General features: G+C 38.6%; 1 protein-coding gene across 1 annotated transcript; it reads right to left on the minus strand.

Moving 5' to 3' along the window:
- Nucleotides 1-34,731: 34,731 nt before the first annotated feature.
- On the minus strand, nucleotides 34,732-42,946 carry LOC130987401 (ATP-dependent Clp protease adapter protein CLPS1, chloroplastic). Its single transcript, XM_057910923.1, has 3 exons — nucleotides 42,590-42,946; nucleotides 37,767-37,914; nucleotides 34,732-35,132 (listed from the first exon to the last, which is right to left on the minus strand). Exons 1-3 carry the CDS (start codon nucleotides 42,654-42,656, stop codon nucleotides 34,871-34,873), a joined length of 477 nt encoding a protein of 158 aa, XP_057766906.1. The 5' UTR covers nucleotides 42,657-42,946; the 3' UTR covers nucleotides 34,732-34,870.
- Nucleotides 42,947-72,089: the final 29,143 nt, after the last annotated feature.

Here is a 72,089-nt window from a genome sequence, read left to right on the forward strand (position 1 = left end):
TGAGTACCGGGCAAGACACGGATGGCCGATGTTGAGTGGCATCGGGTGAAGAGCAGACCAGATCGAGAAGTCGGAGCAAACTAGCTCGGAAGGTCAGAGCATACTAGCTCGGGAGGTCAGAGAAGACCAGTTCTGGAGGTCAGAGCAGACCAACTTTGGAGGCCAGAGCAGACCAGCCCTGTGGGTCAGAGCAGACCAGCTCTGGAGGCCAGAGCAGACTAGCGGGGCCAGAGCAGACCAGCGGGAGGCCAGAGCAGACCAGCTCTACAGACCAAACCAGACCAGACCAGAGAATGTTAGGTCCAGAGGGTCTCGAATAGGTGTATGGGGGGGGGAATACACCTATGAGCTATTTTTAAATTCCTCAATCAGAGGGATCTCAGATAGAGATCAAAACGAAACTTTACACGCAAACACAGACTCCTGTTTTACTGAAAACAGTTTTGACCAAACAGGGTTGACGACTGATACTGAAAGCTCTTCAGTAAAGAGTTATCAGTTAAGTTGCTGGAACTTAACTGATGCAAATAAAGGCTTCAGTCGGGTTTGCTAAAACAGAGATGATAACACTCTTCCTGACTTTCAGAAGATAGATCAGTCAGACTGATATCATACGCAGCGGAAATTAAACTTAGTTTCGCAATAGCCTCGGTGGAGCACGTTGTTGGTCTTTAGGTTTCTCTTTGCAGTTAATCAGTGTTCAGTTTATCAATTGAAATAACACAAGTAAGAATATAAAACTGAAAGCTGTAAACAACACAGAGACTTTTACGTGGTTCGGAAAAACCCTTTCCTACATCCACGGTCGGTTGATCAGACCAACAATCCACAGGTGCACTGCAAACCAAACCGTGTGCTTGCCGGGTGCACACAACCGTACCACTGAAGAAAACCCTTCTTCAGTACCCACGCTTCACTCGCATCGGATTTCTCTTGCTCAGCACAACCCGTGCTAAGACTTCTCACTCAGAGTCAGAGTACCTTCCTGAACTCCGAATCACTCAAACACTCTTTTGGGGGGAGGTTTGAACGAGTGCCAACTATACTACAAAGAACAAGTTCTTTGAAGCAAGTTTGACCTTTGGCTTCTGGGTAAACAGAGGTTTGCCTAAGGTCTAAGAGAATATGTGTAATCAGGAGTGACTGATTTTGGCTTTGGAATTCTCTTCTTCGATTCAAGCTTTGGGGAGGTTAAGCTTTAGGCTGAGTAGCAATTTCGGCAGAGCTTCAGCTTATGTCGTTGAATCGGTGAAGGTTGAAGTGATCCTCGAGCGCTATTTGTAGGAGAACTCTTGAATAGATCTGTTGGCGTAGAACGTCATCAAGATTTCTTCCGTTGGAGAGCAATTCGAATTTGGGCTGAGGCTTCAATCTTCGAGGTTCCTTGTCTGGGTGGAAACGACTCTCTTGATGGACAGGAGATGTGACGTCTCTGAAAAGTAACCACCAGATAGGAATGACCTCTGCAGAGATAAGATCCTAAGATCTCTGCATTTAATGCGGCTGTACTTTGTGAGTATGTGGCTTCCTCTGAACGTTGGAAGATCAGTCCTAGGAGGAATGTTCAACTGATACTTGACTTTAGTATCAGTCCATTGCGCGCATTAAGTAATCAGTTCCTAGCTGATTCTTCAACCCATACTTCAGTTGGTATCTGCAGTCTTCAGTCTTCAGTCCTTCGTTATTCAGTCTTCAGTCTTCGACACCGCAAGCTAAACTAGAACCGAACTCTAACACTTGAGTTCAAAACAATTCTAGTCTATTAGAATTAAGACCTATGAATTTTGGTATCATCAAAACAATGATTAGGATATTCCACAAGGTTCCCAACAATTTCCTCCTTTTTGATGATGCCAAAACCACACAACAGTTCTCGACAACAAAAAGACTGAACTCACAGTACAAGTTCTAAAACTGGGGTGAAAACAGTTCCCCCTTAACAAAAGAACCTAAAAACTTGTACTTAGAGTTAAGAACGAAACAGTTCTAAAACAGAACAAGGAGAAGACAGAAAAACATAATCAGAGCCTGGACAAAAAGTCATTGTCTTCAGGTTGAGATAAAAAGAAGTTCTTTTCATTAATAAAAGACTGATAAGCCATCAGTCGAGGTACAGAGCAAGACTTACATTGGAGTAAAAAAGAAAAACAAAAACAACATGGGCAACCCATGGACTCCAGCAGTCTGCTTGGCTGCGCCTTGAACTTCTTGATCTTCATCTTCTGTCTTCGTGTCTTCATGTTCCTAAGCTTGTTCCACTCTCACTTGTTTTCCGTTGAGTTGAGGTCTTTACTGGAGCGTCGTCCTTACAACTTCTGGTGATCCTTTGTAGTCTCATCTTCAGTCAAGAAAGAAGATGAGGAAAAACAAGGTTTTTCTCTGTCTTCCAACTTTTTCCCCCTTTTTGGCAACATCAAAAAGAGAGCTGATGATGAAGACAATGATCAGACGGTACCCAACTCCTAGTCTCAGAAGCTTTTGAGAAGATTCGAGAATAGGGTGAGTCCAAATATGCAGAAGAGGAGAACGCCAGTGATGAGGTGAGGAGATGAGAGAGACGGAGAAGTGGGGGAGGACAAGAGATCGTAGAAGATGAAAGATAGAAGAAGGCTGCTTTGGAAAGAGGAGAAGGCTGCCTTATGAGGAGAAAGAAGAGTTGGTGAATTGGAAAGAAGGAGAGAAGAAAATATGGGCGTGAGAAGGAAGAATCGAATCAGTGGCAGCTGAGAAGACTAACACCGTCGATTCGCCGGCACAGGGTCTTTGAAGAATAGACCTGGTGTGGCTGAAGATGCCGGCCAACAACGAGAGAAGTCTCGTTGTTTGTTGCAAGCCAGGGAGGAGTGCAATATCTGCGATAAGGAAAATCTCCTCCAGAAGCTGTGAAGCTTCTTAGCGCCAGGCATGGGGATGGAAGACACTCGCTTCGCTGGACACAAGTGAGGGTAGAGCAAACTTTGATGTCGGAGAGACGTTGAGATCCAGTGGAAGGGTCCGGTGAAGACCAAGTATGTGAGCGTCATTCTCCCACTCCATGACTTTGCAGTCATAGATTTCGCCTTTAGTCGGAACAAAATTTCTCTGCAATTTTGATGTTCTGAAAAAAAATTCTCACAGAGAAAGCTGTGGAGAGTTAGTTGATGCAGAAAAAGAGTGAAGACAACATGGTATAAATAGACAATATGTGTACCACGTAAGAAGATGAAAAGGTTTTTCGAAGACTGTGCCTAAAATGTTTTTGAAGAAATTTTCACGTCCACCGTCACTGCAGGGGACTGAGACTTCAAAAAGGTGAGAGGCATCATTGCATTCTGTCATGTCAATGAGGTTCTCAAGAAATTTTATCACAGAGGCAAAAGGGGTTGGAAATTTTTTTGGCAAAAGATCAGGACAAGTTCAATCAAAACAGATTTTCCCTTTTTAAAATACTTGTCCTTCTCGGATATTCCATTTTCCAACAATCAGTTAAAGTTTTTGAAAGAAACTGATCAGTTAGAGAAAGATTTTGAACTCAAAACTCAAAACTCTTAACTGAAATAACTGATTTTAAAAGTAAGCTTTTAAAATACTTACTGATCGACTGGACATTGTAGTTAGTCGATACCACTTGATCCTGGTTGAATCATCAGGATAACTTCTTCTTCAGATGAGCATTCTGACTTCATTGCTTTCCACAACGGCGATCGTAGACTCAGCAGTTGGTTGACCACCAGTCAGCATGATTGTTTGAGAAAGTCTTCAAACACAGCATCACTTTCAGGGTTGATGAGGCCAATCTTTCCACACAGATCGTTGAACCTCTCTTCTGGAAGAGCCTTGGTCAGCAGGTCCGCTCTCTGAACAGTAGTGGGAATCCATTCCACAGAGATATTCTTCTTTTCGACATGATCACGGATGAAGTGATGTCGAATAGCAATATGCTTGACTCTGGTGTGATGAACTGGATTCTGGGAGATTGCAATAGCACTGGAGCTATCGCAATAGATTGGGACTTCCTTCTCGTCGATCCCATAGTCCTTCAACTGTTGGACTAACCACAGGAGTTGTGAGCAGCAGCTTCCGGCAGCAACATATTCAGCTTCAATTGTGAAGGTGGTGACTGAAGTCTGCTTCTTTGAAAACCAAGAGATGAGCTTGTTGCCTAGAAATTGACATGTTCCGAAGGTTGATTTGCGATCAAGCTTGCATCCACCGAAGTCTGAGTCTGAGTATCTGGTGAGCTTGATGTCGTCGTCTGCTGGATACCACAATCCTAAATTGGATGTGCCTTTGAGATATCGAAGTATACGCTTTGCTGCATCCAAATGAGCTTCCTTTGGATCTGATTGATATCTTGCACATACCCTGACTGCAAATGAGATGTCTGGTCTGCTCGCAGTCAAACACAGCAAAGATCCAATGATTTCTCTGTACTTCATCGAAGAGACAGATTTTCCTTCTGAACCTGGATCAACTTTCCAGTTTGTGTTCATTGGGATCTTGACTGATTTCATGTGCTGAATACCGAACTTGGCTATCAGTTCCTTGGCATACTTGGACTGACTGATCAGTATTCCTTCATTGGTCTGCTTGACTTGCAATCCGAGAAAGAAATTCATTTCTCCCATCATGGACATTTGGAACTTGTTGGTCATGATGTCAGCAAACTTCTTGCACATGCGTTCGGATTTGGATCCGAAAATTATGTCATCGACATAAATCTGAACAAGCAAGAGATCTTCTCCTTCTTTGAGAGTGAACAGAGTTCTGTCCACAGATCCTTTATTGAAACCTTGTTCAACAAGATACTCCGAGAGAGTATCATACCACGCTCTTGGTGCTTGCTTCAATCTATAGAGCGCTTTCTTCAACTTGTACACCTTTTCTGGTCCTGCAACCTCAAAGCCTGGAGGTTATTCCACATAGACTTCATCTGTGAGCACTCCATTAAGAAATGCACACTTGACATCCATTTGGTGTACCTTGAAACCTTTGTGAGCTGCGAAGGCTAAGAAGAGTCTGACTGCTTCCAATCTGGCAACTGGAGCGAACGTCTCGTCGTAGTCGATTCCTTCTTCTTGACTGTATCCTTTTGCTACAAGCCTTGCTTTGTTTCTCACAACGTTTCCTTCTTCGTCTTTCTTGTTCTTGAAAATCCATTTCAAGCCAATCACTTTTGCATCGTCTGGTCGATCCACAAGCTCCCAAACTGAATTTCGGTTGAATTCATTGAGTTCTTCTTGCATTGCGATGACCCATTGAGTAGACTTCAAAGCTTCTTCAACATCCCTGGGCTCTGTAGATGATAAGAAACAGCTGAAAATCTTATCTTCGTTGATGCAGTTCTGATTGATGTCAAAGACGAGGTTGCACATTGATCTCCGAGTCTTGACGCCATCTGATGGTTCTCCAATGATGTTCTCCTTTGAGTGGAGTTCAACCCATCTTCGATACTTCTTGATCTCTTCTAGAGATGGTGGGTCTTCTTCGGTCAGAATGGTTTGAAGTGTTGAGCACCTTCTGGAGCAGGGGAGAGTTGAGCTGGAGCTGCTTCTGCACGTTCAACTCGATCTTCAGCAACTGGAGTCCCCCCTTGACTGATGCCATCTGCATTGGCTCCAGTCTGAACTTCAGACCTTTGGCTGATATTTTGATACTGAAGCTTCTCAGTATCTTCATCTTTGCCTGGTCCCCACACCAAGACAGTAGAGGACTCGGTGTTGTGGATTTCAGCTTTGGAACCTTCAGTGTTCTGGACACACTTTTCAGTTTCCTGTTCCCTGAAATCATCTGAAGACTCATCAAAGACCACATGAGGTGTTTCTTCAACACAAAGAGTTTGAGAATTAAACACTCGATAGGCTTTGCTTGAACGATCTGTTCCAGAGTATCCAAGAAATACTCTTGGATCAGCCTTGCTATCAAAAGTGTTTAACCTCTTCTTTTCATTGTTGTGGATGAAACACTTAGAATCGAAAGCATGAAAGTAGGCAATTGATGGCTTTCTGTTCTTCCATAGCTCGTATGGAGTTTTTCCATGTCTCTGAGTGAGGAAGGAGCGATTCTGCGTGTAGCATGCGTTGTTGACTGCTTCGGCCCAAAACTTCAAGGGGAGTTTTGATTCGGCTAGCATCGTCCTTGCTGCTTCCTTCAAAGATCGGTTTCTTCTTTCTGCAACTCCGTTCTGCTGTGGAGTTCTTGCTGCAGAAGTTTGATGACTGATTCCTTGTTCATCATAATACTCACGAATGACAGTATTGAGGAACTCAGTCCCACGATCTAATCTGATGCTGATGATGTTGACTTCCTTTTCAACGCTCAGTCTTCTCAGCAGCTTTGGCAGTTCCTCCAGTGTCTCATTCTTCTTGAAGAAAAATATAACCCAAGTGTATCGTGAATAATGATCCACAACAACTAAGGTATACTTCCTACCATTGTAGCTTCTTGGATAGATAGGGCCAAACAGATCCATGTGAAGTAGATGCAGAATTCTTTCAGAGGAGTGTCCTGACTTTGACTTGAATGACATTCGCGTCTGCTTTCCTCTTTGACATGCTTCACATTCTTGCTTCTTCTAGAACACAATAGAAGGCAGACCTTCTACCAGTTGATGTTTAGCAAGCTTGTTGATCGTCTTGAAGTTGAGATGGTTGAGTCTCTTGTGCCACAGCCAGTTGAGCTCCGAGCTGCTTTTGCTGATGAGGCATGTTTCTGGTGGGCTGTCTTCCCATGAAACGACGTAGAGACTTCCTTGTCTGAAACCTTTCAGAACCACCTTCTTTTGATTGTTTCTAACAGTGAATTCATCCTTCTTGATCTTAACTGTGAAATCGCTGTCACAAAATTGACTCACAGACAACAGATTATGTTTAAGATCATAAACAAAGCTAACATTACTGATACTGGCGTTACGCATGTTGAGCACACCGTAGCCTTTTGTTTCTCCGATTGAGTTGTCTCCGAATGCAACTTTGGATCCAGCTTTCTCAACATACTGAGATAGATATTCTTTGTAGCCCGTCATGTGCTTCGAGCAACCACTATCCAGATACCATGTTCTGATTGAAGCTTTAACTTCTTCATTCTTTTTGTGTTTCCTGACATTGACCTGCAAGGAAGAGTTGCTTCAGGCACCCAATCAAGATTTGGGTCCTTCGATGTTAGCTCGAGTTCCCTTTGGAACCCATATCTGTTTCAGAATTGGTCTGGCTGATCTCTTGCGTTTTGTTGATCTTCTGATTGACGTTGTTGGCGCTTCAGTTGGCACACGAGCATTCTTCTGTTGAGAGTTTCCTTTGAGGTCTTCTTTGCTCAGCGAAGTATCTTCCTTGAGATACTCGAGTCTTTGCAGACTGATGGAGACTTGACTGATGTCTTGTGACATGAGTCATTTGATGTCCAATTGCTTGTCGTCGTGGATGTCGCTTGGCTCGACTGGACTCATCATTGTTTGGTCTCCATGGATGTTGTTCCTTCTGAAACTGAACTGATGTCAGTCTCTGACTGATGTGGCCTTTTTTCCCCCTGGACTGGTGTGGAAGATTCTTCTTGATTCCTGATGTTCCTTCCCCGATCTTTGACTGAAATCTGCTTTCCAGTCTTCTCAGTAGAGTGATCTGGTTGGGGGCCTCATTTGCTCGTTTGTAGCTCCGTGGAGGTGGAACATTTGATCTAGCCATCAGTTTGCGTTTGCGAACTTCATCCATATAATGATCTCTTGATTCTTCTAATGTTGTGACTTCAGAAGTATCGTCCTTTGAAGCGATCATGATCTTCTTTCCTTTGTCAGCTGCAACCTTTCCTCCAATACTTTTAACAAGGCCTTTTGATGGAAAGTTGCTCATCATGGGAGACTGCATCATGCAGTTCTTGACTGTTTCTTCCAGCTTGTGATTTAGCCTCTTGATCTCATGAGATGCTCTATCACATTCTGAGTTGGAGATTCTGAGCTTTTCTTCCAGTCGGCTGTTCTCCATGATTAGCTGATCAAGACAAGTTTCATCCGGAAAGTAGATGATTGTCTGATTCCTAGCTCGTTCATCATTGATCTCCTTGTCCATTTTAGATTCTTCTTGAGGAGATCTTCGAACATTTTCCTCAACTGACAGTGATCAGTCATGAGTTGATCAAACTCGTCAGTTTCATCGGATGAGCTTTCTCCAGATTCTGAGTGGTCTCCTGAAAGCATCAGGAAGTTATCAGTATAAGGAGTTTTTGAATGAGAGATTACCTCTGAGCCATTCATTCCATTGTCGTAGCTGTTGTCAACCACGCTTTCAGATTCATTGGCCATTAGGGCTCGGCTCTCATCGTCTGAGCTGGAACTGTCGAAGTCGGATGATTCTGATGTGTCTTTGGAAGAGTCAGCATCGTCAGCAACCATCGCTTTCTTCTTCGAAAAGCTGCGATCTTTCTTGGCTTTCAGCTCTCTACGCTCAGCTTGAGTTAGATCAGGGCATTCATTTCGAAAGTGCCCTTTCTTTCTACATCCAAAGCATTCCATGTCTTTGATGTCGTAAGCGGCTGACTTCCTTTCTCCGCTTCGATCTGTGGAATGTCTGGAGTTGCTTTCTCTTTCTTTTCCTTTGTAGTGCTGCTTGTGGAACCTTCTGTACTTCCGGAACTTGGACTCCATTTTGTTGAATCTTTCAGTCAACAAAGCATATTGACTGAAGAAGTCCTCAGGGTTGAGTTCCGTTGGCTCCTTGATCTGCTTCTTGCCTTCTCTTGTTGAGGCTTTCAGTGCTGCTCCTCTTGAGGTTGATGGACCATCTTCGTCTGATCCTCCAGCCTTTTTGATTCCAAGATCTCTCAGAAGGTCGAACTCATTTGCCATGAGATCGGAGAAAAGCTTGTTTGTCGGGAGCTGACTGAATCCAGGCTTATGCTGATGAGCGACTGAGTAGATCTGCCATTCTCCTTGTGGCAGTGCTCGAAGAATCTTCAGATTGATTTCTCGTTGAGTGTATTCGTCTTTAGAAATGGATTGAACTTCATTCAATATTTGATTGAATCTAAGTTCCATTTCCTCGACAGATTCATTCTTGAGCATGAGGAAGGAGTCGAACTTCTGGCAAGCTATGGATAGCTTATTCTCCTTGATTTCCTCGGAACCTACGCACATTCTTTCCAGAATGTCCCACATCTCCTTTGCAGTTCCGCACTTGATGATCTTCATGATATGCTTGTCGGGAACGGTGCCGGAGATGATGCTTTTGGCGAGGTTGTCAAGCTCATCTTGCTTCCTTTCTTCGGTGGTGAAGTCTGCCTTTTGCTTGGGTTGGACCTCATTGTAAGGATCTTGTTGTGGATCAACAGGAATCCGTTTGACGGTTTCGGTGATGATGATTGGTCCGCTGGTGATGACTTCCCACATTCGGCAATGTTGGGCGGTGAGGAAGCTTTCAAGCCGAAACTTCCATATATCGTATTTTTCAATACTAAACATAGGTAGAGAAGATAATCTGCTGTGGTTAGTCTCCATCAAAAAAGAGAGAACAGATAACATGTCGCAGCCCGATATAGCCAGTGATAGCGTATACCAAGTATCGTACGACTAATAAAAATAATCATGAAAGAAATAGAATTTACATCTTGCTTTAGCGGAAGCATTTGCAACTATACTCTTTTTCAAGAAAGACTTTAAGACTAAATTAAATTACTCGCTTGGATAAAACACAATAAGCAGTTGAAACTTAGCAAGGGTTTGAGAAGTATTTTCCCTTATGGGATATTACAGACCAGCAATGTAAATAAGAGGTTCATCAGAGTTGTGCAGCGATGCATTACTATATGTGTGAAGACATATAGCAGGGAGTATAATATCTTATAGAGTCAAAGCAATAAGATAAGCATGAGACATAGAAAGACACTGTCAACTGACAATTCCAACAGCCTTCACCTATCCTCGCGCCAAGCCAGACCTGCACATTTAGAAATACATGCAGGGCTGAGTACCAAAAAGCACTCAGTGGACACATGCCGGAAATAATTTAAATCTTGCTCTTAGAGCTATATGTCAATCTTGCCCTTTTCAATGCATCAACAGGATTTAACTGAGATTAAAAATACCTGTTCACGTTTTTCTGTCATAAACTCATTTGCATCATCATAATAATTAGTCTGCAGACATTATATTCACGGTATGTGCCAACTATGAGAACTCATATACATATATATACTAGGTGAAGAGAAGGAGGCCTCCTTCAAATCACCGTGACCGGCCGACTAGAGACGGCTCACGATCACCTCTGCGCACAAAACCTTTACTGTCATCTAGATCAGTCAAAGGCCGTTATCTTGCATCATGATCATAATCATGTCTTTCATAGAGGCAACATACCATATCTCATTCTCATCAATAATATATATATGGCAAGATGACAATTTTCATAATATGCATCAATAATGCTTCAACATGCTTCATTTTCATAGTACTCATCAATAATGCTTCATCATGCTTTATTTTCATAAGAATTTGCATTTGAACTCATTATCATGGTAGCTAGCCATAATAGAGTTAGAATAAAGCCCACCTGTCTCAGGAGTCGATGACGTAACGCTCGGGGTCGTACTAACGCCGGCCGTCACTCGAACCTTTAGTGGCGCACGTGTTTAGATTGCCATGTGACAAAATAAACTCTAGTTAGAATCTCATCTAACTCATATCTCATACTTAAGCTTAAACTTTCATCATGTGCTTAATCTCATCTTATAACTTCTCCACTATTTACCCAACTGGACTTCCCAAAATAATCGGATATCTTATCCAATTAAACGACTCTCAATCCTAGGCAAATAGCATTCAAAAATCACTTAATCATACATGCTTCAAATAATCACTTATTTCACATAATATGCATATAACTTATCTTAATAATCAAATGACTTAAAAGTCATTATGAACTTGAAATCTTTTTCCTTGTGGGGAAAATCCCAAATATTCATATAAGCCTTGAAAAATATTTATAAAACTTTCTAGTAGCATTTTCATGCCATATCATGGTGTATAATTCCACCAAAACCCTTTAAAAATTTCTTAACACAAAATCAAAGTAAAATTTTCGGACCTTCCAGTTTACCATTCTGTTCTGTCTCGACTTTAACGAATAAACTGCTTTACCTCAGGAATCTCCTGGATTCGAGACTTCTACCGATGAAAACCTATTTGAGTCTAGTTTCGTTTAAAAAAAAGTAGACTGAAAAACTCCAAGTGGTTTAAGAGATATGGGTGTTTTCCCACAGTCTACCAGATTCGGCAGTTTGGCACGACTGGAAGCTAGGATTTTTAAAAATTAGTAAACGTTGTCCAAATTCTTTGAAATTTTACATGCGTCTGTATAACACTTGTATCGTTCTACCATAAAAATTTGGGAGGCTGAATATGTTTGAAAGTTACTGAAAAGTGTGACTCCACAGACTGCCCTTCAAAATTTCCGGTGGAAATGCGCAGTAAACGTTTTGTATTTTAAAACGGTAGTAAACCAAGTCCAAATGACTTGAAATTTTACCAGTGCTTACAAGACTCATATATGTACACACCATAAAATTTTGAAGATTTTTGGACGAGGTAAACATCGTCGACTCATCAGTCCAGAACGTAAGGAAAATTCTCGAAATGGTCGAATTTACAACATATACACATATCATCATAGATTCATGCTTTCACTATCATTCTCATGCATTTTCTTTCTAAGAACTTATCATGCTTTACTAATCATAACATATAGCCCTTTCAAGGGTTCTCAAGAAACATATCTCTTCCTCTCATGTATCTAACATGGAGAGGTGTATGAGCTCATGAATGTAGTGGAAAGTTGAAAGAATTTCTCATGCTTTCTACTATCAAAATTTTCGAAAATCACAAGAGTAGAGAGGGGACTATCATGCTTCTATATACCTCAATAAACATGCTTATATATCAAGAAAACTATATATATACAACATGGAAGAAGAATTGAGGTTGCTACCCACAAGATTAATGGAGGTGGAGTAGGGGATGATGTGAAATCCTCTTGGAGCTTGTGCTTAGGATTGATGCACCCTTGAAGGCTTTAGTGTGTAGCTAGAACACTTTTGGCTTCCTTAATCCTTACTATAATTGGTGAAACAAGATGAAAAAGTGTGGTGAAGTGAGAGGAGAGGGGCGGCCGAAGGGGAAGAAAAAGGGAGAGAAGGGAGCTTGCTTTGATGAGCTTTGATGAGATGATGTGATGGAGTGATTGCTTCACTTAATGCATATCTTGAATTAAATGGATGATAAATGGTGAGGATGTCATCCTCTTGATGGTGTAGGAGAGTGAGAAGAGAGAAGGAGAGAAGAGAGAAGAGGGAGAGCCGAGGGAGAGAGAGATCGGGTAAGGGGGGAGAGAAGACTTGCATGTGTTTGTTGATCTTCCTTTACTACACTATCTTGTTAGTCAAAGATGGAGTAATGGTGGATATGTCATCCTATTAGGTGAATAGAGAAGGAGAAGAGAGGAGGAGGGAGGAGAGAGAGCCGAGAGTGGGAGATATGAGAGAGAGATGTGAGAGCTTAAAGGTTGGGATTGTGTTGGCTAACTAGGTTAGCTACTTAGGTTAGGTTTTAATGTTGCATGTGTGCAACATTTATGGGGGAGGAATGAAGTAATGAGGGAGAGAGAGGAGTGTGCGTGAGGGGAGGGAGAGAGGGAGAGACCGAGAGTGAGAGAGAGTGAGAGAGAGTCGAGAGTGAGAGAGAGTAAGAGAGATTCGAGAGTGAGAGAGAGTGAGAGAGAGTGAGAGAGATTGAGAGAGATTCGAGAGTGAGAGAGAGTGAGAGAGATTGAGAGAGAGTGAGAGAGAGTGAGAGAGATTGAGAGAGAGTCGAGAGTGAGAGAGATTGAGAGAGAGAAATATAGAAAGATATACACATATATGCTTGAATACTTTACATCACTAATTTAGTGTGTAGGAATATATCCCACGGAATATATTTATTTCCGTGTGGGAAAAACTTATCTCAATTGTGATATATCTAATATCGTAATAACAATGCATCAAAAATCATATGTGAATATTCTACCACGTAAAATATTAATATCACATAGATATCTCAATTAAAATATAGGGCGAAGATAGGCTTCTCTATAATAGGATTTATAAGGCCCGAGAGAAATAATCTTGCCGCCTATTAACTCCCAAAAATCTTATCTTATTTATTCGCCCATGTGCATTATTCCTCTAGCTATTATTTAATAACTCAAATTAAATACGAGCTAGGGCATAAAATAGCTTCTCAAAATACGGGGTGTTACATCCTTACCCCCTTAAAAAAAATTTCGTCCCGAAATTTGAAATCTCACCTTCGGGAAACAATTCTGGATATTTCTCCTTCATTTTATCCTCCAATTCCCAAGTTGCTTCTTCTTGCCCGTGATGTCTCCATTGTATTTTGACCAGGGCAATTGACTTATTTCTCAACTGTTGGATTTTTCTATCCAACACAACTTCGGGTCTTTCTTCGTATTTCAGGTCTGGTTCGAGAGATATATCCTCTCGATGAATGACATGCTTCGGGTCAAACACGTATTTTCTCAATTGCGACACGTGAAAGACATTGTGAACATTCGCGAAATTTGGAGGTAACGCGAGTCTATAGGCAACAGGGCCTACTCTTTCTAATATATCATATGGGCCTATAAATCTAGGCTTGAGCTTTCCTTTTATACCGAAGCGGTGAATCCCTCGAGAAGGGGAAACTTTCAAAAAGACTTTACTTCCCACTTCGAATTGAATCTCTGTGCGTCTAGTGTCTGCATAAGATTTTTGACGATCTTGTGCTTCTTTAATTCGTTGCCGAATTTGTCTCACAGTGGTGATCATCTCTTCCACTGCGTCAGGACCTAACACCTTTCTTTCTCCTACTTCATCCCAGTAAAGCGGAGATCTACATTTTCTTCCATAGAGGGCTTCATATGGTGCCATGTTAATAGTCGTTTGGAAACTATTATTGTAGGCAAACTCAATCAGGGGTAACACTTGTTCCCATTGAGTTCCTCTATCTAACACTACAGTCCGAATCATATCTTCCAAAACTTGTATAGTTCTTTCGGACTGCCCATCCGTCTGTGGATGAAAAGCTGTGCTAAAATTCAACTTAGTACCCAATTCTCTGTGTAAGCTCATCCAAAATCGTGAGGTGAATTTTGTATCTCTATCGGAGGTAATCGTCATTGGAACTCCGTGCAAACGTACTATCTCACGAATGTATATTTGAGCTAACTTTTCAGACCCATGCGTGACAGGAATTGGTATGAAATGAGCACTTTTTGTCAATCTATCTATGATCACCCAAACGGCGGTATTCCCTCTATTCGACTTTGGCAAAGCAGTGACAAAGTCCATAGCTATGTGATCCCATTTCCATTCTGGAATTTCTAACGGTTGTAACTTGCCATAAGGTCGTTGGTGCAACGCCTTCACTTGCTGACAAGCTAAACATCGTTCTACAAATGAAGCTATGTCTCGCTTCATGCCTTCCCACCAAAATCTTGCTTTTAAGTCTTGGTACATCTTCGTACCTCCTGGATGTGCTGCGTAAGGCGGGTCATGAGCCTCACTCATGATTTCATTTCTTAATTTCTCATTATTGGGTACACAGATTCTTCCCTCAAACATCAATGCATTATCTGCTGCTTCTTGATATGAATCAAGCTTCTCGGTACGGATTTTCACCCGCAATCTTTCTAATTTCTCATCCTCTCTTTGCATACTAACAATTCTTGATCTTAGATCGGGGGTAACACTGAGTGTCGCCATGATCAAATCTGTGGTTTGCGGTGGAAATACCACTTCCAACCTTAACCTTTCAAATTCTCTAACCAAGTCATTCTCCTTGGTTAGGATACATCCTAACTTTCCTCGTTCCATTCTACTCAAGGCATCTGCCACGACGTTGGCCTTGCCTGGATGATAATTGATTCCACAATCATAGTCCTTGACTAATTCTAGCCATCTTCTTTGTCTCATATTCAGATCCTTTTGCTCAAAGAAATATTTGAGACTCTTATGGTCGGTGTAAATTTCACACCTTACTCCATAAAGGTGGTGTCTCCAAATTTTTAATGCGTGCACTACTGCTGCTAGCTCTAGGTCATGTGTCGGGTAATTTGCTTCATGTGGCCTAAGCTGTCGCGAGACGTAAGCTATTACCTTTCCCTCTTGCATCAGTACACATCCTAGTCCTTTCTTTGATGCGTCTGTATAGATAGTATATTCTTTGTTTGCTTCTGGAACGGCTAGTACTGGGGCAGTAGTCAATCTCTTCTTCAATTCTTGAAAGCTTTGTTCACACTCGTTCGTCCACAAGAATTTGACTTCTTTCTTGAGCAGATGAGTTATAGGCTTGGCTATTTTGGAGAAATCTTGTATAAAACGACGGTAGTAGCCTGCTAATCCTAGAAAGCTACGAATTTCGTGAGGTGTCGTTGGTGATCTCCATTCTTGCACTGCTTGTATTTTGGCAGGATCCACTTTGATTCCCGCAGCTGAAATGACGTGGCCTAAGAAATTGACTTCTCGTAGCCAAAACTCACATTTGCTATACTTAGCATAAAGCTTTTCAGCTCTTAACTTCTCTAGCACTGTTCTAAGGTGCTCTTCATGTTCCATCTCATTCTTTGAGTAAATCAAGATGTCGTCTATGAATACCAACACAAATTGATCCAAAAATTCGTGAAACACTCGATTCATGAGATCCATGAATACGGCGGGGGCATTTGTTAATCCAAAAGGCATCACTATGAACTCATAGTGTCCGTATCTCGTGCGGAATGCTGTCTTTGGAATATCCTCAGGTCGTATCCTCAATTGGTGATACCCTGTCCTTAAATCTATCTTTGAGAAAGCGCGTGCTCCTCGAAGTTGATCAAACAAATCGTCTATACGTGGCAAAGGATACTTGTTCTTTAGGGTTACCTTGTTCAGTTCCCGGTAATCGATGCACAATCTTAAACTTCCATCTTTCTTTTTGACAAAGAGGACCGGCGCTCCCCAAGGCGAAGCACTGGGTCGAACGAATCCCATGTCCAACAACTCTTGTAGTTGCAACTTCAGTTCTTGCAATTCTGCTGGTGCCATCCTATATGGTGCTTTGGATATTGGTGCTGCTCCAGGCTCCAAATCGATCGTGAATTCCAATTGTCGGTTCGGGGGTAGACCTGGTAGAACGTCAGGGAAAACGTCTTGATACTCCCGCACTACAGGTACATCTTCAATCTTTATTTGTGCTTCCTCTTCTTGGTTCAAGTATACTAAATAGGCTGTCGCGCCCTTTTCTTTTAGTATCTTGTTCGCTTGCACTGCAGAGATGATAGGTGTCTTCTTCCATTTTCTATTGATGGCATAAAAACATGTGGGTTCCTCGCCTGGTGGCTGGAATGATATCCGTCTCTGCTCGCACTGTATCACCGCATGGTGTTCTGCTAACCAATCCATTCCCAAAATGATGTTTGTGGTCCACATTCGCATTAGTCTCAACGTCTTAGCCTTAAGCTTAAGAAGTCCTAATTCGAATTCCAAGTTAGGACACACATGTGTAACGGTGGTGAACTTCCCTAAGGGAGTGGCTACCCTTAGTTGTAACTGGGCTGGTTCTACATTCAACTCTAATGTATCCACACAGGTATGTGAGATGAAAGAATGTGATGCTCCTGTATCAAAGAGAATAACAATGGGTACACCTTTCAGTTCCCCAATACCTGTTAGGTTTCCTTGGTTCTTATCCTGATTCTTCTGATTGATAGCATACATCCTTTGATATTGCTGTGGTCTTCCTGCTTGCGGTGCAGGTAGCTGCTTGTGAGGCTGGTTTGGACGGCGAAAAGGTTGTTGCTGTAGTGGTTGAGGTAGAGGGAGAATTCATTCCATTGCCCTGAGCTGTGGGGTTGGAAACTGATTGGGTCTTCCTCCACTCATCCCTTGCTGTCGGCTGGGGCACTGGCTCGAGTAATGCCCTGGTTTTCCACAAGTGAAACAATTTGGGTTTCCAGCTCTGCACACTCCTGTGTGTAACTTGTTGCACTTAGGACAAGGGGGTATCCCTTGGTGTCCGGGGTGTGACGTCGCTGGTCCACCATAAAAAGACTTATCGCCCTTCACGAAGGGAGGCTGAACGTTCTGGCCTTGCCATGGCTTCTTGCCGTCATTTCTATGATTATCCCATTTGCGTTTTCCTTTCTGTCCTTGATTAGAGTAGGGAGTGTTTGATGCTTGCGTGTAATGGCCTGATGGAGGCGTTGGTGCGTGTGTTGCTTTCTCCGGCTGCATTGCTAGCTCCATATCTAGAGCTCTGTTCAAGGCCTCGGCATAGGAAAGTGTCGTTTGACTTGCCAATACAACTCTTATCTCTTGTTGTAGTCCGGCGCAAAACAACTCGGACATCTTCTCGTCCGTATCCACTCTATACGGTGCATAGCGGGCCAGATCGCAGAATAGTCGATCGTACTCCACTACAGTTCTATTTCCTTGCTTTAATGTGGTAAACTCCATCTCTTTCTTTTTCCTATAACTTCTGGGTATGAACTTCTCACACAGAGCAGTCTTAAAAAGCTCCCAAGTGAGTTCATCTAACTGCTCCGGGGCCATAGTTTTCTGCTTTGCTTCCCACCAATAGTCGGCGGTTCCTTTCAACTGGTAAGACACGCACATAAGACGTTCTGCGTCGTTGCATCTCAAAAATCGAAAGATTCGTTCCATAGCACGAATCCATTCTTCCGTTTCGGCAGGGTCTCCCGTGCCTGCGAAAGTCGGTGGGTTCTGTCTTAAGAAAAGTTCTTCCACTCTCCTATCTTGAGGTGGAGGCGGCGGCGTAGGTTCTCTGGGTTCTTCCTCATTCTCGGGTATATTTCTATTTACTCTTCGTGGAGGCATTATGACAATCTACAAGTTTGATCAAAGATAAGTTCCTCTATGTGACAAGGCTTCTCATACTCTAATCTCATAGCTGAGAAATTTACAACATATCATGCATCTCATATGTATATCATGCATCTCATATATGCACATATATATACATATATAAATATACTTTCACATAGAGTATGCTTAATGCGTCAAAGTACTTTGCTTTCAATAAATGCTTTCAAATTGACAATTACTACATAACAATGCATCAAAACAAGTAATCTCATTACTTATTTCATCAAAACTGGCCGCTCCGGCCCATCATATATATCTCGTGAAAATTGCCTCAACGAGGACTTCTTTTGTACAAAAGTGTATACTATGATCTATAACTGCTATAGGTCAGTACAAAGTACTACTCTGTTAAAGACCTAGCTACTGCATCAACACTGCGTCTATGTACAAGCAGCCCTACAACTGGGTACAGATACTATCCGTTACCCGTGTACTATAGGGGCCTAACAAAATAAGTACAAGCCCTGGCCTGGGATGGAACTATCCATTGCCAGCCAAAACTATGGGCTATCAAAACAAAGCTACTATATACACATGCATCTCTACATAATACTACCATATCAGTACCATATCCACCCATGACCTCTACCGTCATCCCGGCTACCCTCGTCACTCCCATCCTCCGTAGCATCATCACCGTCATCCTCTCGAGCGTCGCCCAATCGAGGCACATATGGCACGCCGTCCTCACTGTCAGAGTCGGCACGATGAAACGGGTCGTAAGAGGCTCTCTCTCGAAGCGGATCCCCTCGAGGAATGTCCGTCTCGAATGCCAGGCCCATGCTAGGAAGATCCAGGGGCTGTGAGACGAGAGTCCCAACAACCGGGACTGATCCTGCGTCGTCCTCCGGGTCTCTAGCCATCCCCTGGGGTCGTGAAGGCCCTGGTGCGAAAGGGTCAACATCAGTCATGGCAATCTCACCCTCTCCAACAGTAGGGAGGGGAGGAACAGGGAGGGTCTCACGAATGGGGCTCATCAACTGCTCAAGAGTGTCGATGGCCTCAGTAGTGTCAATGGTCATCGGGGTGACATAGGATAAATATCCGAAGGTCGGGGAGTACATCCCGGGAGAAAACATGGGGTAGTCAGGGTCCAAGATAGCAATAGGAGGAGTCTCATCCTCGGGCAGAGTGCCCTGAGGAAGTGAAGAAATAGGGTCAGCAATCGGCTGGGAGCTAAGGAGATCTAGTCCCAAAGCCATCAAAGGATCCTCAGTCTCAGGAAGACCCTGAGGCTGACTCTCTGCCTCTCCCTCTCGGGTGTCACTCTCCGAGAGATAGAAATATGGAGGGTTCGCATACATCACGAACCGGCTCATCAGTACGACTAGGTACTCTGGAAACCGCACCTCAAAACCACCCGGTGCCAACGGGCTATAGAAGTCTGGGGCGATAAAATGACACCAGGCCTGCCAGTGGGGTGGCATCCTATGTGGTAATATCTGCATGGCCTGCTGCGCTGTGACTCCGTACTCCACGGCGTCTATCCACCTGTGGTGGAAACGGGCCAAGAACTCCCCAATGGTCTCATGGTGCTCTAAAGTACAGTCGTAGAAAGCCTGTACTATATCGAAACTCTCTGCCATGCTATAAACAAAATAACAACTCGTGTTATTCAAACTAAGTCAAGAATGACTTACTCGCTATTACTCAATAACATTGCATCATGCACTAATCGTGCCTCTTTCTCAACTTATAAATATCATTTCTCATCAACTTATAAATATTGCTTTCTCAACTGCTTCATCAATTGCATGTAAATAACTCTTGCTCAATTGCATATCTCATGCTCATAAGAAACTTTAACTTACTCAAATGCATATCTCATGCACATAAGTAACTTTAAACTCAATCAAATGCATATCTCATGCATATAAGTAACTTTAAACTCAATCAAATGCATATCTCATGCATATAAGTAACTTTAAACTCAATCAAATGCATATCTCATGCATATAAGTAACTTTAAAACTTTAACTTGCATACCTCGTCAAGCTGGCGGAGATGGGGTGTTGGCTCTTGTCAGTGACATAACTCTTTTAGTCTAAGACTCTAGCTTAGACTAATAACTCAATTGAGAAGAGACTCTATAAGGGATTATGCTCAGAGCAGACGAGCTGCTCTGATACCACTCTGTCGCAGCCCGATATAGCCAGTGATAGCGTATACCAAGTATCGTACGACTAATAAAAATAATCATGAAAGAAATAGAATTTACATCTTGCTTTAGCGGAAGCATTTGCAACTATACTCTTTTTCAAGAAAGACTTTAAGACTAAATTAAATTACTCGCTTGGATAAAACACAATAAGCAGTTGAAACTTAGCAAGGGTTTGAGAAGTATTTTCCCTTATGGGATATTATAGACCAGCAATGTAAATAAGAGGTTCATCAGAGTTGTGCAGCGATGCATTACTATATGTGTGAAGACATATAGCAGGGAGTATAATATCTTATAGAGTCAAAGCAATAAGATAAGCATGAGACATAGAAAGACACTGTCAACTGACAATTCCAACAGCCTTCACCCATCCTCGCGCCAAGCCAGACCTGCACATTTAGAAATACATGCAGGGCTGACTACCAAAAAGCACTCAGTGGACACATGCCGGAAATAATTTAAATCTTGCTCTTAGAGCTATATGTCAATCTTGCCCTTTTCAATGCATCAACAGGATTTAACTGAGATTAAAAATACTTGTTCACGTTTTTCTGTCATAAACTCATTTGCATCATCATAATAATTAGTCTGCAGACATTATATTCACGGTATGTGCCAACTATGAGAACTCATATACATATATATACTAGGTGAAGAGAAGGAGGCCTCCTTCAAATCACCGTGACCGGCCGACTAGAGACGGCTCACGATCACCTCTGCGCACAAAACCTTTACTGTCATCTAGATCAGTCAAAGGCCGATATCTTGCATCATGATCATAATCATGTCTTTCATAGAGGCAACATACCATATCTCATTCTCATCAATAATATATATATGGCAAGATGACAATTTTCATAATATGCATCAATAATGCTTCAACATGCTTCATTTTCATAGTACTCATCAATAATGCTTCATCATGCTTTATTTTCATAAGAATTTGCATTTGAACTCATTATCATGGTAGCTAGCCATAATAGAGTTAGAATAAAGCCCACCTGTCTCAGGAGTCGATGACGTAACGCTCGGGGTCGTACTAACGCCGGCCGTCACTCGAACCTTTAGTGGCGCACGTGTTTAGATTGCCATGTGACAAAATAAACTCTAGTTAGAATCTCATCTAACTCATATCTCATACTTAAGCTTAAACTTTCATCATGTGCTTAATCTCATCTTATAACTTCTCCACTATTTACCCAACTGGACTTCCCAAAATAATCGGATATCTTATCCAATTAAAGGACTCTCAATCCTAGGCAAATAGCATTCAAAAATCACTTAATCATACATGCTTCAAATAATCACTTATTTCACATAATATGCATATAACTTATCTTAATAATCAAATGACTTAAAAGTCATTATGAACTTGAAATCTTTTTCCTTGTGGGGAAAATCCCAAATATTCATAAAAGCCTTGAAAAATATTTATAAAACTTTCTAGTAGCATTTTCATGCCATATCATGGTGTATAATTCCACCAAAACCCTTTAAAAATTTCTTAACACAAAATCAAAGTAAAATTTTCGGACCTTCCAGTTTACCATTCTGTTCTGTCTCGACTTTAACGAATAAACTGCTTTACCTCAGGAATCTCCTGGATTCGAGACTTATACCGATGAAAACCTCTTTGAGTCTAGTTTCGTTTAAAAAAAAGTAGACTGAAATACTCCAAGTGGTTTAAGAGATATGGGTGTTTTCCCACAGTCTACCAGATTCGGCAGTTTGGCACGACTGGAAGCTAGGATTTTTAAAAATTAGTAAACGTTGTCCAAATTCTTTGAAATGTTACATGCGTCTGTATAACACTTGTATCTTTCTACCATAAAAATTTGGGAGGCTGAATATTTTTGAAAGTTACTGAAACGTGTGACTCCACAGACTGCCCTTCAAAATTTCCGGTGGAAATGCGCAGTAAACGTTTTGTATTTTAAAAAGGTAGTAAACCAAGTCCAAATGACGTGAAATTTTACCAGTGCTTAAAAGACTCATATATGTACACACCATAAAATTTTGAAGATTTTTGGACGAGGGAAACCTCGTCGACTCATCAGTCCAGAACGTAAGGAAAATTCTCGAAATGGTGGAATTTACAACATATACACATATCATCATAGATTCATGCTTTCACTATCATTCTCATGCATTTTCTTTCTAAGAACTTATCATGCTTTACTAATCATAACATATAGCCCTTTCAAGGGTTCTCAAGAAACATATCTCTTCCTCTCATGTATCTAACATGGAGAGGTGTATGAGCTCATGAATGTAGTGGAAAGTTGAAAGAATTTCTCATGCTTTCTACTATCAAAATTTTCGAAAATCACAAAAGTAGAGAGGGGACTATCATGCTTCTATATACCTCAATAAACATGCTTATATATCAAGAAAACTATATATATACAACATGGAAGAAGAATTGAGGTTGCTACCCACAAGATTAATGGAGGTGGAGTAGGGGATGATGTGAAATCCTCTTGGAGCTTGTGCTTAGGATTGATGCACCCTTGAAGGCTTTAGTGTGTAGCTAGAACACTTTTGGCTTCCTTAATCCTTACTATAATTGGTGAAACAAGATGAAAAAGTGTGGTGAAGTGAGAAGAGAGGGGCGGCCGAAGGGGAAGAAAAAGGGAGAGAAGGGAGCTTGCTTTGATGAGCTTTGATGAGATGATGTGATGGAGTGATTGCTTCACTTAATGCATATCTTGAATTAAATGGATGATAAATGGTGAGGATGTCATCCTCTTGATGGTGTAGGAGAGTGAGAAGAGAGAAGGAGAGAAGAGAGAAGAGGGAGAGCCGAGGGAGAGAGAGATCGGGTAAGGGGGGGGAGAGAAGACTTGCATGTGCTTGTTGATCTTCCTTTACTACACTATCTTGTTAGTCAAAGATGGAGTAATGGTGGATATGTCATCCTATTAGGTGAATAGAGAAGGAGAAGAGAGGAGGAGGGAGGAGAGAGAGCCGAGAGTGGGAGATATGAGAGAGAGATGTGAGAGCTTAAAGGTTGGGATTGTGTTGGCTAACTAGGTTAGCTACTTAGGTTAGGTTTTAATGTTGCATGTGTGCAACATTTATGGGGGAGGAATGAAGTAATGAGGGAGAGAGAGGAGTGTGCGTGAGGGGAGGGAGAGAGGGAGAGACCGAGAGTGAGAGAGAGTGAGAGAGAGTCTAGAGTGAGAGAGAGTAAGAGAGATTCGAGAGTGAGAGAGAGTGAGAGAGATTGAGAGAGATTCGAGAGTGAGAGAGAGTGAGAGAGATTGAGAGAGAGTGAGAGAGAGTGAGAGAGATTGAGAGAGAGTCGAGAGTGAGAGAGAGAGTGAGAGAGATTGAGAGAGAGAAATATAGAAAGATATACACATATATGCTTGAATACTTTACATCACTAATTTAGTGTGTAGGAATATATCCCACGGAATATATTTATTTCCGTGTGGGAAAAACTTATCTCAATTGTGATATATCTAATATCGTAATAACAATGCATCAAAAATCATATGTGAATATTCTACCACGTAAAATATTAATATCACATAGATATCTCAATTAAAATATAGGGCGAAGATAGGCTTCTCTATAATAGGATTTATAAGGCCCGAGAGAAATAATCTTGCCGCCTATTAACTCCCAAAAATCTTATCTTATTTATTCGCCCATGTGCATTATTCCTCTAGCTATTATTTAATAACTCAAATTAAATACGAGCTAGGGCATAAAATAGCTTCTCAAAATACGGGGTGTTACATAACAACAGATAGAACAGATAGCAAGCACAAAAAGAAAGAGAGAACTTTTTCGAGACCTTTGAGAAAAATGATCTAGTTCAATTAGAACCTAATCAGACACAGAGTGTTCTTGCGAATAACCTGCTCTGATACCAATTGTTAGGTCCAGAGGGTCTCGAATAGGTATATGGGGGGGGGGAATACACCTATGGGCTATTTTTAAATTCCTCAATCAGAGGGATCTCAGATAGAGATCAAAACGAAACTTTACACGCAAACACAGACTCCTGTTTTACTGAAAACAGTTTTGACCAAACAGGGTTGACGACTGATACTGAAAGCTCTTCAGTAAAGAGTTATCAGTTAAGTTGCTGGAACTTAACTGATGCAAATAAAGGCTTCAGTCGGGTTTGCTAAAACAAAGATGATAATACTCTTCCTGACTATCAGAAGATAGATCAGTCAGACTGATATCATACGCAGCGGAAATTAAACTTAGTTTCGCAATAGCCTCGGTGGAGCACGTTGTTGGTCTTTAGGTTTCTCTTTGCAGTTAATCAGTGTTCAGTTTATCAATTGAAATAACACAAGTAAGAATATAAAACTGAAAGCTGTAAACAACACAGAGACTTTTACGTGGTTCGGAAAAACCCTTTCCTACATCCACGATCGGTTGATCAGACCAACAATCCACTCCGCAAGTGCTTAACAGGTGCACTGCAAACCAAACTGTATGCTTGCCGGGTGCACACAACCGTACCACTGAAGAAAACCCTTCTTCAGTACCCACGCTTCACTCGCGTCGGATTTCTCTTGCTCAGCACAACCCGTGCTAAGACTTCTCACTTAGAGTCAGAGTACCTTCCTGCCGAATCACTCAAACACTCTTTTGGGGGGAGGTTTGAACGAGTGCCAACTATACTACAAAGAACAAGTTCTTTGAAGCAAGTTTGACCTTTGGCTTCTGGGTAAACAGAGGTTTGCCTAAGGTCTAAGAGAATATGTGTAATCAGCAGTGACTGATTTTGGCTTTGGAATTCTCTTATTCGATTCAAGCTTTGGGGAGGTTAAGCTTTAGGCTGAGTAGCAATTTCGGCAGAGCTTCAGCTTATGTCGTTGAATCGGTGAAGGTTGAAGTGATCCTCGAGCGCTATTTGTAGGAGAACTCTTGAATAGATCTGTTGGCGTAGAACGTCATCAAGATTTCTTCCGTTGGAGAGCAATTCGAATTTGGGCTGAGGCTTCAATCTTCGAGGTTCCTTGTCTGGGTGGAAACGACTCTCTTGATGGACAGGAGATGTGACGTCTCTGAAAAGTAACCACCAGATAGGAATGACCTCTGCAGAGATAAGATCCTAAGATCTCTGCATTTAATGTGGCTGTACTTTGTGAGTACGTGGCTTCCTCTGAACGTTGGAAGATCAGTCCTAGGAGGAATGTTCAACTGATACTTGACTTTAGTATCAGTCCATTGCGCGCATTAAGTAATCAGTTCCTAACAGATTCTTCAACTGATACTTCAGTTGGTATCTGCAGTCTTCAGTCTTCAGTCCTTCGTTCTTCAGTCTTCAGTATTCGACACCGCAAGCTAAACTAGAACCGAACTCTAACACTTGAGTTCAAAATAATTCTAGTCTATTACAATTAAGACCTATGAATTTTGGTATCATCAAAACAAGGATTAAGATATTCCACAAGGTTCCCAACAGAGAAGACCAGACCAGAGCATACCAGATCAGCTTTGGATGTCAACTCTGGATGTCAGCTCTGGAGATGTCGGTTATGAGGCAGTTTGTGGGCCGAAGACTGGAGTTAGTGGGTAGTTTTGGCTGGGATAACTGCCCACGACGTGGATGCTCCTGATTGGTTGTTGATCACTAATTTATTAGCAATAAAAATACCGCAACTAACACGGTCTAATCATAGTATAAACAGCAATCGAGTATCGTATCCACAGGGACTAACACAACGAAATAACTTTAGCTATCCCCTAAACAGTAGACAGGCAAACAAATAAAAAGAAGGTTTGATTAACACTAAACTCAAAGAGCCACAAATAAAAGCACGTAGAAAAATCAATTATTAAAGACAACTGATCCTAGGTAGTAAATTCATTAACTAAATCTACGCAATAAATCTATTAATCATATGTACCAGTTTAATCCAGTTATGATGATAGATCACTTAATTAATCAATCACTCTCGCTAGAGCAGCAACGATCGTAGATTAGTAAATTCTCTATCTCCGCTAGGTCTCAAGAAAATCTACTAACTCCCAAAAGCTCCTAAGAATAGCTCCCTATGATCCACCTATCTCCGCTAGGTCTCAAGGTTAAGATCATATCATACATTCATGAATCCGCTAAACAGTTATCTCCGCTAAGTCTCAAACTGAATAGCTAAACATGCAAACTATTGATCGGATAATTCACAAGTAAACTGGAAGGCACAAAGGTATTAACAAATAAATCACATAAATTCAATCAACTATTTACAAACCCTAGAATCAGCTAAACGAAACTAGCCAGACATAATAAAAGAAAGCATAAACATAATTAAAAAGAACACAATTGGAATAACTCAATTATATAAAAACCGAATAAGAACAATTGTAGCGGCTTGAATCTTCAATCTTGTGGAAATCCAATCGAAGCAGTAAAAACTGGAAAGCAATAAATTCTAAAGCTATGAAATTAAAAAATAAAAGCTGGGAACTCAAAAATAAAATTGGGAACTGAAAGAACAAGTTAAAGTTGGGAACCCTGAATAGGTCAAAAGAAGACCTATATATAGGCATAGGGGATAAATACAGTACAGAGCTCGAAAATACTGATAAAATCCGAAAATCCCGCAAAATCCCGATAATTCGGAAATTCCCTCGGGCACTAATCACTGCTGCGTGCGATTTTCTTATTTCGGCCATATCTTCCTTGTCTGAACTCGGATTTGCAAACCGTTTGCTCCTACGAACTCGTATCGAGATGATCTACAACTTTCATTAAGACCATTGGTCCAAATTCGAACTCCATATTTCTGTAAAAATCATCAAAGTACGACCAAGTAACATATTTCACAAGATAAAGCAATTTAAGCACAAAACAATCATCAAACACTCAATTTCCTATAAAATTAACATCATAAGAACATTAAAAACCATGGAAACATGAGTGTTATCAGCTGTCCCGATGGTTTTGCCTAGTGATGGGGGTTGACCATCACATTTATATTTGTAATTGGCTGTGAACGTGCGAGTAGGGAGATTGTGCACGAGCCTTGAGCATAGAGATAGGTCCTTGTAATTTATTGTGGGAAAAAAATTAAAGGTTGGGGCGTGGTGTCCCCGTAAATCGTTGAGTGTTGCTTAAGGTTGTTCATGTTGATGTCCGCTGCGTGTGAACTTTGATTTGTGCACATTACATTCGAGAGCCTCATACATTCTAAGTGTCAAACGAGTGTTGGTGAGGAAAGAAGCTGGTCGGGTTGCGGGAATCCGACGCTGCACGGGGTAAAAAAATTCTGGTGCAAAGAAAAACTTGTGACAGCTAGCATGGTCCTTGTTGTTTCTTTCAGTGTTCGATTCTTCCTTTCCACTAGCTCGTTCTTCTGCGGAGTTCGAGCTGATGGAGCTGAACAGTCCCTTTTTCTTCACAGTACTTTTTGACGAATTCAGTTCCATTGTCTGAGCGAATTGTTACGATATCAACCTTCTTCTTCGTGCTGAGTTTCTTCAATATTTTGGGTAGCTTCTCCAGAGTCTCACTTTTCTTATCCAAAACATATACCAAAATAAATATTGTAAAATCATCAATTAAAATAAGAATATACTTTCTTTTAATGCTAACCGGAGAGATTGGCCCGAACAGATCCATGTGAAACAGTTGAAACGATCCTTGTGTTGTGTGATTCGCGTTGCTTTTGAACAAAGCATGAATGTTCTTTCCTTGTTGGCACGCTTCGCATACTTGGTCTTTCAAGAAAATGATCTCTGGTAGTCCTTCAACTAGAGAATGTTTTACTAGTTTGTTGATGGTCTTGAAGTTGAGATGATTCTGTTTGCGATGCCATATCCAGCTCAACTCATTAGCAGTTTGTGAAACCAGAGACATGTGTCTGGTTTGCTTTCTCATCATGATACAACATAGAGGTTTACAGAATAAGTTCCAATAAGGATTACTCCTCATCAGTTGCTTTTCACAATGCACCGTTTTTTTGGAAAACTCAACAATATATCCATCATCATCATCACAGAATTGACCAATAGACAATAAATTATGCCTATGGCCATCAACATATCTGATGTTTTTTATTGAAGAATTTTCAGCGGTGAGAGTACCTATTCTTTTTATATAACCAATTGAGTTATCACCAAATGTTACCTTTGAGCCATTTTGGCTATGACGTCTGAAATAAGATCTTTGAATCCAGTCATGTGAATTGAACATCCACTATCCGAGTACCAAACCTCGTAATTCTTAGATTTCATGATCTTACTTGCAAAACTAAATCTTAAGTACCCACCCAGGTACTTCATCATTAGCAGTTAACTTTGGAACTCAGATTTTTCTGAGCACTCGTGTGTGCTGATCAGGACGAATTCATTTTCTATTGAAGTTAGTGTAAGCAGATCTAGGCTTATTTATATTAGTGATCATCGAAATCCATATTTAACTTATCTGATCAGTGTGGGGATGAGATTTGACCTGTTTTCTTTTGAGATTAACAAAGACCTTAATTTTAGTAATCTTATGCAAGTTGTATTTCAAAGTTCAATATGTATCTTTAATTATTTAATGAAATTTTATCCGAAATAGTAATTTTTGCTGGTATAATTTATACTTCCAACATTTTCTAATATGTTTATAATCTTTGAACTTTATAATTTTAGTGACGTTTTTTATAGTGTTCTAAACATTTAATTGGATATAATTGAACTGACCATAGTATTAATTTGTAATTAGCACTTAAAAGTTAAAACAAAACTTCAATAATCTATCTATTATATAAAAATACAGTTTGTTAGCAAATGAAATAACATGTAAAGGGCAAATATATTGAAGGCTGCCCATCACAACAAAATCCACAAAAATAGAACGACAGATTCAAACACAATTATCTCTCTTATTCAGTTTTTCCACACCCTATATTTTCTCTATTTTGCATTCGATAACTACCATGTTCTTAAATGAACAACCCGCGACGCCAGTTAGCAAATAAACTGCAGCAGCCCACTACTGAAAATGGTAACAAACTGTTATAGAAGAGTATCAGATTTACAATTTATAAATACCAATCACGTTCATTTACCATTTCACAATTTTCTCTACACTTCTTTTATGAAAATTCGTGGATGGAGAAAGAGAATGAGAGTGATGTTTGAAGGCATAAATGAGTTACGTGTTGGCTGCTGATTTTAAGGCCGCATGGAGGAGCCGGAGAGGCAGACTTCTGTATGCTTGAGCGGTGCCGCTGTTGTTGCTGTAAAAGGCAAGATGGTCCGTACGACGATGAGTGATAGGCGAGAGAGATGTCGATGCGAGGCTACGAAAGAGATAGAGAGTGAAAGAAAGGCAAGAGAAGAAGGAAAAAGGGATACGTGCCATGATGCTGCGGCTGCTGCCAAAGAAGGCAGGAGAGCTGGCCGTCCGGCGGCGATATGACTGCAATGGTTCTGAGAAATGGACTTGAAGAAAAGAAGACCAAAGAAGAATAGCGAAATGGGCGTGAAGAGTGAAGATGAAGAATAGCGGCGCCGCCTATATTTTGGGCGTGAATAGTTTAGATTAGGTCTGCTTTCTTTTTCTTTTAATTGTTATACTCTTTAATTATTGGGCTTATCATGGAGAGAAAAACATGGGGCAAAAAATGGTGAAAAGTTTAAATTAAAGTCGTCTTTTCACGGTGCAAAATGCTTTAATCTCTGTTTTTTTGTTTGTTAATAATTTTTTAATAATTTCTTTTGTATTATGGAATTAGGGAATTGTCGTATGGGGGAATAATAGTTTTACCTGCATCCTATAGCTTTGTCTCTTTTTTTTTTGGGTTAAATTAATTCTTTAAATGAATTTATTTTGAATTTATGTGTCATTCGATTCCATACGTTTAATGTATTATATTTTCTAAGTGGTGTAATAAATTTAATATTTTATTTATTAATAATTAAAGTTTGGAATAATATTTATTTTTATATGAAATTAGTAATTGAAATTTTTTGGGGGTGAATGTATAATTTGAAATGTATATATGTATGATTGAAGAAGTATAAAAAGTAAGCGGGAAAAGAATATTTAAAAAATATACCTTTGGTTTAAGTTTGAAATAAATGGTCGGAATATAATTAAATAATTAATATTGAATGTGACATATAATGTAAAATGAATTTGAGTTTGATGTAAATGGTTGGAGATAATCTAAGGAATGATGAATGCATAATTTGAAATTAATATAGTATTTTTATTTATTTAATTAAGTAATAACTATAATTATCATTGCATTTTATACAAAATTGAAAATTTACGTTTTCGAATTCATGGTTTTATTGAGTAATTGATGTGGATTACTTTATTATATTTTTAAAACAAATTTTACATTTGCTTATATTTTAATTCTATTCAGTATTTATATTTATTTATTTAAATATTTCTTTTAATTTTGATACTCGCCGTGCATCGCACGGGCGAACGTACTAGTAATAATAATAATACAGCCTTCGTCCCATCTTCATATTCTTTAATTCCTTTTTGGAATGTCCATATAGTCCACTTTTTTAAATTAAATTTACATTAATTTTTTGTTTTACTAAAATAATTATTTAAAATTTATAAAATTCACAATTTATATCTTTTATCTTATAATTAATATAGTCAAATATAAAATAAATAAGGATAAAATTGAATAATTGCATATAATTTATATTTTCCAAACACATTAATTGCATTTTATTAAGAGTGAATTTTTAAAATGGCCACTTTCATATTGTAAAAATAAAAAATGTCCACTAAAATAAAAAACTTAAAAAATGTCCACTGTTACCAAAATACCCTTCACATTAAAAATTAAAAAAATGTCCACTTTACATCACCCCTTTAAAAAATCCCGCAATTCACAACCAGTGTGAATTCACAACAAAAAAATTTTGGTTGTGAATTCACCAGTGTGAATTCACAACCAGTCGAATTCACAATCAAAATTTAATTCACAACCAGATTTTTTTGGTTTTGAATTCACAACTGAACTGAACTGAAACCCTAAACCCTAATTGTGAATTATTACGATTGTGAATTCACAACTGAACTGAACTGAAACACTAAACCCTAAACCTAAACCCTAGTTGTGAATTATTACAATTGCGAATTCACAACTAAACTGAACTGAAACCCTAAACCTAAACCCTAGTTGTGAATTATTACGATTGTGAATTCACAACTAAACTGAAATAGTAAATTCACAAATGAACTTAATCAGTAAATTCACAACTGAACTGAACTGAAACCTTAAACCCTAAACCCTAAACCTAAACCTAAACCTAAACCCTAGTTGTGAATTATTACAATTGTAATTCACAACTGTTGGGAACCCCATGGAATATCAGGTTTTATTTTGATGATACCAAAATCCTTAGGTTTAATTTGTAATAGACTAGAACTGTTTTGAAATCAAGTGTTAGAGTTCGTTTCTAGTTTAGTTAGCATTTCTGAAGACTAAAGACTGAAGGACTGAAGGACTGAAGACTGAAGATACCAACTGAAGTATCAGTTGAAGAATCAGTTCACAACTGATTACTTAATACGTGCTTCGAGGACTCAGCAGACTGATACTAAAGTCAAGTATCAGTTAGACATTCTTCCTCGGACTGAACTTCCAACGTTCAAAGGAAGCCACGTGCTTATACAGTACAGCCGCATTAAATGCAGAGATCTCAGGATCATCCCTCTCTGCAGAGGTCATTCCTATTTGGTGGCTACTTTATCAGAGACGTCACGTCTCCTGTCTTTCAAGAGAGCCGTTTCCACCAAACAAGGAACCTCGAAGATTGAAGCCTCAGCCCAAATTCGACATGCTCTCCAACGGAAGAAATCTTGAAGACGTTCTCCGCCAACGGATCTATTCAAGACCTCTCCAATAAATAGCGCTCGAGGATCAACTTCAATCTTCACCGATTCAACGACCAAAGCTGAAGCGTTGCCGAAATAGCTACTCAGCCCAAAAGTTTAATCTCCCTAAAGCTTGAATCGAAGAAAAGAATTCCAAAGCCAAAATCAGTCACTACTGATTACACACATTCTCTTAGACCTTAGGCATATATCTGTTTACCCAGAAGCCCAAGTCAAAACTTGCTCCAAAGAACTTGATCTTTGAAGTCTAGTTGGCAAGTTTTTCAAACCTCCTTTCGTGAGAAAGAAACAGAGTGTTTGAGTGAAAAGGAGTTCAAGAAGGTACTCTGACTCCGTGAGATCCTAGTGCAAGGTCGTGCTAGGAGTGAGAAATCCGACGTGAGTGAAGCGTGGGTACTGAAGTAAGGTCTCTTCAGTGAAACGGTTGTGTGCACCCGGCAAGCACACGGTTCGGTTTGCAGTGCACCAGTTAATCACTTGCGGAGTGGATTGTTGGTCTGATCAACCGACCGTGGATGTAGGAAAGTGTTTTCCAAACCACGTAAAACTCTCTGTGTTATTTACAGCTTTCAGTCTTTACATTCTTATATGTGTTCTTACTGTTGATAAACTGAATACTGAATAACTGCAAAGAGAAACCTAAGACTAACAACGTGCTCAACCGAGGCTATTTCGAAACAAGTTTATTTCCGCTGCGTGTGATATCAGTCTGACTGATCTATCCTCTGATAGTCAGGAAGACTTATATCATCTCTGTTTTAGCAAACTCGACTGAAGCCCTTACGTGCATCAGTTAAGTTCCAGTGACTTAACTGATAACTCCTTACTGAAGAGTTTTAAGTATCAGTCGTCAACCCTGTTTGGTCAAAACTGTTTTCAGTCAACAGGTGTCATAGTTTGCGTGTAAAGTTTCGTTTTGATCTCATTCTTGAGATCCCTCTATTTTTAGAGGAAATTGTAAAAAACCTAAACCCTAGTTGTGAATTATTACGATTGTGAATTCACAACTGAACTGAAACAGTAAATTAACAAATGAACTTAATCAGTAAATTCACAACTGAACTGAAACCCTAAACCCTAGTTTTGAATTATTACGATTGTGAATTCACAACTGAACTGAACTGAAACACTAAACCCTAGTTGTAAATTATTACAATTGTGAATTCACAACTGAACTGAAATAGTAAATTCACAACTGAACTGAACTGAAACCCTAAACCTAAACCCTAGTTGTGAATTATTACGATTCTGAATTCACAACTGAACTGAAACAGTAAATTCACAAAGAAACTTAATCAGTAAATTCACAATTGAACTGAACTGAAACCCTAAACTCTAAACCCTAAATCCTAAACCTAAACCCTAGTCATGAATTATTATGATTGTGAATTCACAACTGAATTGAAACAGTAAATTCACAACTGAACTGAACTGAAACCGTAAACCCTAGTTGTGAATTATTACGTTTGTGAATTCACAACTGAACTGAAACAGTAAATTCACAACTGAACTGAACTGAAACTGTAAACCCTAGTTGTGAACCCTAAACCCTAAAATTTAATTCACAATCAGAATTTTTTGGTTGTGAATTAACAACCAGTTGAATTCACAACCAGAATTTATTTTAGTTGTGAATTCAAGTAGTTGTGAATTTGAGTTTTTAAAGTTTAAATTCACAACTAAAACTAGAATTTATTTTGGCTGTGAATTCGAGTTTTAGTTGTGAATTCATAGATGTGGTCATGAATTCAAGAACATTAAGTTGTGAATTCATAAATTTGGTTGTAAATTCGAGAATATTAAGTTGTGAATTCATAGATGTGGTTGTGAATTCACAGATCTGGTCGTGAATTCAAGAACATCAAATTATAAATTCATAAATCTTGGTTGTGAATTTAAAGAACATTAACCAAAATATTCAAATTTCACAAAAATATTCATAGATCTGGTATTAATTTCATCATATGAAGAGAGAGAACCTCTTAGATATTTCATCGAACACCATCGCGAATATCCCTAAATCCCCCAAATCCGCCGCACACTTACTGTAGAAATTCAAGAGATCGATTGTTCATCACAACGACGCAAATCAATCTTTAAAACATTATCGTGCAGGATCTCGCCGCATAGCAGCTTATCAAATGACGTGAAACATCTTAGCAAAATAAGTTGGCGATATGGCCGACTCTCAAGCGGCGACAAATGATTTGTGATGATGAGATTTGATCATATCAAGCAATTGATCTGATTGTTATGGAATATGAGATTTGTGCTCAGCAAAATAAATTATTAAATCTATAATTGTGTATTGTAGATTGAATGATTGAAACACAGTCACATAGTCGAGAGAGAAAGAGAGAGAGAGAGAGAGAGAGAGATAGTTGATGATGTTGTGGGGGAAAGAATTGAATCGGAGAGAGAGAGAGAGAGAGAGAGGGAGTGTGGAGAGAGAGAAGAGAATGAGAGAGGAGAAGATGCCTGGAGAGAAAGAGAGAGTACATATATTTAAAGAAGGGTATTTCTGTCTTTTCAATAAAAAAGTGGACAGTTTTTATTATTTTTATCTTAGTGGACAATTTTTATTTTTACAATATGAAAGTGGATAGTTTTATATATTAATTGTTTTATTAATATATGTGAAAAATTAAAATGAACTATGAAAGTGGGATGGAGGGAGTAATAAATATGCGAAGCGGCCACGAGTGTAATGTAGATGGTCCAAGACCAACATTACGAGATGGAAGATAGTAGAATTTTGGTGGCACAAAAATAAAGATCCCAAGCGATATCACAACAAAAACCATACAAATCATAGTAGATAATCGAGATACTATTAAGAGCTAAATGTATTGTCTGCATACCCTCATCTGTAACTATAGTGATCAAAGATAGAAGTAATTGAACTTCCAACTGTTGATATGTACATATATGCAGTGTCCGGTGCCATTCTCTCAACAAGTACCACTCGCGGGCTCAATCGAGCTCAAAAGACCGTTGCCTCGAAGCTGCATGCAGTGTTCTTCTGCATCGGCTTGAGCGCATATTATCACAACGGAGAGGCCATTGTGATGTGCTTCTTGCATAATATTGACGGCATTGTCAAGAGTCATCCCAGGTATAACCTTCATCAATACTTGCACAACATACTCCCTTTTATTGTAGTTGTCATTGTGCAGCAGCACGCGATAAGGTGGGGACATTTTCCTAGACTTCCTGGACAAAACAAAACAATGGCTTCTGTATATATCCTTCAACTGCTCACACTATTATCATTCATCAAACACCTTCAAATTCAGAAGCAAGGGAAAACCCAGACAAGAAAATATCATGCCAACTAACACATGGATAAATCAATCTAATGCAGAAAATTTTCAATCATCTCTAACTACCAACTGTTGATACGTTCTCATTTATTGTGAGATAGCAGCAGATAACCAACTAAGCATTAACCAACACAGTTTTGTTCTTACGATAATAGAACTAAATGACCAAAACCCAGCAACATTGAGAAAGACAAAAACATAAGGCAACTGTTAAGAGTAAAAAGGTTTAACAATGATCCTGCAGTATTTGTAGCCAGATCCATCCAAGCTCTTTTGAAGTATATGTTACGTTTCCAATACCAGAATTTTGAATCAAATAATCTAATTGCATATGCACGAGACAACAAGAACATAACTCTTCGAATAACAAGGGCTATCTTGTTCTTCTAATATAATGAGTTCGATCATACATACGTACATACATCAAACCAGATGGATACCTTGTTCTTCTAATTATTTCTGGTTCTAATCCCTTCAGTTGATTAGTTATTGTATTTATGCAGGAATTATACTCAATGCATGAGAGAAACTAAAAGTGTAGTTCCGAATATAGAAGTTTGAAGCATGGATATTAGATGCAACCATATGAGGAGAAATTAGTAATAGACTAGATGACAAAGCACTAGAAACTGGAACAGAAGAGTGGCAACTGAACTGCACAAGGCACCTAAAAGTAGTATCGAAATCAACTGAAGAAATTTACCCAAGTTGCATCTATTTTTAATTTTGTGGTGGACTTTAAATGTTTGCTTCATCAAAAAACAAGTAGGATAATCCATGAGGCGTCTAATACATTTATTATAAATTCATTGTAAAAAAAATAAGGATGTACAGGTTTTGAAAGAGCATCTGTGGTTTCTTCTCTAACAAACACCCTTCAAGGACTAGTTTATACGTCAAGGGTGGTCCAACTAGGAGCCCAAAACCTTTCACAGCTATTTGATGGACATAGTCATATGGATTGAAAGGCTTTTGTATTTTTATTTATCAATGAAATGCGTACTTATTTTTATTTATCAATGATTTGTCATTTGTGTTTGTCTTCTATTATTCTATATAATTTTGAATTACTTATATAAATAGTAAAAATAAGATTTGAATGATTATAAAATATATTATGCATTTTAAGAATATTTTAATTATTATATTCCTTATTTAATCTTGAACTGGACATTAAAATCGAAATCATAACAGCTTCATGAATATTTACCAATCATGGGATAAGGAATATGCTAGTATTCATATTCTTCATAATCACATTCCTAGGAATCATATTTTCAAATAACTGTACTTTTCTGCCAACCAAACGAGTCCTACAGGATAAAAATAGATATAACAAAGAAACATGGACAAAAATATATGAAGACAAAAGCCAACTGAACAACCAAGTCAAAGAAGTAGTTTCTCAAGGAGAACTAAATAACCACGAATATACAGGTGCACAAAGGCAAAGTAAAACAATATGGACGCATATGATACTGATAGCAAATGCTAGGGAACACACAAATGCGGAAGATATGCACACAGAGCAGCTACAACAAAAGTGAAAACATATGAAAGTCTTAAAAGTATCCATATAATGAAGCCACAAAAACACTTCTCTAACCATCTTCCAATTTCAGTAACCCTCAAGTTTATGTTAAGCAAGCATCTGAATCTCTCTCATATTATATGTTTTTCCATTACTCCGTTTTTATAAATGTGTTAATTCCTCAATAATCTTTCCGCAGAGATACACACAATATATTTTCTTTGGGCTTTTTCCATTCTGAAGGTCAGAAGCCAATATGAAATCCATATAAGAAGTCTTAAATGGAAATGGAAAGACAGGGTTATTATTCCAGAATATGTAAAGTTCCTGGTTGGCAAGTTATTATAGAAAATAATTGTTAGAAAACAATAAAGATATGGAGAAAGAGCGCATCGGTCAGTACATAATGCAAATAGACAATTTTTTAAAGCAATGAATGAAATTATTCAAACAGTACACTGTAGAAATAAGCTTGACATGAGTATCTTGGGCCAGCTAGGTCCTTGCTCCACTTCCTCTAAGTCCAACATTCAAGCTTGCTCATACTAAGTTTTTATCTTGATCCTTTATGATGGTATCAAATTTCAGGAAACAAAAGATCCGATGACATTTGAAGGGGAAAGAAGATGAACTGGCAATCAGAATGACAGATGAAGACAACCTAGTTTCAGGAGAGCTCAGAGAAGATTCTCTGGGGAAATTAAATCATTACGAGGATGCAATTGAAGACAGAAATCAGATACAGATAATCAGAGAAGAATTTTCAAGATGACGAATTCTAAATGATTCAGCTCAAGATAAAACAAATCTAGTTCTTGATAGACTTGAAGGAAAAACCAGATAGGCCATGCAATGACTCTTAACTAAAAGAAAACTCATGCACCAATATAAAAGCAACCCCTGATAAATAACTGACTCTTTGATTAAGCTTAACAATCCCCAGCTACCCCAAGAGAAAGAACAGAATACCTGGTTAAATCTCAGTATCCATACCTCAAATCAAACTCAGATTCTCGCCCTGGAGTTGTTTTTTCTATTACCGGTTTGTCCAAAACCCCACCACCTTTCCCCAGACCAGCAATTGGCATTGACGTCAGTGTGCTTCTGTTCGCCCACTGTTTATGGAGTGAGTATCTATCCCCTGCACATATCAGATCATATCTGTTTCAATCCCAATGTACAAGATACTACGCAACCACTAAGCTGGATAAAAGCAAGATGCTGTAACTTACTAACTTCAGCATGAACTGACGATGCTTTGCGGTACAACAAACAAATAAATAACTAAAGGTCCATATCACGTAACAATCACTGAAGTACTTTCAAGTGGTGCTAAAGATCATTACACATCTGCTATCTATTATCGCAGATTGATGTTGATAAGAGTGAGGTGATTGACTCCACAAAACCGAATTATATTGAATAAGTACAGAAAGAAATCCTCAACGAGGCCTACTACAACACCCGTCCCAAAATTCTGAAACCAAAAACAACAATCAACAGCTTGACAAACGCTATAATAAGAAATCCTAACCCTGCTAAAGCCCATGCAAAATTAACTATGGGCTGGACTCAACTGAAATGATATAAAACCACAGATCCAAATAAAAGCAACAACTAATAATCGACGACTGTGCGGTTCCCGCGCATAGACCCTCCAAGGATGCACGCTATTAATTGCTCCGCAGCCCAAAACAGCCTTGTCCTCAAGGCTGAAATAAGGAAATTGGCCAAGTATATCCCCCAATCCATCCAAGTCGCCTCATCCATATCCAAGCCAGACCATTTAATTAAAGCCTGCTTGACCTGCCATCACGTTCCACCTTCCGTTTCTCCAGCACATCCTTCAGTAAATACGGAGGATCCACCAACAGTAGCTCGTCGGGAAGGACGGGATCTGCAAAGCCCCAATAACCTTTTTCAACAAGGAGATATGAAAGATAGGGTGTATCCGGGACTCCGGTGGTAGTTTCAAACAATATGCCACTGCTCCCACACGAGCTTCGACAAAAGGTTCAGAGAAGAATGAAACTCCACAATCAGTTTAGGAATCCAGGCTGAACCCACAGGGATGGCGAGAGGATTCTTATAGAGAAGAATCACATGCGCTACTTTGTAATGTTTCGGCACGTCTTTTCCTGCTTCTAAGCCCTTCACAATTTTAGCCAAGCTCGGATCAGCACCAATTTCACGATGGATGTCAGACCATTCCATCTATTGTAAAAATACCACAAGAGTTCCCCTTCCACAGCACGGCAGGACAAGGCACCAACAGCCTGATTGAGGCTGCCTCCTTATAACTGATTATAAAATTATAACCAAGCAACTTGGCAGCCCAATGCTGCTGCACAAGGTTGTCAATGGTTTAGTCAATGAAAGGCGCAAGATCCGCTGGTCAGTCTGAATAGTGAAATGACAACAAAATAAATAAGGTCGCCAGTGTTGTACGTACTGCAAACACCAGAGCCATCAACTCCTTCTCATATGTGGATTTGGAGAGCAAGTTAGCAAGGAGATGCTTGCTAAAATAAGCAATAGGTTGCTTGTCTTCCATAAGAACAACACATATACCCCCGTCCCGAGGCATCACACTGACTCCACCACAAATTCCTTTGAAAAGTTGGGCATGTGGAGTATCGGCGACAAAGTCAACGCACGTCTAAGCTCTTAGAAGGCCGCTTCTACCTCGACGGTCCAAGCCCAAGACACATCTTTGTCCAATCCTGGATAAATCTTCGATAATAGACCGTAAGGCCAAGGAATCTATGCAACCCAGGTATTGTCCTTGGTGTTGGCCAACAAAGTACTACTGAAGCTTTGGTAGGGCCCATGCTCACCCCTCGGACGGAAATAATATGGCCCAAGTATTTAACCTCTTGTCTTCCAAGCACACACTTCTTAGGATTTATCACTAGTAAACAAGTGTGAAGAGTCAGCTAGGCTTGTCGAAGATGAAGTAGATGATCAGACCAGGAACGGCCATATATCAAGATGCCGTCAAAGAAGACAAGGACACTCCACAAGAATGGTCGGAAAATGTCATTCATGAGATTCTGGAACATAGCTGGTGCATTTGTGACTGCGAGTAACAAAAGGCATGACCGAAAATTCGTAACAACTTGAATATGTAAGGAATGCCATTTTGGGAATATCAGCTCATCCCACTTGTATCTAGTGTGGTATAACCACTAGGCCCCACGCTAAATCCTCAACAAGGCCTACGGCAACAGCCGTCTGATAAATCCAAATCCAAAGACAACGATCAACTGCTAGACAGACGCTATAAATAAGAGACCCTAAGCATGCTAAAGCCCATGCAAAATTAACTATGGGTTGGACTTGACTGTAATAAAATGAAACCACGGATCCAATTAAAAGCAAGAACTAATAGTCGAGGATCACGCGCTTCCGGCATGCATAGACCCTCCAAGGATGCACGCTATTAATTGCTCCGCGGCGCAAAACAGTCTTGTCCTAGAAAGGTGAAGAGAGCTAGAAAAGTCACAATGGCCATGAGAAAGGCTTCCACAACAACCTCTGCTCCGATGGGGATCCTTATATTGTTGGACTGGTAAAGTCGACCATGCTTAGGCAACCTAATCTAATGACACTTTTGGGATATTTTCGTAAATTTCAACAAAAGTAATGTTCACTTTCGTTCAATTGTTTGTTATATACATTATGAGCAGTTAAGCTTTTAACCCGAACAAATGGGACGATGAATGAATAATTAGCTCTCATGAGGCTAAAAAAAGGCAAATTACTATGGCCAAATTATTCGTGTTATGATTAGATTCCTCTTAATCACATTTGAGTCAGTTGAACCAATTAGGTCGCATTAAGTTAGGGTACGTCATAGATAACTAGGATTAACAACTTGGTAAATGCTTGAGACTCCTACAATGTAGCTTCGGTCATAACAGATTGGTGTGAGGATAAAGTGTCATCCAAGGCAAAACCAAGTCTCTCTAGGTCAAAAAACTGCCCATCATCCATTAAGGTGTCCTTGTAGGTGATTGGTGGATTAAGAGAGCGAGTAAGGTGTCTTTTGTCTAACCTATAAGGTAAGGTGGGATTGAACCACACCAAGTGCTGTCCCAGTGGTCTATCACTGGTTGATCACAAAGTCATCAGAAATATTACTGTGCCCATGTTCAAGTCTGATTATTTATTCAAAAACCTGGTTTTGTTATCAATTGATTTCTTCTTTCGTTTGTTCAGTTTACAATTTTAGTATGCAACGTCACCACACCAACCCTTCTCCCTGCGCCCCCTCCTTTTCTCAATGGATTTGAGGCCAAATCTACTATGTTGACGCTTACGTACTGGTTGAGGAATTTATAAATCTATTTTCTACGCTTAAACAGGAAAGTGTCATATATTTGCAGCATGAAGCAAGCAAGCTTTATTTCTGCGGATATATAACAATTCCACTGAAAGAAGATCTTTGAAAGTATTGGAATATGAGCTATATCGTGTGCTTTACTGGACTATACAAGGTAGATAGTAAATTGAATCTTGTTCACTGGATAGTTAAAGCCTATCACCCAACTGTATAGCAGGTTTCTTTATCAAGTCGTCAAAATTTTAAATGGCATAAAGGATAGTGGATGCAGATCCTTAAATATTACTGTATTCTACAAGTTGGTCACAAAAAATAAGGAAAAGAAGATCATCATATTCATAAATGTTTGAAAAATAGGATCATTTAAGTAGCATCTTCAAAATTAATGAAGATCTAGTATTTTTCTTTCTCACTAATTATTGCAAGTTTTGTAATGAAATCATGAAAACTCATATCATTCTATTGGTTTCTATCTAATCTAAATTTGTTGAGACAACGAGTGCCTGTGATTTGTGACCTGATAGTTGAAGGTCACAGAACTAAGAGCAAAGAAAAGCTGCATGGGAACATACAAATCTTAGAAATGTAACAGAGCACAAATATATAACTATCTTCACTGGTCAAGTAAAGATTAGGCTGGAACTTATTGGCTTAAAGGAGAACAACTGGAACTGCAACGATTTCCCATCATCAAAGCTAAAATTAAACTTTATATCAGAAAAGCTGATAGAAACAATATTTTCTTTCGGCAGTTCAAGGGTGCCAGTCCCCTGCATGCATCAGGAGCATAGCTTTCACAGGTTTCATCTCTACCCGATGAAATGTTTATATCCATCCACACCTAAACTGATATATACTTATAGAAAGGGATAGTACATTGCAATTTTTCATTTTCAGAACTTAGAATTTAATATTGCAATTTTTTTTAACCATTGAATAATTGGATAATAAAAAGTTAAGGAGTGATTTTGATAAGGCAACTATTACTTGCTCAGAAAACTTAAGCAATCGTATTCCACCTCAAAATTTCAGCTCTTCAATTTCTGGTCTTCCTAGTTCTGATGTATTAAAACATTAAGCCAATAATATACTGATTTCCACCTTACACTCAAGAAACACGTTGAGTAAGCGGGGATATCAGGCATCCATTCCGTAACAATCCAAATTGAATCAATTATTAGCAACCTTATCAACAGTTTCCGAGTCAATTTGGAGATGATCACCTATTAGAATTCCCCAAGTTATAATCGGACTACCACACAAATTAACATCACAGTTCACGAGCTTCAGTAACAAAATATACAGAGGAATTTGATGACAAACCAAGCCAATTAGCAAAACACAAATTTAACTGTACCAATAGCCGAAACTCATCGAATATTGTCATACATCAACAAAATCATCAAATAAGAAGCACACGCATAATAATTTTAAGAAGTTGAAGCCAGAAAAGGAGGCACGTATCAATTACCGGATGTTGGGTGGAAGGCTTGATTGGGGGAAAGAGCCACTCTTCCGCAGCTAATTACAGTCTCCATTTTGCCCCACTGCAAGCGCTCTCTCACCACTCTCTCCCGCCACACACACTCACTGTGAGTATTTGTTGCGTCCAAATTGAAAAAGAATTTAATGAAAAAGATAAATACTGACGGTTCTCATAAATACTAGGTACTCCTTTGAGGAACAAATTAGTGTGTGTTTTTTCTTTGAGGGTGAAACAAACGCAAATATTTGGTTTTTTTTAAACCTTATTTTCCTTGTAAAATCTGTTCACACATTTTTTTGCCGCTGACATTTTTTTGAAGAAAATTAAAAAAAAAAAATACCTTTTTCAGGTAGGTCGTGCACTCGTGCTCCTCTAATTATCATGCGTTCCCTTAGGGCCCGTTTGGTTTTCAGTATTAAATTAATCAGGATATAAATTATCCTAATAATTTAGTGTGGATTAGTCATGATTTCTAATCTCATATGGGTGTTTGATATCATTGATAATTAATCCCAAAAAGTGTTTGATATCCATTGGAATAGGTTGGATTAACATATCAAATACCTAAATTATCCTCACATATTTTACCAAAATACATTCGTGTCCTCAAATCTGAAAATAAGATGGAGGCATTGGTATCCTCACAGCATCGTTTGGCGTGAAAAGGGTATCAATTTTCGATTTTAACATCTCGGTATTAAATTTATCCCATGGGGAGGGTGGTATAATTAGTGAGGGTTAATCCCACAAAATAAGCTAGGGTCTTGGGATAAACCTGGAGTTGACCATATTAGTAGCACATAATACCAAACACTGCATAAATCCATATTAATTTAACTTATCATGCTTTTAAACCCATATTAATGGCAAAACCAGTAGTAGTATGCACTATGTTTGGCTAACCTTATTTTAAAAAGCGTATAAATTTTTGCCTAAATTTGTTTTAAAGAGTTTATAAGATAAAAAAAATTAAAAGTTTATAAATTATTATTTGAATAATTGATCTTATAAGTTAGACAGAGAAAATTGAAGAAAAATAAAATTAGAATGATATATGATGAAAATAAAAAATTATAGTTGAGTTATTTTTGTAAAAATGAGTGTTGCTTACATATAATGAGAAAATAAGTTGGGGTTGATAAACTTATTTTTGGTGGATTTTATAAGTTCTTAGAGCTTAATTTTACAACTTATAAGCTCTTTAGGAGCTTATTTTGCCAAATAATTTGAAGAAACTTATAAGCTCCTAAACAACTTATAAGTCGTTTTAATGAGCTTATAAGCTCAGCCAAACACTCCCATAATGTAGAACTAGTACGTTCACAATATACTTATTTATTTTTAAAATTTTAAATTATGAAAAAATGTTAAAATATCATTATTTATGAAATAGATTAACTGGTAACAAAAAAAAAACATGTTAATTTAATATTAGTATTTGAATGAAAATAATGTGTAATAACAATGTTATCAACTTAATGAGTATAATATTAAATTCTATTAATATTGTGTACTGAATACGTATTATAATAATAATAATACTCCCTCCGTCCACCAAAAAAACTCCTACTTGCCCTTAAATATTTGTCCACCAAAAAAACTCCTACTCTACTTTTTGGACAATTATACCCTCCCTTGCTTTTAAAATTAGTACACCTTTACCTATTGGCCCCACTTTACTCTATCATTACTTATGTTATTATTGTTATTATTATTATTATTATTATTATTATTATTATTATTATTATTATTATTATTATTATTATTATTATTATTATTATTATTGTTATTGTTATTATTATTATTATCCTTATTATTATCATTATTATTATTATTATTATTATTATCGTTATTATTTTTATTATTATTATTATCGTTATTATTATTATTATTATTATTATCGTTATTATTATTATTATTATTATTATCGTTATTATTATTATTAGTGTTATTGTTATTGTTATTGTTATTATTATTATTGTTGTTATTGTTATTGTTATTGTTATTGCGTACTCTTTTTCCGCTTTGGGGTTTTCCCTACGGGGTTTTTCTTCAAAGCGGTTTTAACGAGGCTCGACCCTTAGCTTGCTTCTCTGTGCTTTCAAGGGTGTTCCGTCTTTGTTTTTCCTTTTCTTTTAATAAAACTCTATTTCATTCATTGTTATTGTTATTGTTATTGTTATTGTTATTGTTATTATTATTATTATTCTTATTATTGTTATTATTGTTTATTTTGTTATTATGATTGTTCTGTTATGTTATTTTAGTATTATTCTTATTATTGTTATTATTGTTTATTATTGTTATTAATTTATTGTTATTGTTTTGTTATTGTTATTAGTATTGTTATTATTCTTATTTGTTATTAGTGTTTATTATTATTATTGTTATTGTTATTATTATTATTATTATTATTCTTATTCTTATGATTGTTATTATTATTATTATTATTATTATTATTATCCTTATTATTATTATTATTATTATTATTATTATTATTATTATTATTATTATTATTATTATTATTATTATTATCGTTATTATTTTTATTATTATTATTATCGTTATTATTTTTGTTATTATTATTATTATTTTATTATTATTATTATTATTATTATTCTTATTATTGTTATTATTCTTATTATTGTTATTGTATTATTATCCTTATTATATTATTATCCTTATTATTGTTATTATTATTCTTATTCTTATTATATTATTTTATTATTATATTATTATTATTATTATTATTATTATTGTTATTGTTATTATTTTATTATTATTATTTATTATATTATTATATTATTTTATTATTGTTGTTGTTGTTGTTGTTGTCTTGTTGTTTTGTTGTTCTTCTTCTTTTTTCTTCTTCTCTTTATTTTCTTCTTCTTGTTCTTTCTTCTTATTCTTGTTCTTGTTCTTCTTCTTCTTTTGTTATTGTTATTGTTCTTATTATTATATTATTGTTATGTTATTATTATTATTATTCTTATTATTATTGTTATTATTCTTATTATTATTATTATTCTATATCGTTATTCTTTTATTATTCTTATAATTCTTATTGTTCTTGTTATTCTTATTCATATTATTATATTATTATTATTATTATTGTCATTGTTATTATTATTATCAAATAGCTAGTGAAAGATTAGTAAAAGTAATCACAATACATAAACACTACCCTTTTAGTCTTTTACACCACCCTTTTCAGCTTTCTTAGTCTCCGTGCCGAACCGCAAATGGGAGTTTTTTTGGTGGACGGAGGGAGTAATAATTAATGTTAAATAGTAAAATAGAAGAAAATATGCTATCGTTTGATTATGTGCAAAACTTCGTTGAGAATCAGAAAAGTTTGAGAGAAAAACAGTAATAATGGGTTGTATTCCTGAGAAGTGATCCTTTACAATTTACAAATAAGTACTCCCTCCGTCCGCCAAAAGTATTCCACAATTACTATATTTGGCGTCCGCAAAAAGTATTCCACTTTCCTTTTTAAGCCATGGTCCCACCATCCACCTTTATATTTTATCCTTACAAACAATCTTTATTTACAAAAAACCCACCCCAAATTCAATCTCAACCACACATCTCATAAAGTGGTGGGACCCTTTCTCCACTACATCAACATCATCACACATTTTATTAAACTCCGTGCCCGGCCAAAGTGGAATACTTTTGGCGGACGGAGGGAGTACTATTTATAGGATACAAAAAATGAGGGTATTTTGCTTTTTTCCTAGCTACATCACGTACTCCTCATGCATAGGTAACGATCGTTATAACGAGAAAACAGTAGCTTGTCAGCTTTTGTCGGAGGATTTGTATTCTTCTAGCACAGATGGTAAGTGGCACGGGTGGCCAACGACACAGTTGGACTAAACACCTCTCCAGTTTTTGTAACTGTGGCCCTGGCTATTACTTCGCTCCGAGATTCTTCCCAGTTATTGAGACACATCTGTCGCGATCCTAGCTAATACGTATTTTACTCGTCATCAATTAAATTTTATAAAGGCTTAAGGTACAGATCCATCCCTGAAGTGGACACTCCTAGAGCGTATCCCTCATCATTCTCAACCTTGGCCCAAATACACCCCCAAAGTCCATAAAAAGGGTGCATTTAAACCCGGAGAGAAAACGGTCGTTTTCTCGCCGTTAACTTAATTTTTTTTTCTGAGTGGGACCCCCTTCTCCTTCACCCTCTCCGCAAAAACCTCTGGCACCGTCGTCGTCGTCGCCGCTCCCGACGGCCTAGCAACCCAAATGAATTTGGAGGCGCAGACGTCACACAAATTGTACAAATCATCGATATTCGATAGCCTCACATTTTCCAAATTCGACCGCTAACCCTCAGCTTAAGCTCCTGACAACTACCGGCAGAGAAGTAGAGTGCTAAGCTCCTCGGAATGATCAGTCCGTCTTGGCTGTCGCGTACTTTCCTGTGGATGTCGCGGATGGTTCTTGGAACTCCTTGCCACACGAGCTTACGCCCAAATGCCTCGACTTCCAGAGTGTAGTTGAACTTGCGCCTACAAGAACTTGATGTATTTGTAAGCGGATTGCAGTATCTCTGTCGTGTTCATCCTCTGCCCGCCAGGAACCAGCTTCCCGAGCTCCTATGTCTTCACCGTGATCTTTCGTCGTCTCTGCCTAGCCGCGATGCTATGTGCGGATAAGCTCCCGCCGCCGCTCGCTTCGTTCTTGGCGCTCTCACAGCTCCCCATGCTGAAATCCACCGCAGGGAATTGAGGCAACGGTGGCGGCAAGACAAATTCTGGTAGTGGTAGCAGAGTAATTATCTAGAGAGGGGTAGAGTTGGTGGTGAGAATGGTAGAGCTTCTGGCATTTGGGGAAGTGGAACAAGGGCTCAGATTCTTGTTGTTGGTGCGGTAAAAGAACGTTAGTTGCGTGAGAGTTGAGATTATCCAAATCCAAGGGAAGTCCACTGGCATAAGTGAGGTCGTCGTAGAGAAGAGAAGAGAGGCGTGACAGCAGCGACGGTGCCGGAGGGTTTTGCAGATAGGGTAAAGGGGAGGGGGATGGTGGGGATAGTGGGTTCCACTCATAAATTAAAAAAAATTAAGTTAACGGCACCCTTTTTATGGACTCTGGGGTGTATTTGGGCCAAAGACGAGAATGGGGAGGGATACGCTCTAGGGGTGTCCACTTCAGGAGTGGATATGTACCTTAACCCTCTTATAAATTATAAAGCAAATAATGTAAGTCAATCTCGTTGATTAAGCAAATAACACTAAACCTTCAATATAATCAAATTAATAGTCGTCATTTAATATAACAATTTTGGGCTTTTAAAAGTTCAAAATGTATTATTATTAAAAGTTTATAATTAAATAGTTCAAAATTAATAAAGAAATCAGGAAAAATGCAAATAATGTAAAAAAAAACAAAATATGTTATATAAAATAATAATTTGGAGTGGATTTTGAAAATAGCCACTTTGGAATAGTAAATTTTAAATTGCCCACATTTACCATTTTACCCTTGCATATAAAAATTTAAAAATTACCAGCGAATTCACAACTAACATTAATTTTAGTTGTGAATTCAATCTTTAAAACTCGAATTCACAAATGAATATCTAGTATTGGTTGTGAATTGAAGTTTTAAAGTTTGTATTCATAACTAGAAATAATGTTAGTTGTGAATTCGCGTGAATTAACAACTATAAATAATATTAGTCGTGAATTCAAATTTTAAATGAATTCACAACTAAAAATATTGTTAGTCGTGAATTCAAACTTTAAAACTTAAATTCACGACTATCATTATTTCTAGTTGTGAATTCATCAAACTGATTGTGAATTCTAGTTTTATTTGTGAATTAATAGATCTAGTTGTGAATTCAAGAACATTAAGTTGTGAATTCATAGATTCGGTCGTGAATTCAAGAACATTAAGTTGTGTTTTTTAGATTTACCGCGGCCATGTCGCTGGCGAGGTCTGGCGTGGCCACCGCCATCTACGCCGACGTCACCTTACCTTAGCCACTCTCCTCTACCTTTCTTCTTAACTTAACACACTATCACTTTCTCAATTCCAAAATACACTCACAATATAATCGACCCCTAACTTTTTCATTACAGCCGCCATTTGGGCCATTTTCGCCGGTTAATCATCTCCTACTCCAACACGTTGCCGCGCCGGTAATTTTGTAGAAGTAATCGACTCATAGAACTTTGCTGATGTTCAATTGCTTGTTTCCCCTCACGCGATTAACTTAACTGATTCTCATGGCTTGTAATTCCAACTTCAATCTATGGTTCTCGCGCTTAGTTCCTCTCCCAAAGCGCCATAAAGCCAGAACCTTAATTCCAGTTTTATGCAGCTCGAGCGGTAACCTAAACAATGCAGAAGAATCGACGAAATTGAAGAGAACTCCACTAAAACTAGTCAAGTACTCAGTAACAATGACTGTGATCTCGGCCTCAATTCCACAGGCCGCTTCCGCCGCGTTGAAAGTCTCGGAGAAGAAGCGATTGGGGAAAAAACCGACTCACCGGCGGCTCCTCTGTCTCGACGAAGGTCATTGTTCGTCGTTGTCATGCTTTCAGACGGCGGTGGCTGTCAAACGAGAGAGAGAAAGAGAGACTGAGATGTGATGTGGCAAATTTTTTAATTTTAATGTTAGGAGCAATTTAGTCATTTAACACAAAACTAGGTATTATTTAAATTTTAAATTTTTTATTTTTTAAACACCCGAGGGGTGAAGGGTTAGGCAGACCCCCAACCTATAAATAAACCTCAAAATTATCGTGCATGTCGGATTGTTGTCGGATCGACCTGATAATGACACGATCTGATAGGACCAAATCTGAACACGACCTATTGAGGAAGTGCTCGACACGAACATGAACCCGAACACGATACGAACATGATAGCAACATGATTCGAATCGTGTTAACACGATACGATAACGACACGATCTGATTAAAACCTAATTATATTGGGTTGAGATGACAGATTATCAAAGAGTTGAGACGTGAGGATGGTGGGATGGGTTTTCAACAGGGTTGAATTGAAATGTTAAATTGTAAATTGGTACCCCAAAATTAACAAGTCAAACAAAAACCCTAAAGTGTAGAATAAATTTTAAAAATTTAAAATAAATATTTAATAAAAAAAATAATATTAACTCTATTTGGTTACATGAACCCGACACAAACCTGACACGAAATTATCGTGTTCTTATCAAGTCGACACGATAAAGACACGGACATGATAAGGTTTGACGCTAACTCATTAATTTCGTTCGGTTTCGTATGCTTTCGTATCGTGTCAAAAATTGTCAGCCCTATATCCCATTCACGACGTTGTCTAAAAGTGACAACGCCTAGATGAAACCACATGGAAAACCATAAACTAGCTAGATCAAAACCATACATAGTAGATATACCCAAAAGTGACTACATCTAGATGATAAAGGGAAAATCATCATAAAGGAGAAATACCAGAACATACTAACTATCAACATGAAATCGAAATCAAAAGTTAGGATAGCCAAGCTGATCCATCATAACCAGAGCCAGAAAATAACATGGAGTAGAAAAATAGTCAAAAGTAGTCAAAGCATGGACCTAATTTCCTCGCCTCGCCATAAAATCAGCAGGTCGGTTTCCCTCGCGAATCGCAATGAATATGAGTGAAACGAAGCCACCGATAATGAATCAACTGTTGGATCCAAGCAATCGCATGACGGATACTAGCACGACCATGCTGCCCAGCAGACATGAGCAAAACGATTGCCGCAACATCCAGCTCAACCCAGATTTGCGCTGATAATGTAACAGTCAGCCCAAGATAGGGCTGCCGCCGGTTCAGGAACCGGGCGGTTCCGGGCCCGAACCGGCGGTTCAGGGTCGGGAATCCGGCGAACCTGAACCGGCCCGGATGAAAGCACAAGGGCCGGTTTTCTGACCCTGAACCGGCAGTTCCGGTCCGGGCCGAAAACCGGCGGTTCCGGGCTTTTTCCTTTTTTTTTCAATTTTTTTGTATTCTTTTTTATGAAATTAAATGATTTGTGATGTGATGAAATTTCAAAATTCTAATTCAACTTAAATCTTAAAATATACTCCTTTTCATATAAATTACTTGTGTAGAAAATCTAATGATTGTGAATTGTGATGAAATTAAATGATTTATGTCATATTTTTTTTCCTTTTATGCAATTAAATGATTTATGTCATATTTTAAAATTAAATGACTTGTGTTGAAAATTTATATTTTATGAAATTAAATGATTGTGAATTTGTGATGAAATTTCCAAATTTTAATTCAACTTTAAATATAAATTATAAACATGTGTTGAAATCGAAAATATAAACATGTAATAGTTTTTATGTCATATTTTTAAATTAAATGACTTGTGTTGAAAATGTATATTTTATGAAATTAAATGACTTGTGTTGAAAATTGAAATACAATAAAAGTACAATAATTCTAACACATTGACAATCAAAATAATGCATAAAAATTGAATTTATTCTATGTATACAAAAAATATTATATGGATACAAATTACAATCTTCAAAATTGAATAAGTAAACAAACTAACACTAACTAAATAACTAATTCATTACAAGTTTACAATAAATTCCGAAAGAGAATTGTCTAACAGGGGGGAAAAAAATAAAAAAATAAAGGGCTTGAGCTCAATTTTAATATAAATATTAAAATTGAGTGGCCTACGTATCTTCATTGAATAATGAAGAATCAAAGCCCACGTAGTTCTTTTACCTTAACTTACCTAATCGTAGTCCTCGCCGGGCTCGGATCGTTCGGACTCGGTGAATTCATCGTTTGGGCTCTCGTCGGCTTGATCTCATTCATTCTCTTGTTGTCGCAACTCGGCTTTGGACCAATCATCAAGCAACATGGTGGCCTCCATGTTTCGAGGATCCATGGTGCTTCTTCTTTCGTCCAAGACAAGCCCACCAACGCTAAATGCTTGCTCGACGGAGACCGTGGAGGCCGGGACCGCGAATAACTCCTTGGCCATGGTGGCGAGTATGAGATATTCCCTCTCGTGCGTGGACCACCATCTCAAGACGTCAAATTGTATACCACCTACAATTTTGAAAGCAAATGTACTAGACAAATATATATCTAGCTCGTTAGTAGTATAGCTCCTTTGTGTATTCATAAATGAATAAGCGGCTTGAGCCCATTCGTTTTGATCAAAACTACTTCCTAAGGTGGAGAAGCCATATTGACCTTGTGAACTAGCAGTGCCACTTGAAGAGTATGAGGGGTTTGCAAGCATATATTTTTGTTCGTAGTCATTAAACAAAGTTCTAAGTGTGTTATCTATTCTATGTTTAATATCATCTAAGTTGGGAAGGTACCATTCTAGCATTTCATTGTTTCCTAATCTTGACTCATAGATTTCTCTAAAGGTACCATAATAAATTTCTAATAAACGATAAACACCACCAATTTTCATTGAAGGATCTAAAATCTTAGCAATTAAAAAAACATCGAGAATTTCAAGAAAATATTTAAGCCACTTAATGATCATTTGATATGATACATCCTTCAAATCATTTTTTTTATAACAATCATTTAAAGCAATACCAATAAACATGCAATGTTCTAAAACTTTAATACTCGTACAATAATAAACACCGGATAAATCCGTGGTAGCATTTTGAAAAACCTTTAAAAGTTGAAATAAACTACCACATTGTTTCCAATAAAAGGGCAATAAAAGCAAGTTAGCCTCGGGAGTTGCTCTAAAAAAATCACATAAATGCTCAACATGTTCCATGGTAGATGCAAGCATGCCAAATGTTGAATTCCAACGTGTAGAAATATCTTTAACAAAATTTGTATATCGAATTTTTTTGTGACGACAATATTTTTGCCAATAGCGGCTTTTCTATGCAACATATTAACGGCTTGTCTAATGGGATCAACATCATTATTAATAAGAGTATAAGCATCTTGTACACATCTATTTAAAATATGACAAATACAACGAGCATGAAAATACCTACCTTCAAAAGAGGGTGCGCACGCGGCAACTAACTCGGGAATGAAGGCGGTGTTGGCGGATGCATTATCAAATCCAACCGAAAATATCTTGTTTAAAATGCGATACTCATTTAACACAGAAACAATCAATTGAGCAATATTAGTAGCATTATGTGTTTCATTGAAATCTCTAAATGCAATTAAACGTTTTTGAATTAACCAACATTCGTCAACCCAATGACAAGTAATACCCATATAAGAATATCTTTGGAAAGAATCACTCCATATGTCAGAACATATAGAAAAATTTTGTTTTAAATTCTTAAAATGTTTTCGTAAATCACGGTTTTCTTTCTTCGGCTTGTCGCCTAATATTTTTGCACATAGAAGTTCGACCAATTTTTTTGGCGGCCGGATTATAAGCATTTTTCATAGTATGTTCAAAAGTAAATTTATCGACATGCATAAAAGGCAAATGCTCCATTGAAACATAACGAGCCATGTAATCTCGAGCATTTTGTTGGTCATATTTCCATAAAACATTACCTTGTCGTTCGAAAGCTTCGGGATGTAGTTGAGTTTGAGTTGTATGGATTCCAAACTCGACAGTATGTTGCGCTGCCATGTGCCTTATGAGGGTGCCATAACCCCCTCCCGCTTTCCATTGATAAGTAGCGTTGCAATAGTTGCAATAGGCAATGAACCTCTCGGGAGCATTTGGAGCATCATTTGGATGTGGTGGAGCGGGTTCCCTCCTAAAATGTTTTATGAAAATGTTAGAAGAAAGTGTTTTACTCTTACCCTTACCCTTACCTCTAGTGGGAGGGATTTCCTCCTCAACGTTGTGACGTGCTTGGTCGGCTTCCTCCTCCGCCTCTTGTTGTCGAACTCTACGTGCATATTCTTCATCCTCCGCTTCTTGAAGTTGTCTAGCATATGCTTCATCGGCAGCCTCCCGGCGTGAGCCGAATGGTCCTCGTTCAACTGGAATTTTCACCCTTCTCCTAGAGGATGATGATGGTACTTGAACATTTTGAGTAAACTCGGGAGAAGTGGGAGTGCTATCAATATCTTCTTCGTGGTCGACATTGATAGACTTGCCACGGTTACCACGACCATGAGACATGATAACAAATAAACAAGTAGAGAAGAGAATATAGATAATAGAGGTTAGAGAATAATAAGCAAGAACAATAAAGAAAATGAGCAAGTGAGTGTAGTGATAGTGTAATTGAAATATATAGTATAGTATAGTATTTAGTACTTAGTAGTAGTACTAGTAGTAATATAATGTAAAGCAATAACAATAAAGTAAATGAGCAAGTGAGTGTAGTGATAGTGTAATTGAAATATATAGTATAGTATAGTATTTAGTACTTAGTAGTAGTACTAGTAGTAATATAATGTAAAGCAAGAATAATAAAGAAAATGAGCAAGTGAGTGTAGTGATAGTGTAATTGAAATATATAGTATAGTATAATATTTAGTACTTAGTAGTAGTGCTAGTAGTAATATAATGTAAAGCAAGAACAATAAAGTAAAGCAATTGAATAAGCAAGAGAATAGCTAAAGAATTATAGAGCAAGAGCAATTTAACAAGAGCAATAGCACATAAAGAATGGAGGAGAATTAGAAGTAGAAGAGAGGAGAGTGTAGAATTGTTAATACAATGGAGTGATTTTGAAGGTGGAAGAAGGGGGGTATTTATAGATAAAATTGGGTGGGGGAAAATGTGAATTAGATAAAATTGTGTGGGGAAAAGTATAATTATAATGTTTAAAATTTGAAAAAATAAAATAAAAAATAAAATAATTCAAATTTTAAAACTAAAGTTTGAGTTTGAACTTTGAAATTGAGAGAAGGCCGGTCAAAAGGCTAGGCGCCTAGCCCCCTGCCCCCCCTGCCGCCTGCTACGCCTGCCCCCCCTACACCCCTGCTCTCCTCGGCCCCCGCGCCGGGCCCGGCGGTTCCGGGCCGAACCGGCGGGCCGGACCGGCGGTTCAGGGTTGGCAACCCTTTGAACCTTAACCGGCCCGGATAACTGGCGGTTCGGCCCTGAACCGGCCCGTTGGTCAACGGTCCGGGCCGAAACCGTTGACCGGCGGGCCGGTTCAGGGTCGAACCGTCGGTTCCGTTCGGCCCTTGGCAGCACTAGCCCAAGACCCTCGAGCAGAGCAGCTAACTCAGCCTCAAAACTAGAAGTAGCAACGGGGGGGGGGGTGCAAAATGCAATAGGGAGGGCCTCAGTGTTATCACGAACCACTCATCCACCCGCACCACGCTGCATCTGTGAGTCGTACAGTATTCAGCTTTAAATTTTTTATTTGAGTGGGTAGATTTTAAATTTACTATAAGAAATAGACTAGTTTTATATATTAACTTCAATAATTTGTACACATAATTAGTAAATCTATATAATATTTTAAATTATAATTTTAAGATATATAACTAATTTTTTATTTGAAAAATCATATTAAAATGAATACAAACTTCATTCTCCTTAATTGCATTAAAAACTACTGTGATTTAAAAAATATTTAAATTTAAAATAACTATAATTAACCAATTATATAAACTTTTTTTAAAGGAAAAAAATGGCATATACTTATCTTTCACAAGTAAACGGAAACAAAATGAAAAAAAGTATGATTCAACATTAAAAATAAATGAAAGCGGATAAAAAGTAATTTTGACACTTTAGATGATCGACTTATTTATTCAATTTTTTTATATATATTTTAACAAATTAAATATCTTTTCATAATCTTTGATTTAACATCCATATAGAAATTTTTTTTCATGAATCAAAATTAATGATTTTTTGAAAAGAATTAAAATATAAAAAAGAAAAAAGAAGATAGAAAATTTAGAGGGAAAAATTATGAGGAGAGAGAAAAATTGGAGGTAAAAAACTTCTCTTTTATACTTGACTGAAATTTTGAGATAGCCAAAGTCAACCATAAAACACAATATTTGACCACTAATTTTAAAAACACAATTTTCGGCCTTTTTTAACGTTTTCGAACATTTTTACCCTTAATTAGGCGGACCGGGTAGGGTTAGGCACGCGAGTTGTTGGGAACTTAATGGAATATCCTAATCCTTGTTTTGATGATACCAAAATCCATGGGTTTCATTTGTAATAGACTAGAACTGCTCGAACTCAAGTGTTATAGTTCTTTTTCTAGTTTAGTTGATGTTCTGAAGACTGAAGACTGAAGAACGAAGGACTAAAGACTGAAGACTGAAGTTGCCGACTGAAGTATCAGTCGAAGAATCAGTCTTGAACTGATTACTTAATGCGTGCCACGTGGAATTAGCGGACTGATACTAAAGTCAAGTATCAGTTAAACATTCTTCCTCGGACTGAACCTCCAACGTTCAAAGGAAGCCACATACTCAAGAAGTACAGCCGCATTAAATGCAGAAATCTCAGGATCGTCCTTTCTCTGCAGAGGTCATTCCTATTTGGTGACTACTTTATCAGAGACGTCGCATCTCCTGCTCTTCAACATAGCCGTTCTCACCAAACAAGAAACCTCGAAGATTGAAGCCTCAGCCCAAGTTCAAATTACTCTCTAACGGAAGAAATCTTGAAGACCTTCTCCGCCAACGGATCTATTCAAGACTTCTCCTATAAGTAGCGCTCGAGGATCACTTCAATCTTCACCGATTCAACAACATAAACTGAAGCTCTGCCAAAATTGCTTCTCAACCAAAGCTCAAATTCCCCAAAGCTTGAATCGAAGAAGAGAATCCCAAAGCCAAAAATTAGTCACTGTTGATTACATAAATTCTCTTAGACCTTAGGCAAACCTTGTATATCCAAAGCCTAAGTCAAACTAACTCCAAAGAACTTGTTCTTTGAAGTTCAGTTGGCATGATTTCAAACCTCCCTTCGACCGATAGAATCGAGTGTTTGAGTTGCAAAGGAGTTCAGGAAGGTACTCTGTCTCCGTGAGATCCTAGTGCCAGTTCGTGCTAGGAGTGAGAAATCCAACAAGGTGTGTTGGTACTAAAGATTGGATCTTCAGTTATTTCGGTTGTGTGCACTCGCAAGCACACGGTTCGGTTTGCTGTGCACCTGTAAGCACAAACATCGGTTTGTAGTGCACCCGTAAGCACTTGTAGAGTGAAGTTGTTGGTCTGATCAACCGACCGTGGATGTAGGAAGTGTTTTCGGAACCACGTAAAAATCTCTGTGTTATTTACAGCTTTCAGTATTTAAATTGTTACTTGTGCTCTTCCTTTCATAACATGAAAACTGATTAATAGCAAAGAGAAACTTAAGACTAACAACGTGCTCAACCCAAAAAGGCTATTGCGAAACAAAAAGATTTCCACTGCGTGTGTTATCAATCTGACTGATCTATCTTCTGATAGTCAGTAAGAGTTATAACATCTCTGTTTATCAAACTCGACTGAAGCCTTACGTGCATCAGTTAAGTTCTTGTGACTTAACTGATAACTCCTTACTAAAGAGTCTTTCAGTATCAGTCGTCAACCCTATTTTGGTCAAGTCTCTTTTCAGTAAACAGGTGTCTGAGTTTGTGTTTGAAGTTTCGTTTTGATCTCTCTATTGAGATCTTGATTCATTAAAAATAGCCTATAGGTGTATTTCCCCTATACACCTATTCGAGACCCTCCGTACCTAACACGAGTCGCGTGCTGGGTAGGGTTACGGTTTGTGGATTTTAGGATTTCAACAAAACATAATTTTTACCATTTCTCCCCCAATTTTCACCGCATTTTTACCCTTCTCTGTCGGGCTTTTACCCTAAAACCGCCGTCAGTCGCCGTCGAAAATCTCGGGTTCAACCGCCATCAACTACTGTTTAACCACCTTCATCTTCTCCATCTGTAAATTATCCGTCTTCTCCACTCCACTCCACTCCAAAAATGACAAAGTGCAAATCTACTCCAGCCAAGCACTAAGAGCGCTTCAGATTTCGAATCCATGTCCACTTCCAAGCGCAAGCGTGCTGCAGTTTTCGATGAGGAAGAAGCAGAATCTAGAGTTCCTGAAAATGTCATAGATAATTGCAAAGAAATAAATAGAGAGGATGAGAGTTCCGGATCTGAGGAACAACAAAGCCCAATCAGCATGGTGACTCTTTCATCCATCGCCGAAGAAGCCGAAGAGGAAGAAGCCGGCGAGGAAGAAGAAGCCGAAGAGGAAGAAGAAGTCGACAAGGAAGAAGAAGTCGGAGATGAAGAAGCCAGCGAGGAAGAAGAAGCTGGAAAGGAAGAAGCCGGCGAGGAAGCCTCCGAAGAGTCCGCCGGTGAAGATGTTGACGATTTGTCAACTACGGTAATTTCTCAAAACCCTAAATTAATTGTAGCATTATTCTTTCTCGTTTGTAGATGTGAAATTACATTTAGATCTGGATTCTTAGCATTAAGATTGAATGTTATGGTTGAGATTAAATTTTGAATCATCGTTATTTTCCTGGGAAATTACATGATGTTTGCATGTTGGAATGATGTTACAGTTGGCACAAATGGGGATAATAGTGCCATTTGTGCCATCTGTGTATTGAAATTCTCATTAAGATTGAATGTTATGGTTGAGGTTAAATTTTGAATCATCGTTATTTTCCTGTGAAATTACTTTATGTTTGTGCCTAATGAATGGCACAAATGGCACTATTATGCCCATTTGTGCCAACTATGTATTGAAATTCTCATTATAATACATTTCATTCATTTTGACATATGCTTTTATTTTCTGAATGGAGGTAAAATGGACCTTCAAACGGTAGGCAATGAAGGAAATAACCCACAAGGTCAATGTTAAGGGCAAGGAGAACATCATTGATATCATAAACACTGTTGTATATAGTGCGGTTGAATACCATGAGCTGGAAGAGTCCGCTTTTTGTGATTTACTCAAACTGTCATCCCACATATCACGATCAGGTAAATGTCTGCATTACGTGATATAAAGACAAATATCAGGAGTACCAAAACCAGATGAGACAGCTATGTTTTTCTTCGTGGATGGCTATGTTTTGAGATTTTCTAGAACATAGTTCTTTTTTAGACAAGATAGAAATTTGGATCAAGCGACTTTGACCCCTATGCAAATCACACCATACCTGAAGACTCTTTTTATCAGAGAATTCTGGGAAGTAAGGAAACTACCCCTAACACATTGGGGGAGAAGTTTGTGAACAAGGATTTGGGTGAGAATGCACAGGACTACATTAAGGTAGCAAAGATGTTGATAGTGACAGATATGATATTTGGGTATGACAGGACGAATTTCAGTATTCTGGATTGGCTTTGGGTGCTTTTGGAGGATAAATTAGCATGGGAGGAATTCCCATAGGGGAGCATGTCATATCAGATGACAATGCATGCGATTAACAACGTCAGATGCAATGTGGCTCACACATCAAAGCAAGCATATCATCTAACATGGAACACTGTTGCCTTCTTGGTAAGTATCATTAAATATTGTTCAATGCATACAGTTTTTCAAATGAAAACTAAATTACCTCATTTGATTCTGTGTTGTCCGGCTCGGATATATTGTGCTCTGCTACAGTTGGGAAAGAATATCGAAGAAAGAAAGAGGGAAAAAGTATTCCCCCGTATGCTGAGGTTCACCTACACAAACAATCGCACCAGACCAGTAGCTGTCGGAGAGGTAAAAATGGTTAATAATTTCTTTTTTTATTATGTATATATCATAATAATCTGGTCCTTTTGGCACATGTGGCACTATTAGTACCATAAGTACCAACAAAAATCCAAAAAAAACTAAGTAAAATTGGTCCTTTTGACATATATGATACTATTAGTGCCATAAGTACCAACGGAAATCCCAAAAAACTAAGTTATCTGGTCCTTTTGGCACATATGGCACTATTAGTGCCATAAGTACCAATGAAAAAAAAAACTAAATTATTTGGTCTTTTTGGCACATATGGCACTATTACTGCCATAAGTACCAACGGAAATCCAAAAAAAAAACTAAGTTATCTGGTCCTTTTGCAGGTTCATTTTTCACTGAAAGCAACAGAGGAGGAAAAACAACACAAGCACTAGTCTATTGAAGAAGAAGGAACGCCATTCACATTGCAGTATAGTTACACTGCGGATGGCAACAAGAAAAGAGCAAAGAAAATGGTCATGAGGTATGCGGGAGTCAGGATTCAAGAACCAAGGATAACTAAGGAAATGCAGTTGATAGAGATTAAAGGAGAAGGAAGATACCAACACCAACAGGGAGAGGCTGTGATCACATTCACAGCTTCGCAGATGAAGCGATTTATTAAAGAAGTGGGAGAAAGCATAGCAAAGAGAGCGCATATTGAATTTGCTGCACATTTCAATCGAGAAGAGCTGATAAAGGAGATAGTTGACTGTGTCGTCAGCAAATTACAGCAGAGACAGCAATACAGGCCACCACAAGAGGTAAAAAATACTTAGTACCTAGTATTCCTCACACTAATAATTGTTTTCAAATCAGGTTGCAAGCACATCAAAATGGAAACCGCACTGTGAATCTGAGGATAGATTCTACCGCTAAATATGGGGAATACCAGGTTCTACCATGCCAACACCAACACCACCAGCAACTCCAGAGATTCAAGCCAGAACATCAGCCGAAGCGGCAGCACCAGCAATCGTAGAACATGAAGAAACAGGAACATTCGCGGCAGAGGCAGCAGCAACAACATCCCCGCCTCAACAAATGGTGCAAAACAGACCAACAAGGTTGAGGATGCCATCTGCAGCATGTAAAAGCCCATTCCGGCTTGATGATGTCAGATGAACAAATTTTCAAAGGTACCTGAAAAGCAAAGAAGCTGAAATGTAAGTAATCAATGGGGTGTATTCAATTAGGATTCTACAGGATTTTTTTGGATTTTAGAAATCTAGAGGTATTCAATTAAGATTCTTAGAAATCCTTAAAAATCTTGTGGTATTCAATTAGGACTTTTAAGATTCCATCCAACTCTAGTGATATTTTAAATTTCATTGACTTCTAAGGATTCTAATTATTGAAAGACTTCTTAAGATTTTATAAGCCCTAGTATGAATAAAAACTCCCTGCAGAAATCTCTTCTCTCCCCACAAGATTTTGATGTATTGCCTCCTTCACAGAGGAAGATGAAACATCAGCAGCAAAAAAATACAAACTGACCACATCCTCAATTTTCTCCTCTTGTCCTCTGATAACAAAGGTACATATTTGCTTTTTGATGTAGCGATTGCTTTATATTTGTGTGGATTTACTGTTGTACGTTGCTTCCATAGTAGTTTTGAGTTTAGTGGGAATTTGAAAGAGGTCCTATGCATATAATTGATGATTTTTGCTTTGGTTGGGAGTTTAGTGGATTTTCTGTTGTACGTTGCTTATTGATTCTTTAACCAAAGATGTATGTGGATATTTTATCCATTAATTTTCGTAGATGCCTTGAGCTCATTGTTCCGGAGATCTTTTCGGTACAGTACACTCTGTATAAGAGATATCAAGCAGCTATCTGATTATTGCATTGTGATTCAGTTTCCCATCCTTGTTTGGTTGCATGATTTTCTGTTGCTGGTATTTATTTTTTGGAATTTGAGAGGTTCTGAATGTAAGATCTTCTTGCACTATAAACACGATACATATATGCATTTTGAGCTAGCCCTGCTCACATTTATTGTAATGGCTTGATGGCTTTAGGCATGTATACTAAATAAGCAAATTGAAACCCCTACGTTGTGTTTCTTGTAGTGAATTTGATTAAGGAAATTATGTAATTGATTTACATCACACATCATTGGAGAAATATTTGATCAACTTGATTGCTTCTCCTTAGAATCACGTATTATCATGGTAAAGGTTCTGCAATTAAATGAGTTACATCATTGCTCAGATAACATCATATAATGTTGTTGCATTGTCAAGTCTAGACAATTCTCATTCATGAACTGTAAACATTATATAAGTATATATATCATAATAAAGCTTATTTTAATTTGTGTCTGTTAATATAGTAATATTAGCATGGGAGATTCACAACAAGTTACGAAAAGGAAGGCATCTAATTATGAGCAATGGACTAAGGAACAAAGTGACTTACTGTTATAACTTATGGTTGATGCCGCAGCTCAAGAATGGCGTGACAATAGTGGTATTTTAACAAAATCACCGGTAGAAGAAAGAATACTTCCCACTCTTAACTCAAGACTTTGATGTAATAAGACTTACAACAATTACCTAAGTTGCCTGAAATGGTTTAAAAATCGTTGGTTATCTTATTCAAACCTATTACGATTTAGCTCTGGTTTTGGATATGACTCTACTACCAAAAAGTTTACAGCTTCAGATGAAGTATAGGATGAGTATCTAAAGGTAAGCTTCTTAAACATCATATTGAATTATAAAATTATTTTATTTTGAGGATATATATAGTGAAACAATAGATTAAAAAATTAAATTTTTCTTTCTTTTTGCTAGGCTCATCCAAAAGATGCGAACTTGCGCCGTGGGGAATGTCTTGATTATGAGGATTTGGAAATTGCTATAGGAAACGGTGTTGCTATAGGAAAAAGCTCAATGGGTTGGGTGGTGAAACTGATGTAAGGACATTAGAAGATGATAACAATAGAGATGTGCGCATAGAAGATTTCACTTATGATGCTAAAAATGAGATGTTTGTAGGACTATCTCAAAATGATCCATCATTTGGTTGCACTCCCCATTTAGGATCCCCTGAAGTTTTTGAGGTCCCCAACCAAAGAAAAAGTCAAGCCAAAAGAAATAGAGCTCAGTATGAAGCAAATTCTAGCTCTACTGAAAATATACCTCAAAATGGCGTTATGGAAAAAATTAAAAAACTAACAACCACTTTTCAAGGAGTTTATAACATACTAGAGAAAAGAGAAAAAGAGAGAGCTTATACTACTTGGGATGATATCAAGGAGATCCCAAATTTGGATGAAGGTATTCGTATCAAGGCTTTTGAGTTGCTTGACACCAAATCAAAAAAGATGTTTTTTGAAGATGACTCTTGAAGATCGAGCTAATTGGATATTTTACAAAATGAGAGGATGATATTTGTTTGAGTCATGTATCAGATATTAAATACTTAAATTTTTGAGGTGCATCTTTTTGTGATGTTGAGACTTATGTGTGAAGTTTTTGGTATGACATTTATGAGAAATTGGTATTATATCTGAATATCTTTGTGTTTTTTTTCACGCAAGAGTAATAGCATAATATATATATTATTTATATAAAAAATTGATATAAATAAATCAATCAATCAAGGATTAATGTAGCCAAATATTTTGCATAACTTTTGTGCTGCTCGAATGATGTTGTTGATGAATTTTGGAAGGAAAGAAATCCGTGCTGCTTCATTTTCATGGTTGTTGCTACTCTGCTTGCGAAGATAAAAGCTTTTGCTATCAATATCACTGATCAAATCTGACTTTCTCAATCTTATTTTGTGAATACAGAAATACGACTTGGAATTGAGATTGTCATTATACATAATGATAAATTAATTATTAGCACCAGACTTTATTCATTTTGATGTAGTCATCTGCCATGAGTAATACATGGAATTTTCCTCTCTTTTTTCCTTTGGGGTTGGGGGAGGTGTGTTAAAATAAATAAATAAAACAAATTCAAATGTGTCAGCCTAGTGCAGATTTAACTATAACGTTAGATTCCTTTTATTAATGTAGCAATTTCTCTGCTCTTTTTGTTGCCACAATTTTAATATGGAGAACCTTATAGTTCCATGAGCAAACTTGCAAATATTTAATATGAAGAACCATATACTCATTCATTTGCTTTTTATATGCAGCGTGGAAGTGCATGATATATTGGAAGAAGAATTAGAAGAAGATATGGAGATGGAACTGTATGAAAATGTGAAGTTCTTAATGTCTGCAATTGAAGCAATGATTACTTTATTAGGAAAGATTATTGTGATGCCTCGACGTATTGAACCTTCTCTGAAGCGACGACCAATTACTAGGATTGGATATAATTTTGTACATAATATGCTCAAAGGAGATCCACAGAGTTTCCGAGAGTTGCATAAAATGTACCCGGACGCGTTTCTAAGGTTATGCACTATCATTAGAGAGAAAACACTGTTGGAAGATACAAGATATATATGTGTTGAGGAAATGGTGGCAACGTTCTTGCTCATTGTAGGACACAATGATCAGTTTTGTAATGTTCGTCAAAGGTTTGGTCGTTCGCATTTTGCTATTAGTCAAAACTTCAACAAAACCTTAAAAGCCTTGAACACTATAGCACCGAAAATTATGGTTAAGTCGTCTAAAGGAATGCCTGCTAAAATTCAAGAAAGTACAAGGTTTAACCATTTCTTTAAGATATGAGTCCTTTTGATAATATTTTCACTTGTATGAAATTCTATAATTTTCTTTTATTAAGTATTCACTTTATTTTAGGATTGCATCAGAGCTATTGATGGAACTCATATTCCGACAATGGTACAAGGTCGAGATGTAAACAGTTGTCTTAACCGTCATAGTATACAATCCCAAAACTTTCATTTGCAATTCATGTATGTGTTTAGTGGGTGGGAAGGTTCGGCACATGACTCAAAACTTCTAAATGATGCTTTATCAAGGTTGTTAGGTCCTGAGGGTCTCGAATAGGTGTATGGGGGGGGAATACACCTATGGGCTATTTTTGACTTAATCTACTGACCTCAATCAGAGGGATCTCAGTCAGAGATCAAAACGAAACTTTGCACGCAAACAAGGACTCCTGTTTTACTGAAATCAGTTTTGACCAACAGGGTTGACGACTGATACTGAAAGCTCTTCAGTAATGAGTTATCAGTTAAGTTGCTGGAACTTAACTGATCCAAGTAAGGGCTTCAGTCGTGTTTGCAAAGATAGAGATGATATCACTCTTCCTTACTATCAGAGGATAGTTCAGTCAGATTGATATCATACGCAGCAAAAATTAAACTTAGTTTGGTAATAGCCTCGGTGGAGCAGGTTGTTGGATTAAGGTTTCTCTTTGCTGTTATTCAGTGTTCAGTTTTATCAATAGAAATAGCACAAGTAAGAATGTAAAACTGAAAGCTGTAAATAACACAGAGACTTTTACGTGGTTCAGAAAAACCCTTTCCTACATCCACGGCTGGTTGATCAGACCAACAATCTACTCCGCAAGTGCTTCACTGGTGCACTGCAAACCGTACCCGTGTGCTTGCCTGGTGCACACAACCGTAAACTGAAGAAAACCCTTCTTCAGCACCCACACACCTCGCGTAGGATTTCCCTGCTAAGCACACCTCGTGCTCAGACTTTTCACTCAGAGTTCAGAGTACCTTCCTGAACTCCGAACCACTCAAATACTCTTATGGGGGGGGGGGAGGTTTGAGCGAGTGCCAACTATACTTACAAAGAACAAGTTCTTTGAAGCAAGTTTGACCTTTGGCTTCTGGGTAAACAGATATATGCCTAGGGTCTAAGAGAATGTATGTACTCAGCAGTGACTGATTTTGGCTTTGGAATTCTCTTCTTCGATTCAAGCTTTGGGGCGGTTAAGCTTTAGGCTGAGTAGCAATTTCGGCAGAGCTTCAGCTTATGTCGTTGAATCGGTGAAGGTTGAAGTGATCCTCGAGCGCTATTTGTAGGAGAACTCTTGAATAGATTTGTTGGCGTAAATCGTCCTCAAGATTTCTTCCGTTGGAGAGCAATTTGAATTTGGGCTGAGGCTTCAATCTTCGAGGTTCCATGTCTGTGTGGAAACGGCTCTCTTTGATGGACAGGAGATGTGACATCTCTGAAAAGTAACCACCAGATAGGAATGACCTCTGCAGAGATAAGATATTCTGAGATCTCTGCATTTAATGCGGCTGTACTTGTGCGTACGTGGCTTCCTCTGAACGTTGGAAGATCAGTCCTAGGAGGAATGTTCAACTGATACTTGACTTTAGTATCAGTCCTTTGCGCGCATTAAATAATCAGTCTTCAACTGATTCTTCAACTGATACTTCAGTTGGTATCTGCAGTCTTCAGTCGGTATCTGCAGTCTTCAGTCTTCAGTCTTCGTTCTTTAGTCTTCAGTCTTCAGTCTTTGACACAGTAACTAAACTAGAAACGAACTAGAAACGAACTCTAACACTTGAGTTCAAAACGATTCTAGTTTATTACATATAAGTCCTATGAATTTTGGTATCATCAAAACAATGATTAGGATATTCCACAAGGTTCCCAACAATTTCCCCCTTTTTGATGATGCCAAAACCACACAACAGTTCTAGACAGTAAAAAGACTGAACTCACAGTACAAGTTTTAAACATGGGGTGAAAACAGTTCCCCCTTAACAATAGAACCTAAAAACTTGTATTTAGAGTAAGAACGAAAAAGTTCTAAAACAGAACAAAAAGAAGACAGAAAAATCATAATCAGAGCCTGGACAAAGAGTCATTGTCTTCAGGTTGAGATCAATAAGAAGTTCATTTCATTAAAGAAGACTGATAAGCCATCAGTCGAGGTACAGGGCAAGACTTACATTGGAGTAAAACGAAAAACAAAAACAACATGGGAAACCCATGGACTCCAGCAGTCTGCTTGGCTGCGCCTTGAACTTCTTGATCTTCATTTTCTGTCTTCGTGTCTTCATGTTCCTAAGCTTGTTCCACTTTCACTTGTGTTCCGTTGAATTGAGGTCTCTACTGGAACGTCATCCTTACAACTTCTGGTGATCCTTTGCTGTTCCATCATCAGTCAAGAGTTAGAGGACAGGAGCAACCTCAAGATAAGGTTTCTCTCTGACTTCTGACTTTTTCCCTTTTTGGCAACATCAAAAAGAGAGCTGACGATGGAGGCTATGATCAGACGGTACCCAACTCCTAGTCTCAGAAGCTCGTGAGAAGATTTGAGAACAGAGTGAGTCCGGATAAACAGAAGAGAAGAACGCCAGTGGGGAGGTGAGGAGATGAGGAGACGGAGAAGTGGAGGAGGTCAAGAAAGTGTAGAAGGCGGAAGAAAGAAGAAGGCTGCCTTGGAAGAAGGAGAGGGCTGCCTTATGAGGTGAAGATCAGGTTCGTAAATTGGAAAGAAGGAAAGGAGAGAAGAATGGACGTGAGAAGGAAGAATCGAAGCGGTGGCAGCTGAGAAGACTAACACCGTCGATTCGCCGACCCTGGGTCTATGAAGAATAGACCAGGTGCGGCTGAAGATGCTGGCCAACAACGAGAGAGGTCCCGTTGTGTGTTGCAAGCCAGGGAGGAGCGCAACATATGCGATAAGGAATATCTCCTCCAGAAGTGGTAAAGCTTCTTGGCGCCATGCATGAGAATGGAAGACACTCGCTTCGCTGGATACAAGTGAGGGTAGAGCAAACTTTAACGCCGGAGAGACGTTGAGATCCAGTGGAAGGGTCCGGTGAAGACCAGGTATGTGAGCGTCATTCTTCCACTCCATGACTTTGCAGTCATAGATTTCTCCTTTAGTCGGAACAATTTTTCTCTGCAACTTTTGAAACAATTGAAACTTTTTCTCACAGTGAAGGCTGTGGAGAGTTGTTAGTTGATGCAGAAAAATCGTGAAGACAACATGGTATAAATAGACAAGATGTGAACCATGTAAGAAGATGAAAGGTTTTTTGAAAACTGTGCCTAAAATGCAATTGAAGAGAAAATTCGCGTCCACCGTCACTGCGAGGGACTGCGTCTTCAAAAAGTTGAAAGGCATCATAACATTCTGTCATGTCAATGAGCTTTTTAAGAAATTTTATTGCAGAGGCAAAAAGGTTGGAAAGATTTTTGGCAATAAGATCAGGACAAGTTCAATCAAAACAGATTTTCACTTTATAAAAATCTTGTCCTTCTCGGATATTCCAATTTCCAACAATTTCCAACAATCAGTTAAAGTTTTTGAAAGAAACTGATCAGTTAGAGATAAGATTTTGAACTAAAAACTTAAAGCTCTTAACTGAAATAACTGATTTTGAAAGAGCAAGTATTTAAAATACTTACTGATCAACTGAACATCGTAGTCAGTTGATACCACTTGATCCTGGTTGTTTTCATCAGGATGACTTCTTCTTCAGATGAGCATTCGGACTTCATTGCTTTCCATGTCGGCGATCGTTGAATCATCAGTTGGTTGACCACCAGTCAGCATGACTGTTTGAGAAGATCTTCAAACACAGCATCACTCTTCAGGGTTGATGAGGCTGATCTTTGCACATAGATCATTGAACCTCTTTTCTGGAAGAGCCTTGGTCAGCAGGTTCGCTCTCTGAATAGCAGTGGGAATCCATACCACAGAGACATTCTTCTTTTCGACATGATCACGAATGAAGTGATGTCGAATTTCAATATGCTTTACTCTGGTGTGGTGAACTGGATTCTGGGAGATTGCAATACCACTGGAGCTGTCGCAATAGATAGGAACTTCCTTTTCGTCGATCCCATAGTCCTTTAGTTGATGGACTAACCACAGGATTTGTGAGCAGCAGATTCCGGCAGCAACATATTCAGCTTCAGTTGTAGAGGTGGCGACTAAAGTCTGCTTCTTTGAAAACCAAGAGATGAGCTTGTTGCCTAGGAATTGACATGTTCCGGAGGTTGATTTGCGATCAAGCTTGCATCCACCGAAGTCTGAATCTGAATATCCGGTGAGCTTGATGTCGTCGTCTGCTGGATACCACAATCCTAAATTGGGCGTGCCTTTTAGATATCTCAGAATCCGCTTTGCTGCATCCAAATGAGCTTCCTTAGGATCTGATTGATATCTTGCACATACCCCGACTGCAAATGCGATATCTGGTCTGCTCGCAGTCAAATACAGCAAAGATCCAATGATTTCTCTGTACTTCTTCGAAGAAACAGAGTTTCCTTCTGAACCTGGATCAACTTTCCAGTTTGTGTTCATTGGGATCTTGACTGACTTCATGTGCTGAATACCGAACTTAGCTATCAGTTCCTTGGCATACTTGGACTGGCTGATCAGTATTCCTTCGTTGGTCTGCTTGACTTGCAATCCGAGAAAGAAATTCATTTCTCCCATCATGGACATTTGAAATTTGTTGGTCATGATGTCAGCAAACTTCTTGCATATGCGTTCGGATTTGGATCCAAAGATTATGTCATCGACATAAATCTGAACAAGCAAGAGATCTTCTCCTTCTTTGAGAGTAAACAGAGTTCTGTCCACAGATCCCTTTTTGAAGCCTTGTTCAACCAGATACTCAGAGAGAGTATTATACCACGCTCTTGGTGCTTGCTTCAACCCATAGAGCGCTTTCTTCAGCTTGTACACCTTTTCTGGTCCAGCAACCTCAAACCCTGGAGGTTGTTCTACATAGACTTCATATGTGAGCACTCCATTGAGAAATGCACACTTGACATCCATTTGGTGTACCTTGAAACCTTTGTGAGCTGCGAAGGCTAAGAAGAGTCTGACTGCTTCCAATCTGGCAACTGGGGCGAACGTCTCGTCGTAGTCGATTCCTTCTTCTTGACTGTATCCTTTGGCCACTAGCCTTGCTTTGTTTCTCACAACGTTTCCTTCTTCGTCTTCCTTGTTCTTGAAAATCCATTTCCAGCCAATCACCTTTGCATCGTCTGGTCGATCCACAAGCTCCCAAACTGAATTCCGGTTGAATTCATTGAGTTCTTCTAGCATTGCGATGACCCACTGAGTAGACTTCAGAGCTTCTTCAATATCCTTGGGCTCTGTAGTTGATAAGAAACAGCTGAAATTCTTATCTTCGTTGATGCAGTTCTGATTGATGTCGAAGACGAGGTTGCACATTGATCTCCGAGTCTTGACGCCATCTGATGGTTCTCCAATGATGTTCTCCTTTGAGTGGAGTTCAAACCATCTTCGATACTTCTTGATTTCTTCTGGAGAAGGTGGGGCTTCTTCGGTCAGAATGGTTCTGGGGTGTTGAGCACCTTCTGGAGCAGGTGAGAGTTGAGCTGGGGCGGCTTCTGCGCGTTCAACTCGAACTTCAGCAACTGGAGTTCCCCCTTGACTGATGCCATCTGCATTGGCTCCAGTCTGAACTTCAGACCTTTGGTTGATCTTCTGATACTGAAGCATCTCAGTATCTTCATCTTTGCCTGGTCCCCATATCAAGACAGTAGAGGGCTCAGTGTTGTGGATTTCAGCTTTGGAACCTTCAGCGATCTGAACACACTTTTCAGCTTCTTGTTCCCTGAAACCATCTGTAGACTCATCAAAGACCACATGAGGTGTTTCTTCAACACAAAGAGTTTGAGTATTAAACACTCGATAGGCTTTGCTTGAACGTTCTGTTCCAGAGTATCCAAGGAAGACTCCTGGATCAGCCTTGCTATCGAAAGTGTTCAACCTCTTCTTATCATTGTTGTGTATGAAACACTTAGAGCCGAAAGCGTGAAAGTAGGCAATCGATGGATTTCTGTTCTTCCATCGTATGGAGTTCTTCCATGTCTCTGAGTGAGGAATGAGCGATTCTGCGTGTAGCATGCGTTGTTGACTGCTTCGGCCCAAAACTTCAAGGGGAGTTTTGACTCTGCTAGCATCGTCCTTGCTGCTTCCTTTAGAGACCAGTTTGTTCTTTCTGCAACTCCGTTCTGCTGTGGAGTTCTTGCTGCAGAAGTTTGATGACTGATTCCTTGTTCATCACAATACTTACGAATGACAGTATTGAGGAACTCAGTCCCACGATCTGATCTGACGCTGATGATGTTGACTTTCTTTTCAACGCTCAGTCTTCTCAGCAGCTTTGGCAGTTCCTCCAGTGTCTCTTTCTTCTTGAAGAGAAAGATAACCCAAGTATATCGTGAATAATCATCCACAACTACTAAGGTGTACTTCCTACCGTTGTAGCTTCTTGGAGTGATCGAGCCAAACAGATCCATGTGAAGTAGATGCAGAATCCTTTCAGAGGAGTGTCCTGACTTTGACTTGAATGATGTCCGCGTCTGCTTTCCTTTGAGGCATGCTTCACATTCTTGCTTCTTCTTGAACACAATAGAAGGAATTCCTTCTACCAGTTGATGTTTAGCAAGTTTGTTGATCGTCTTGAAGTTGAGATGGTTGAGTCTCTTGTGCCATAGCCAATTGAGCTCCGAGCTGCTCTTGCTGATGAGGCACGTTTCTGGTGGGCTGTCTTCCCAAGAAACGACGTAGAGACTTCCTTGTCTGAATCCTTTCAGAACCACCTTCTTTTGATTGTTTCTAACAGTGAATTCATCCTTCTTGATCTTCACTGTGAAACCACTGTCACAAAATTGACTCACAGACAACAGATTATGTTTAAGACCAGAAACAAAGCTAACATTACTGATACTGGCGTTACCCATGTTGAGCACACCGTAGCCTTTTGTTTCTCCAATTGAGTTGTCTCCGAATGCAACTTTGGATCCAACTTTCTCAACATACTGAGATAGATATTCTTTGTAGCTCATCATGTGCTTAGAACAGCCACTGTCCAGATACCACGTTCTGATTGAAGCTTTGGCCTCTTCCTTCTTTCTGAGTTTCCTGACATTGACCAGCAAGGAAGAGTTGCTTCAGGCACCCAATCAAGCTTTGGGTCCTTCGATGTTAGCTTGAGTTCCCTTTGGAACCCATATCTGCTTCAAAGTTGGTCTGGCTGATCTCTTGCGCTTTGTTGAATGTCTGATTGACGTCGTTGGCGCTTCAGGTGGCACATGAGCATTCTTCTGTTGAGAAATCCTTTTGAAGGCCTCACTCTTGTAGCAGTTCTTTCTGATGAGTGGTTGAGGTCTTCTTTGCTCGGCGAAGTATCTTCCCTGAGATACTTGAGTCTTTGCAGACTTTTGGAGACTTGACTGATGTCCAGTAGCTAGTTGTCGTGGATGGCTCTTATTTCGTCTGGACTCAGCATTGCTTGGTCTCCATGGATGTTGTTCCTTCTGAAACTGAACTGAAGATGTCAGTTTCTGACTGATGTGGCCTTTCTTCCCCCTGGATTGATGAGGAAGATTCTTCTTGGCTTCTGATGTTCCTTCCCTGATCTTTGACTGAAATCTGCTTTCCAACCTTCTCAATAGAATGATCTGGTTGGGGGCCTCCTTAGCTCGTCTGAAGCTTCGTGGAGGTGGAACATTTGATCTAGCCATCAGTCTGCGCTTGCGAACTTCATCCATATCATGATCTCTTGATTCTTCTGAGGTTGAGATTTCAGAAGGATCGTCCTTTGAGATGATCATGATATCCTTTCCTTTGACAGCTGCAACCTTTCCTCCGATGCTGTTGACCAGTCCTTTCGATGGAAAGTTGCTCATCATGGGAGACTGCATCATGCAGTTCTTGACTGTTTCTTCCAGCTTGTGATTGAGCCTCTTGATTTCATGAGATGCTCTTTCACATTCTGAGTTGGAGATTCTGAGCTCTTCTTCCAGTCAACTGTTCTCCATGATTAGCTTTCTTCTTCGAAAAGCTATGATCTTTCTTAGCTTTCAGTTCTCTGCGCTCAGCTGGAGTCAGATCAGGGCATTCATGTCGAAAGTGCCCTTTCTTTCTACATCC

The sequence above is a fragment of the Salvia miltiorrhiza genome, chromosome 6, assembly GCF_028751815.1.
Source record: "Salvia miltiorrhiza cultivar Shanhuang (shh) chromosome 6, IMPLAD_Smil_shh, whole genome shotgun sequence".
Lineage (NCBI taxonomy): Eukaryota > Viridiplantae > Streptophyta > Magnoliopsida > Lamiales > Lamiaceae > Salvia > Salvia miltiorrhiza.

What these genes read in the sequence shown, in the direction of transcription:
- LOC130987401 (XM_057910923.1), bottom strand. Translation starts at nt 42,656, where the DNA reads ATGGAGACTGTAATTAGCTGCGGAAGAGTGGCTCTTTCCCCCAATCAA. An exon ending in AGCCTTCCACCCAACATCCG is followed by an intron (nt 37,915 to 42,589) that starts GTAATTGATACG and finishes TGATATGTGCAG; the next exon opens with GGGATAGATACTCACTCCAT. An exon ending in GAATCTGAGTTTGATTTGAG is followed by an intron (nt 35,133 to 37,766) that starts GTATGGATACTG and finishes TGTTTTGTCCAG; the next exon opens with GAAGTCTAGGAAAATGTCCC.